Source organism: Orcinus orca, chromosome 2, assembly GCF_937001465.1.
Source record: "Orcinus orca chromosome 2, mOrcOrc1.1, whole genome shotgun sequence".
NCBI classification, from domain to species: Eukaryota; Metazoa; Chordata; class Mammalia; order Artiodactyla; family Delphinidae; genus Orcinus; species Orcinus orca.
The window spans coordinates 131038664-131110752 of record NC_064560.1 but is presented as its reverse complement, the minus strand read 5'-3'; the positions used below and the strand labels follow the sequence as shown (position 1 = coordinate 131110752).

General features: G+C 34.4%; 1 pseudogene; it reads right to left on the bottom strand.

The window, feature by feature from the left end:
* Nucleotides 1-23272: 23272 nt before the first annotated feature.
* On the bottom strand, nt 23273-60532 carry LOC125963472 (peptidyl-prolyl cis-trans isomerase A-like; annotated as a pseudogene).
* Nucleotides 60533-72089: the final 11557 nt, after the last annotated feature.

Below are 72089 nucleotides of genomic sequence, written 5' to 3'. Positions count from 1 at the left end.
ATTTTCTTCCCTCATTTTGTTCCAGCTACGCTGAACGAAGAGCTTCTTTCTACTCCTTTTCCAGATAAGGTCATTTTTATTTCACTAGCATGACTAGGTGTTCCCTTTGCCTGCAACACTCTTCCGCAGATCTTCACATGACTGAACCTATCTCATTAATCAGTTTTCAGCTGAAATGTCATCTCCTCAAAGCAGCCTGACCTAAACTCTATTAAAGATAACTCTCCTTTCCCTCTCTTCCTATCCAATCACCCTCTCTGACATCTTTCATAGCACTCGTCACTCTCTGAAAAAATCTTATTTATGGTCTTATGTACTTATTATCTCTCTCTTCAAGAAGACAGGGAGCTTATTTTGGTTGGTGTTGTTTCCACATGTATCTACAATATATTTAACAGTGCCTGGCACATAATAGATGGTTAAAAAACTAATTGTTGAATAAGTGAATAACAGTAGTGAATAAATAGTCATATTTGCTTCTTTATATCCATGTATCCTCACAAAACACACTATTCATTTCAACTCTGTAAATTTGTATTCTATGGAATTTTTTATGTAGTTTGCAACGTCCTAACTGCAATGCATACCCAGGAAATCAATGAGCTGATACCTTGGACATAAAATTTAATGCCTTACCACACCCAAATGATAGATCCTAAGGTCTCAGAGTAATATAAATTAAGACAGAAATTTTTTAGCTGACAGAGTGTTAGAAAAGTTGAATGACCTATGGTTTAAAAAATATGATGGAAATGAGGATATATGAATGACCTATGGCTTAAATAATATGATGGAAATGAGATAAAAATCAAGACTTAGAGCATCGGCTGATGAAGATGGCTGAAAAGAAGAAATGAACCTGGTTTGCTCACAGCTGGCCGCACCTGTGATGCATAAGGACATGGAAAGTGGATGCTTGACGTTCCCGACCAACTACTGGCTTTTCTGCCATAGTCCTTCTTTTCACAGTTCTGTTGCCTAACCAAATAACAGTTTATAATTCAGAGATCAGGACCAAGAATACAACTACCAAATCTTCCTAGAATTCCAAACCTATGGCTAAGCTTCAACTCAGACCATTTTTGAACAGCTTCATCTCTGGAATTGGCGTCTGAACTTTCCAGCCCAAGAGGTGACCATGTCTTAACACAGCTCAAGATCCTAGAGTTGGATTCTCCCCTTGTCCCTCATCTAGATATCCACCTCCAGAAGACACCTGGCAGCATGATGTGCTCCTGCACACAAAGCTGTGCTCACACCCCATCACTTTGGAATCTTACAGACTTCCTAGGAGAGGGATAATTTTTGCTGACACTTTCTGGTACAATTTGGTTTTATTGTTTTTGAGATCTTGGCTGAAATAAATGAAGATATTTGTGAAAAAAAATGTTGGAAATGAAATCATTTCCATCAAAAAATGGAAATCATTTTTTATGATTTCCATCATAAAAAATATGATGGAAATGAGAATATAGTGGGATAAGTTTTATAAGAATATAAAACTTATCCCACTCAGTTGGATAAGTTTTTTAAAGACTCCTGTGATACCTGCCAGTTTCAAAGATAGGAAACAGCTCTACACAGAGGAAAAATTACAGGATCAACAAGATATATTACTTCATCCTTTCTGAGATAACTTACCTTCTCCTTGTGGGGTTTTATGATTTTCAATTTCCAACAATATCATAGAAGAATCTAGGGTTTCAGCTGGCACTCATGCTCTTTCCCCGTGTTCAGTGAGATATATACATATATGAATATATATAAATATATATCCTATCATCACCATCTGATACACATATACATGTGCCCACACATACAGGAAAAGGGAAATATCAGGATATAACCACCACCGTATGGCTCTTTTCACAGATCAGGGACTACTGATTGAAGAACTTAATACAAATCAGATCCTAACCCTGGTGCAACTATGTGTCCAGACTCGCAATACTTCCTCAATTTATTAAAGATATTTTTACTAAATATGTGAGGAACTGTACCAGAAGATTTGTATACATTAATTCAATTAATGTCCATAAGAGCACTGCAAGAGGAAGAGCACCATGATCATTCAACAAAGCAATAAACAGGGGTGCGAAAGATTACATACCTTGCTCAATGTCACAGCTATTATGTGGAGAAGTTAGGATCTCATTCCAAGATGATGCTCTACCCACAGCAGAAGGTGTTCTTTGCTGAAAAATGATCAGTGCCAATTCATGAGTAATTTGAGCCTGAGATAAAAGTTTACTAGTATATTATTTCTCTTACTTTCTAATTCATGATGGGTTAAACATCACTGTCTTTTTTTGATGTTAGATGTGGCTATGTGACCAATGAAATGCTGCAAATATCACTTTAGAAGTAAAGAATTTATAGCAATCATGTTCCCTCATCCCATGCCATACTGACAAAAGATGTCACATATTCCAAATAGTGTACCCACCCAGAATGGCAAAGCCTCCACCAGCCTAGGTATCTGTATTATCCCATGGAGACTTTCCTAGAGAACTGGTAAGGCCTGTAGAAGACAGTGAGTGAGCAATAAACCTTGGTTATATTAAGCCATTAAAAACTTGTAGTCATTTGTGAAGCATCTATCCTAGCCTATGCTGACTAATCAAACTTGAATATGACACAGAACTTGAAACTCCCTAACAGCTCTATAATTAATGATTATTCATTCCTTAAACAGGAGTAAAACTTTCAGCTTTATTAAGGTATAAGTGACAAATACAATTGTAAGACACTTAACGTGTACAATGTGATAATTTGAAATACTTATACATTGTGAAAGGATTCTCCTCACAGAGTTAACACATTCCTTACTTCACATATTTGCCTGCCTTTTTGTTGTTGTTGTTTAGTGAGAAGATTTAAGTTCTCTCTTAGGAAATTTCAATTATACAATACAGTCATCAATCATAGTCACTACGTTATATATTAGATCCTCAGACTTTATTCATCTTATAATTAAAAGTTTGTGCTCTTTAACCAGCTTCTTCCTGTCTTCCCCACCCCACCCCACCCCAGCCCCTGCTACCATTTTTCTACTCTGTTTCTATGAATTCAACTTCCCTCCTTCTTTCCCTCCTTCCTTTCTTTTAGATTCCACATATAAGTGATACCATGCAGTATTCATCTTTCTCTGTCTTTATTTCACTTAGCATAATGCCATACAGGTTCATCCATATTGCCACAAATAACAGGAGTTTCTTCATTTTTAAGGCTGAATATTATTCCAATATATACATTTCCTCATATTTTCTTGATCAGTCGATGTATACCTTGGTCATTTCAGTACTTTGGCTATTATGAATAGTGCTGCATTGAATATGGGGGTATGATGTCTCCTCAAGGAAATGGTTTTATATCCTTTTAATATATACCCAGAAGTAGAATTACTATTTCATATGGTAGTTTTATTTTTAATTTCTTGAGGACACACCATGCCATCTTCCATGGCGGCTGTACTAGCTTCCATTCCCACCAACAGTGTACAAGGGTTCCACTTCCTCCCTATCATTTGTTATCTCTTGTCTTTTTGAAAATAACTATCTTAACAGGTGTGAGGTGACATCTCCTTGTGATTTTGATTTGCATTTCCCTGATTAGTGATGTTGAGCACCTTTTCAACTACCTGTTGACTATCTTGTATGTCTTCTTTGCAAAAATGTCTATTAAGGTCCTTTGTCTATTTTTTAATTGGGTTATGTGGTTTTTTGGGTTTTTTTGTGTTTTTGGCTACTGAGTTGTATGATTTCCTTATATATTGGATATTAACCTATTATAAGATACATGGTTTGCATATATATTTTTATTTTGAACTAATTTTTAGACATACAAAAAGCTGCAAAAGTAATACAAATATTTTCTATGTAACCCTCCCAGATTTCTTTCATGTTATATCATCTTATAAAATTATGGTATAAGTATCACAAATAGAGATTTAACCTTGGTGTAATACTATTAACAAAACTTTAGAATTTATTCAGATTTTACCAAATTTTTCCACTAAGGTCCTTTTATTGTTTCAGGATTCGATTCAAGTCCCCACATTGTATTAAGTTGTTATTTCTCCTTAGTTTCCTCCAGTCTTTTTTCTTTTTCATGACTGATGGTTTTGAAGAACATTTTTCAGTTATTGTGTAGAAATACCTTAATATGGATTTTTCTGCTGTTTTTTCATGATTGGACTAAGTATGCGTTTTTGCAAGAATAACACAGAAATGATATTGTGTCCTTTTAAATCCACCAAATTACAGGGTTTATGATATCGTTTATATTAGCATGCACTCATGGATATTTAGTTTATATTAGGGATTATAATTCAAAAAAATCACTATACATTTTTTTATTAAGATTTTTTTTCTGAGGTATACATTTTAAAGTAATAACTAGAATTATGATTTATAACATTATACCAGAACATACAAGATCTTTAGAAATGTCATATAATGTCTGAAACATTTATATTAACATATTTCCATACAAATAACCCAAAGAAAGTTTAGTATTAGTTGTTATTTTGTTTTTTTATACAGCATATTCTTATTAGTCATCAATTTTATACACATCAGTGTATACATGTCAATCCCAATCGCCCAATTCAGCACACCACCATCCCCACCCCACCGCGGTTTTCCCCCCTTGGTGTCCATACATTTGTTCTCAACATCCGTGTCTCAACTTCTGCCCTGCAAACCGGTTCATCTGTACCATATTTCTAGTTTTCACATACATGCGTTAATATACGATATTTGTTTTTCTCTTTCTGACTTACTTCACTCTGTATGACAGTCTCTAGATCCACCCACATCTCAACAAATGACACAATTTCATTCCTTTTTATGCTGAGTAATATTCCATTGTATATATGTACCACATTTTCTTTATCCATTCGTCTGTCCATGGGCATATAGGTTGCTTCCATGACCTGGCTATTGTAAATAGTGCTGCAATGAACATTGTGGTGCATGTGTCTTTTTGAATTATGGTTTTCTCTGGGTATATTCCCAGTAGTGGGATAGATGGATCATATGGTAATTCTATTTTTATTTTTTTAAGGAAACTGCATACTGTTCTCCATAGTAGTTGTATCAATTTACATTCCCACCAACTGTGCAAGAGGGTTCCCTTTTCTCCACATCCTCTCCAGCATTTGTTGTTTGTAGATTTTCTGATGATGGCCATTCTGACTGGTGTGAGGTGATACCTCATTGTAGTTTTGAATTGCATTTCTCTAATAATTAGTGATGTTGAGCAGCTTTTCATGGGCTTCTTGGCCATCTGTATGTCTTCTTTGGAGAAATGTCTATTTAGGTCTTCTGCCCATTTTTGGATTGGGTTGTTTGTTTCCTTAACACTGAGCTGCATGAGATGTTTATGTATTTTGGAGATTAATCCTTTGTCCGTTGATTCATTTGTGAATATTTTCTCCCATTCTGAGGGTTGTCTTTTCATCTTCTTTATGGTTTCTTTTGCTGTGCAAAAGCTTTTAAGTTTCACTAGGTCCCATTTGTTTAGTTTTGTTTCTATTGCCATTACTCTAGGAGGTGGATCAAAAAAGATCTTGCTGTGATTTATGTCAAAGAGTGTTCTTCCTATGTTTTCCTCTAAGAGTTTTATAGTGTCTGGTCTTACATTTAGGTCTTGAATCCATTTTGAGTTTATTTCTCTGTATGGTGTTAGGGAGTGTTCTAATTTCATTCTTTTACATGTAGCTGTCCAGTTCTCCCAGCAACACTTATTGAAGAGACTGTCTTCTCTCCATTGTATATCTTTGCCTCCTTTGTCATAGATTAGTTGACCATAGGTGCGTGGGTTTATCTCTGGGCTTTCTACCCTGTTCCATTGGTCAATGTTTCTGTTTTTGTGCCAGTACCATATCGTCTTGATTATTGTAGCTTTGTAGTATAGTCTGAAGTCCGGAAGTCTGATTCCTCCAGCTCCGCTTTTTTCCCCTCAAGACTGCTTTGGCTATTCAGGGTCTTTTGTGTCTCTATAGAAATTTTGAGATGATTTGTTATAGTTCTGGAAAAAATGCCATTGGTAATTTCATAGGGATTGCATTGAATCTGTAGATTGCTTTGGGTAATATAGTCATTTTCACAATACTGATTCTTCCAATCCAAGAACTTGGTATATCTCTCTCTCTGTTTGTATCATCTTTAATTTCTTTCATCAGTGTCTTATACTTTTCTGCATACAGGTCTTTTGTTTCCCTAGGTAGGTTTATTCCTAGGTATTTTATTCTTTTTGTTGCAATGGTAAATGGGAGTGTTTCCATAATTTCTCTTTCAGATTTTTTATCATTAGTGTATAGGAATGCAAGGGATTTCTGTGTATTAATTTTGTATCCTGCAACTTTACCAAATTCATTGATTAGCTCTAGTAGTTTTCTGGTGGCATTTTTAGGATTCTCTAAGTATAGTATCATGTCATCTGCAAACAGTGACAGTTTTACTTCTTCTTTTCCAATTTGTATTCCTTTTCTTTCTTTTTCTTCTCTGATTGCCATGGCTAGGACTTCCATACTATGTTGAATAATAGTGGTGAGAGTGGACATCCTTGTCTTGTTCCTGATCTTAGAGGAAATGCTTTCAGGTTTGCTGTGGGTTTGTCGTATATGGCCTTTATTATGTTGAGGTAGGTTCCCTCTATGCCCACTTTCTGGAGAGTTTTTATCATAAATGGGTGTTGAATTTTGTGAAAAGCTTTTTCTGCATCTATTGAGATGATCATATGGTTTTTATTCTTCAATTTGTTAATATGGTGTATCACATTGATTGATTTGCATATATTGAAGAATCTTTGCATCCCTGGGATAAACCACACTTGGTCATGGTGTATGATCCTTTTAATGAGCTGTTGGATTCTGTTTGCTAGTATTTTGTTGAGTATTTTTGCATCTATATTCATCAGTGATATTGGTCTGTAATTTTCTTTTTTTGTAGTATCTCTGTCTGGTTTTGGTATCAGGGTGATGGTGGGCTCATAGAATGAGTTTGGGAGTGTTCCTTCCTCTGCAATTTTTTGGAAGAGTTTGAGAAGGATGGTCTTAGCTCTTCTCTAAATGCTTGGTAGAATTCACCTGTGAAGCCATCTGGTCCTGGACTTTTGTTTGTTGGAAGATTTGTAGTCACAGCTTCAATTTCATTACTTGTGATTGGTCTGTTCATATTTTCTATTTCTTCCTGGTTCAGTCTTGGGAGGTTACGCCTTTTTAAGAATTTGTCCATTTCTTCCAGGTTGTCCCTTTTATTGGCACAGAGTTGCTTGTATAAGTCTCTTAGGATGCTTTGTATTTCTGCAGTGTCTGTTGTAACTTCTTTTTCGTTTGTAATTTTATTCATTTGAGTCCTCTCCCTCTTTTTCTTGATGAGTCTGGCTAATGGTTTATCAATTTTGTATATCTTCTCAAAGAACCAGCTTTTAGTTTTATTGATCTTTGCTATTGTTTTCTTTGTTTCTATTTCATTTATTTCTGCTGTGATCTTCATGATTTCTTTCCTTCTGCTAACTTGGGTTTTGTTTTTTCTTCTTTTTCTAGTTCCTTTAGGTGTAAGGTTTAATTGTTTACTTGAGATTTTTCTTGCTTCTTGAGGTAGGCTTGTATAGCTATAAACTTCCCTCTTAGAACTGCTTTTGCTGCATCCCACAGGTTTTGGACTGTCGTGTTTTCATTGTCATTTGTCTCTAAGTATTTTTTGATTTCCTCTTTGATTTCATCAGTGATCTCTTGGTTATTTAGTAACGTATTGTTTAGCCTCCATGTGTTTGTGTTTTTTACGTTTTTTCCCCTGTAATTCATTTCTAATCTCATCGCATTGTGGTCAGAAAATATGCTTGATATGATTTCAGTTTTCTTAAATTTAATGAGGCTTGATTTGTGACCCAAGATGTGATCTATCCTGGATAATGTTCCGTGCACACTTGAGAATAAAGTGTAATCTGCTGTTTTGGGATGGAATATCCTATAAATATCAATTAAATCTATCTGGTCTATTGTGTCATTTAAAGCTTCTGTTTCCTTATTTATTTTCATTTTGGATGATCTGTCCATTGGTGTAAGTGAGGTATTAAAGTCCCCCACTCTTATTGTGTTACTGTCAATTTCCTCTTTTAGAGCTGTTAGCAGCTGCCTTATGTATTGAGCTGCTCCTATGTTGGGTGCATATATATTTATAATTGTTATATCTTCTTCTTGGATTGATCCCTTGATCGTTATGTAGTGTCCTTCCTTGTCTCTTGTAACATTCTTTATTTTAAAGTCTATTTTATCTGATATGAGTATAGCTACTCCAGCTTTCTTTTGATTTCCATTTGCATGGAATATCTTTTTCCATCCCCTCACTTTCAGTCTTTATGTGTCCCTAGGTCTGAAGTGGGTGTCTTGTAGACAGCATATATATGGATCTTGTTTTTGTATCCATTCAGGAAGCTTGTGTCTTTTGGTTGGAGCATTTAATCCATTCACGTTTGAGGTAATTATTGATATGTATGTTCCTATGACCATTTTCTTAATTCTTTTGGGTTTGTTTTTGTAGGTCCTTTTCTTCTGTTGTGTTTCCCACTTAGAGAAGTTCCTTTAGCATTTGTTGTAGAGCTGGTTTGGTGGTGCTGAATTCTCTTAGCCTTTGCTTGTCTGTAAAGCTTTTGATTTCTCCATCGAATCTGAATGAGATCCTTGCTGGGAAGAGTAAACTTGGTTGTAGGTTCTTCCCTTTCATCACTTTAAGTATATCATGCCACTCCCTTCTGGCTTGTAGAGTTTCTGCCGAGAAATCAGCTGTTAACCTTATGAGAGTTCCCTTGTATGTTATTTTTTGTTTTTCTCTTGCTGATTTCAATAATTTTTCTTTGTCTTTAGTTTTTGTCAATTTGATTACTATGTGTCTCAGCATGTTTCTCCTTAGGTTTATCCTGTATGGGACTTGCTGAGCTTCCTGGACTTGGGTGGCTATTTTCTTTCCCATGTTAGGGAAGTTTTCGACTATAATCTCTTCAAATATTTTCTGTGGTCCTTTCTATCTCTCTTCTCTTTCTGGGACCCCTATAATGCGAATGTTGTTGTGTTTAATGTTGTCCCAGTGGTCTCTTAGGCTGTCTTCATTTATTTTCATTCTTTTTTCTTTATTCCATTCCACATCCGTGAATTCCACCATTCTGTCTTCCAGGTCACTTATCTATTCTTCTGCCTCATTTATTCTGCTATTGATTCCTTCTAGTGTAGTTTTCATTTCAATTATTGTATTGTTCATCTCTGTTTGTTTGTTCTTTAATTCTTCTAGGTATTTGTTAAACATTTCTTGCATCTTCTTGATCTTTGCCTCCATTCTTTTTCCGAGGTCCTGGATCATCTTCACTATCATTATTCTGAAATCTTTTTCTGGAAGGTTGCCTATCTCCACTTCATTTAGTTGTTTTTCTGGGGTTTTATCTTGTTCCTTCATCTGGTACATAGCCCTCTGTCTTTTCATCTTGTCTATCTTGTGAATGTGGTTTTTGTTCCACAGGCTGCAGGACTGTAGTTCTTCTTGCTTCTGCTCTCTGCCCTCTGTATCACTATATATTTTGAGCTCAATTTTTTCCAGCCCATTTTTTTTTAACATGTCCTTACTTCTTGACTCTACGAGAAATTCCAACCTCATCTAGAATTTTCTCTGCTCTAGAAATTAACCACTGGAATTAGCCATTTTTCCAAAGTAACTTGTTCCTTTTATTGAAGTATGTTGTTTAGAAATTAAGATATAGGAAATAAGCATGCTCATTATTAATGTGGTGTCATTATTTCTAGTGCCTCTTAATGAACAGAGCTGTTAAACATGTGAATGTGTAATAACTCATGCATATATTTTTGTATATTTCTATTTTTCTATCTTTTCCACATTATAAAATTAAAAACTACTAGTTCTAACAGATAGCTCAAATTCAGGAAACTTTGACCTAGAAATGTACATCCACTCCATTAAGTTAATTTGATCATTAAAAACCATGTCCATCATAATTAAGATCTATTCATTTATATTTATTTTTGCAAAATGAAATAAAAAATGCTTATGGCTTCCAACAAGGAGGATAAAATAAATGTGTCATGAGCTCTGCCCTCAAAGTTTGTACAATTTAATGAGACGCAGAGTTTGATACAACTATCAAAGTCCAATCTTTTGGCATGAAGAACTATACAGGTGAGTAAATAATACATGATCATGTATCATTACATGATAATAATTATGCAGAGCAAGAATCTTTATTTAGAAAACAGATGGAAATGGAGCAGAGGATAATAATAACAGTTAATGAGTACTTAGTATATGCTGGGCACTTTGCTAAGTTCTTTATATATATTATTTCATTTATGTTCATAACCAACCTATTAGTTAGTGTATGAGTCCATTAGGACAGCTATAACAAAATATCACTGACTGTTTATCTTATAAACAACAGAAACTTATTGCTCACAGTTCTGGAGTCTGAAAACTCCAAGATCAAGTCACCAGCATGGTTGCCTCCTGGTGCGAGTCATCTTCCTGGTTTCCTGCCTTCTTACTGTGTCCTCACATGGTGGAAGTGACAAGGGATCCCACTCGAGTCTCTTTTTTAAGGCATGAATCCCATCCATGAGAGTTCTACCAACATGACCTAAGCACGTATCAAAGGCCCCACCTCCTAATACCATGATTTTTGGGGGTTAGGATTTCAATGCATGAATTTTGAGGAAGACACAAACATTCAAATATAGCAATTAGATACTATTTTTATCTCCTTCTTATAAATAGGAAAGTTGAGATGCAGAGAAATAAAGTAGAACACCAAAAGTCAAATAGCTATTGAGGCAGACCAGAGATTTGAAAAAGGGAAGTCTAATCCAGGGTTTCAACCATGGTAGTTCAGGCAATAGATTGGGAATCGTTGAGATAGAGTTCAAAAACAGCACAGATGAGGTAGTCAGTGATTGGGATGGGTTTAGAAGAAATATCCATGACAATCTCATAGCAAATAGATATTGACAGCTCAGTACCAACTTTTAAGACTCATTCTACAAGGAACTGATGCCTCTCTCGGGAAAGAAGGAAGAAATATGTAGAAGGCTATCTTTCTTTTCTTCAGTTATTATGTAAGTTTATCAGGAAATTACAGGGTCTTTTAAGTCTGGGGCCAATCACAAGGTAAGTGGATTCCTTTAATTTTCTATAGTTGTTATTGTATATGACATTAATTGAGATCTAGGTTGAGATCCTTATTAAATATGTTAAGAATTGTTAACTATACAAGGCAGTCACAAACTTATGTATCACATATTTAAGTGCTGCACATAATCTGAAACCTTTTTGCCAAGGCTGATCCTTTGATTCTAAGGAAGAAGAGTATTTGGATGACATTCCACACCATGGTTCTTAATTGATTAATTCATCCCATAAAGTAGTCAGATTGAATTTTAATGCTTTGTAAAATATGAGCTGTACTTCATGGTATAGCTGAATATATACTTCATGAAGTATAGCTCACATTATATTAAATCTCACCTTAAAATATGAGCTTTAGTGTATTTATTGAAACTACAGTATATTAACAATTGTTAACAGCATTAAATGCAAAAAACTTACTAAATATCATTTATCTTGCTCAGTTAATCTTACTAAATGAATTTTTGCATTAGTGTATATTTGAGAGTAATATTTATACTAAGTGCTCTCAGTTTAAATTATAAAATCACATTGATACTTTGAAAATGTACCTGAATCCTGGTTTAAAAGTATATGATAAACACGTAAGTATTTATGGTAATTAAATAAATACACATCCGTAAACTTACATGAGTATTATATAAGAGATAGTAAGATTTCACTCCTTATTTCTTAGCAAATATTTGTATCTTTCATGAGAAGGGAAATTCATATTGGATTATCTCCATATGGAAAGTAAAACAGGATAAGAATATGAAAACAACTGCTAAGCAAAAAGTAAAAAAGAGGATTGGAAGAATCAACATTGTGAAAATGACTATACTACTCAAAGCAATCTACAGATTCAATGCAATCCCTATCAAACTACCACTGGCATTTTTCACAGAACTAGAAAAAAAATTTCACAATTTGTATGGAAACACAAAAGACCCCGAATAGCCAAAGCAATCTTGAGAACGAAAAACGGAGCTGGAGGAATCAAGCTCCCTGACTTCAGACTATACTACAAAGCTACAGTAATCAAGACAGTATGGTACTGGTACAAAAACAGAAATATAGATCAATGGAACAGGACAGAAAGCCCAGAGATAAACCCACACACATATGGTCACTTTATCTTTGATAAAGGAGGCAGGAATATACAATGGAGAAAGACAGCCTCTTCAATAAGTGGTGCTGGGAAGAGTGGACAGCTACATGTAAAAGAATGAAATTAGAACACTCCCTAACACCATACACAAAAATAAACTCAAAATGGATTAAAGACCTAAATGTAAGGCCAGACACTGTAAAACTCTTAGAGGCAGAACACTCTATGACATATATCACAGCAAGATCCTTTCTGACCCACCTCCTAGAGAAATGGAAATAAAACTAAAAATAAACAGATGGGACCTAATGAAACTCCAAAGCTTTTGCACAGCAAAGGAAACCATAAACAAGACGAAAAGACAACCCTCAGAATGGGAGAATATATTTGCAAACGAAGCAACTGACAAAGGATTAATCTCCAAAATTTACAAGCTTCTCATGCAGTTCAATACCAAAACAAACAACCCAATCCAAAAATAGGCAGAAGACCTAAATAGACATTTCTCCAAAGAAGATATACAGACTGCCAACAAACACATGAAAGAATGCTCAACATCACTAATCATTAGAGAAATGCAAATCAAAACTACAATGAGGTATCACCTCACACCGGTCAGAATGGCCATCATCAAAAAATCTACAAACAATAAATGCTGGAGAGGGTGTGGAGAAAAGGGAACCCTCTTGCACTGTTGGTGGACTGTATATTGATACAGCCACTATGGAGAACAGTATTGAGGTTCCTTAAAAAACTAAAAAGAGAACTACCATATGACACAGCAATCCCACTATTGAGCATATACCCTGAGAAAATCATAATTCAAAAAGAGTCATGTACCACAATGTTCATTGCAGCTCTATTTGCAATAGCCAGGACATGGAAGCAACCTAAGTGTCCATCAACAGATGAATGGATAAAGAAGATGTGGCACATATATACAATGGAATATTACTCAGCCATAAAAAGAAATGAAATTGAGTTACTTGTAGTTAGGTGGATGGACCTAGAGTGTGTCATACAGAGTGAAGTAAGTCAGAAAGAGGAAAACAAATACTGTATGCTAACACACATATATATCAAATCTAAAAAAAAAAAAAAAAGTCATGAAGAACCTAGGGGCAAGACAGGAATAAAGACTCAGACCTACTAGAGAATGGACTTGAGGACATGGGGAGGGGGAAGGGTAAGCTGGGAGAAAGCGAGAGAGTGGTAGTGTATATATGTCCATATATACACTACCAAATGTAAAATAGATAGCTAGTGGGAAGCAGTCGCATAGCACAGGGAGATCAACTCCATGCTTTGCAACCAGCTAGAAGGGTGAGATAGGGAGCCTGGGAGGGAGGGAGACACAAGAGGGAAGAGATATGGGGATATATGTATATGTATAACTGACTCACTTTGTTATAAAGCAGAAACTAACACACCATTGTAAAGCAATTATACTCCAATAAAAGTGTTAAAAAAATAGAGTGCCTAAATATATTAATAAACATTTATTGAGCAAGTGTTCAAAAAAAGAAAAAGAAAAAAAGAAAATCAAAGACAGTAATTTACAATTCTTATTATGATTAGCAGTACTACCACATCCTCAAATATAGTCCTAGATAAAATATTACACATATTTAAATATACTTGATCATTATTTATCTTTCCTATACTTTTACAACTGAAGCTAAGGTCTACTTGTCTTCCATTACAAGTTATTCATTAGATCGTAAATCTAAACCATATATTTAATGTCATTTACATTGCATTGTCATAACACAATACAACCCTTTTTTCCTAAAGGGAAAAGTTTAATTTATGAACACTGAATCATAATTTTGAATCATAGTTAGAATGTTGCTTATCTTAAAACATTTATTCTATTGCTTTAATATTTATATTTAATGGGTTTATCAGCAATTCTTAAAATAAATTAGTGACAATATAAGTATTAAATAAAAATACATTGAACAGGCTATGTTTTTATATTAAAAAGAAAATAAGTAGTGTTTACTGTACACTATTTTTCATTATTATGGTTGCAAAGGAGATTCAATTAAAGCAGGGCATCCTGACTGTCTAAATTCCAGTTAGAATAAATAGCAGGTTTATTCTATTCTATTCTATTCTATTCTTCTATTCTATTACATCTGCTTAGGTCTGAGCAAAAGGACAAATCAGGATCTTAATACAAGTGAACCAGGTTAGTATGGTGGTAAAAAACTACAGGTATCAAGGTCCTATACCAATGCAGCTACTCAAAATACGTGAAAAATTGTAATTATTTTGTTCCAATCTGAAACAAATTTCTAAAAGAGGACAAACACTGTAAGTTTCCCCTTTGGCATCTGCCTTTGTAAATATCAATGAGAAAGGAAAAATAAAAATCATGGGTGAATTCTACTTCATCAGTTATGTATATACCAGAATTTCATGCTGAAATGTTAAAACTGACCTGAACAAAATATCAAAATACAGCTCCATACGTGATTTTATGAAATACTGGTAATCCAGTTTCCCACTAGGCATTTCTTAATTTGGCTTAGTGTTGTCCTCTATCCACACTGTAAAAAACATAAAGCCTTTTAAAGGATCTAGGCCTTTTAAAGCATCTTGTGTTTTCTGCTGGCATCCATGAAACAGTGACAGGCCCCACACTCTTCACAGATCCTGAAACTACTAACCTACCTAAGAGAATCTTGACATCACTGGCATAATCTCTACCTCCTGTGCCTTTCCTCCCATGGAAGGAAGCCGAGAGAGGGCATGAGTCAAGTAACATGATAAACAGCTGAGAAGTTTGTCCATTGTCAAACATAACTTTGCAGTTGAATATATACCAGTTTGGCTCTATTCAAAAAGCAAATAAATCTCCTCATGAGCCATTATCGACTGCCTCCTAAGTTCCTGGCACTATTTTAAGGTTCTGGGAACACACAGAAGAAAACACCTTGAAAATTTACAGTCAATCTAAATATTGGTTTTGTTAAAAAAAAAAAAAAATGCAACTCAGCTGATTCAATTTGCTCCAAGCTGAAACTTGAAACATAAAGCAGTTTAGTACCTTGAATCTACAAAGCAAGTGGAATACTCTTTGATGTTAAGGCAGCTCAGCACTGTGTATTGAAAGCAGTGTATTGTATAAAACTGAAGCTCATACTTAACGTTTGGGATGCTTTAGTTTCCTACCCAGTATATGGAAAAATAAGGGCCTCATTAATACTGAATTCTTCAATTTAAATGTTTAAAAATTTAATATTCTTGCCTTTGTATTACTTCCCTTAAAGAAAATATATTTAGCTAAGTTACAGACCTCACTCATGATATCATCTAATAACCCCAATGAGACCAATATCATTAATGTTCTAGCAAACGTTGAGGTTTAGAAGATAGAAATATAGCCACCAACATTAGGTCTGCAATGTACAAATACTAGGGAAAAAACGTCCACAACCTCTAGCTTTTCTGTATTAGTGAAAAGAAAAGTAATCTTCCTCTTATAGATGCAAGGAAAATATTGTTGTTGTATATTCTTATTACATGTCTCTTCCACCTGTGATTATTTTACTAGTTCTTCTCAATGTGGCTATTCTAATATTTTATCTTGCTTTGACTCTTTTTCCTATTTACTCCAGGACTAAAATTCTAGCCCTACTCCAATCATTGGTCTTGTCAAAGTATGCCTTTTCTTTGCAACCCATCATTCGTTCTACTTTTAACAATAAATATAAAAAACTTAACACATGGTAGGCACTACTGTAGGTGCCAGGGACACAGTTAAGAACAAGGGTCCTGTTTATGAGGAGTTTACATTCTATTGGGTGTTGTATAAATAAAGAATATTTATAAATATTCTGATATCATAAATATCAGATTATGATAAGTATTATATTGAAAATTAAATAGCCTATGTATACAGGATTTTACTTTAAATGGATTGACAGGTAGAGAAATTAGCATGCACTGTGGTCATAACAGTAAGGATACAGCCAAACAAAGATCAAGGTAAAGGACATTATGGGTTAAAGATACAGATGGTTCAAAGGATTTAAGGTAGAAACCTTCACAGAATTAGAAAAAGAATAAAAAAATCTCAGTGACTCTGTGTGCAGAAATATAATAGGTAAAAGAAAGAATGTACAGAGGTTGGAAAGGAGCCAATTATTTCTTATGTTTACCATTATTAATATTTTTGTACAGAAGTGTGATTTATGTGTTTTTTTTTGTTTTTTTTTTTTTTGTGGTGCACGGGTCTCTCTCACTGTTGGGGCCTCTCCCGTTGCGGAGCACAGGCTCTGGACGTGAAGGCTCAGCGGCCATGGCTCACGGGCCCAGCCGCTCCGCGGCATGTGGGATCTTCCCGGACGGGGGCACGAACCCGCGTCCCCTGAATCAGCAGGCGGACTCTCAACCACTGCGCCACCAGGGAAGCCCTGATTTATGTTTTTAAAATGTGTGTCTATTATGCTGAGAATAGATTGTAAGGAGGTGGACAAGAGTGGAATCAGGACATCAACTGGGAAACTATTGCTTTGTTTTATTCAAGAGATAAACATAGTTTTGACTATGTTGGCAGTGGTAGGATAGAACTAGACATAGGATGGAGTTAGGATAGTAAAGGAAATAAGGATAATGCCCATATTTTTGGTTGAATTGCACTGTAAAACCATTTACTAATGGATAGAGACATACATTTGGGAGAAGAGTAGACGGAAACAAAGAGTTCTCTTTAGAACATGCTAAATTTGAGGTAAATAATGTGACCTAGTTATAGCTGGATACATGCATCTGTAATTCCAGAAAGAAATTAGAGCCAAAGACATAGGTTTGTGAAGCTCTCTCTTGCTCTTGCTCTTGCTTTCTCTCGCTCTTCTTTATTCCCCATCTGTAGATGCATCACTATGCCAATTTCCACTTTTAGCTTTGAAGCAAATCGATCTTTTCAATGATCATATTCTCTTCTTTGCCAACACTGTCTTAATCACAATAGTTTGGAATTAGTTTTGGTGTCTGACAGTGTAAGTCCTCCAGCTTTTCCCCTTTTCAAATCCACCTTTGCTGTTTTGCTCCTTTGCAATTTCATACCAATTTTAGAATTAGCTTGTCATTTTCTATAAATTCACCATACAGGTTTTTCACATGTTTTGTTATATTAATTCCTAGGTACCTGACATATTTAATATTGTTTTAAATGATATAGTTTATCAATAAATACACTGAAAGAAATTGTATTTATTTAGACCACCACTTTAGTTGCTAAGTCTATTACTGAAAGTTGTTTAAATAAAGCTTGTTAAAAAACAAGCAAAAAACCCCAAAACTAACACCCTAAAGCATGTAGCAAGGGAATTCAGACAGTGACATTATTTTAATATGCTTCTCCCTTCTTTCACTGAGCAGAACACACTTGGGGCTTAATTTGTGTGGTGCCAGAAGCTGGATATTCATCTACTTCAACTGAAACTTTTAAAAAATGCAGTCTCGTTACAGACAATTTGGAAAATCCAAGAAAGTTAGATAACAATTCTTATAAGCTCATCAAAGACAGTAACATTTAACTCTATTTCTTTCTAATGTTATTTTTTCTACTTATCTCATTTTCCTTCTGATGTATTTCTATCACTACTAAAGTAAAAATTTTTGATCTTAATGTATGAATATTCTAATTTCACTATTACACTTAAGAGTAAATACTTGAAAAAATCAATGTAGGAACTTATATAACCGACTCACTAGGAAATGAAACAAAAATATAATACAAATGTTCCTCAGTTTTATAGATTCCCTGAATTATCTGATTTCAACACACAGCTGTAATGTGTATGTATGACACTTTATCCAAAACATCCTAAAACCCTCTTATTTCTTGATATCCTTTTCATTACCCATGACTATGTAAAGGCATTCATTGTCATGGTAAGTAGGTATAACATATTACGTAGAGAATAGCCAAGATAAACATTAAACTTTTTGGATGTCAGCAAGTGTCAAATCAGAAACCAAACAAAATTTAGAGCCTAGAAGTATGCGGAATTAGTTGGTCAACTGGAAAGAGTGTCCTCCAGGGAAAAGAAAAGTTTGGCAGTGTCATTTCAAACTTTTACCTACATTCCAACCACCCCGCCACTGGCTGGTTTCCTTGATGCCTGTCATCTGGTTTTGATCTCTTCTCAACTAGCGTACAGAGTAGATCAGATTCAGGCAACATTCCATCTGGAATCCGTTGGGTCAGTGTATTCAACATGGAGATTGAATGGTAAAGCCTTGGCGATAATACTGACACAATATGAGAAGTTTTACATCTTGGATTGGATTTCAGCCATCCCAGCCACAACCTCCACCACTGTGTTATAAATTTTGGATGCAGCTATCTAACAGAAGGCTAACTGAGATTATGAAGAGACAACTGTTTGGCTCATTATAAAGTCAGATGTGTTCTTTGGCATTTGACTGGACAGCAGAGACTTTGACATTAACACATGGCTCATTAGGAATGAATTTGAGCTTGGCCTTTTGCTGCACTTAAAACAAAATATCTAATATAGAGAAGCAACTCCTTGAAAATGCCGATACAATCTCTTAAACATACATAGCTGTAATTTAAAATGAAGGCACCATTCCTCTAGGCATTTGCCATTAAGAGCATAGTGCGTGTCTTAAAACTGTGAAGCAAACAACGAAACAGCACAGGATCATGTTCCTTTTATCTTTCTTGTTCCTAGTGACAAATACAATGACTTTTCCTGTTCCTCCTAACTGTTTGTCATGTTCTAGAACAGGCTGTCTTGTAGTTTCACAATAGGGTCATGTTTACAGCATTACATTGTAGTTAATGGTCAGTTACCACTTTTATGATAAATTTGATTTTGCAACTCAGTTGATTCAATTTGCACCAAGCTGAAACTTGAAACATAAAACAGTTTACTACCTTGAATCTACAAAGCAGAATACTCTTTGATGTTAAGGCAGCTTAGCACTGTGTATTGAAAGCAGTACGTGTACTATTAGCACAAATTGTTGTTTTTAACTTACAGTGTTTATCGGCTTTGCATTTCTACCAAACTTCATCATTTCTGTTGCTTCAAGTACTTTCAACAATAAAATGCAAAGTGTTTCATTCTAAAATACTTTTAATATTATTTTCATTTAAGTTTGAACTAGTCTATGTTATAATCTGTTTTGCTGCTCTGAGAATTTAAGATTGCAAAGAAATAACTGCTGCTTTCATAATTTATGTATATCAAAACATGTACCACGTCAACTGAGAAGTGTGTCTGCCAGTCCTGTCAGTTATGTTGAAAATTACAAATTCCTTATACTTTGAGATATGTTTGTAGAAGCAAATATGATGCTCAAGGAAAGAGCATATCTATCACATATTTCATGGACAACATGACATGACTAAAAGCTTCAGAACTTGAGTAATGCTGAAATGCACAAAATGGGTTCATGTATTTTTATACCTTCAAGATTTTAAATGATAAAAAGATAGTATAAAAAGTCCACAAAAGAACAAATAAAATTAGTCTCTCTAAGCAAAGGAGTTTAGTTTGAGACTGAACCAATATCCACAACACACTCTTCTGCTGCTTATTATTGGTAGGGCCTTGACCAAGGCATATTTCATACTGCAAATGATGGGAATATTCTGCTAGGTGGAGTAAGAGTATGGCAAAACTTTCCTAAAGGGTCTCTCTGTCTTGTATTTAACTGAAATATATCCTAGCCAGAATTAATCTATATTCTGTTTTATTACTGTATGTCTCCATGGTTCCTCACAGGAGGCACTTAAATAGGTATTTTAAAATGACTAAGTAATCTTTTAAATGATTTTATCTTTGTACAAGTTTTCTACAAGAAAAATATGCATGGGTGAACCCAAATAAATAAGATCCCAGAATATGAAATGAAAATAACTACATAGTTAATAGCACTGAATAAGAATCAGGATAAGTACTTTCTAGATATGACCAATGATAAACTATTTAAGTTGTGTCTCATTTTTTAATCTGTAAAATAGAAAGAATGACATTTGCCTTCCCAAATTCCAAACTTGTGAAGACAATAGAAAACCTATGATAATACTTTACAAAAATTAGATAAGGCTTGGGAAAATGGCATGCATTTAGAAGACCCAACTTTGAAAAAATCTTGAAAAGATTTATGAAATTTCCTGTCTAAATTCCCAATAAAAAGTGTGCCTCTTGTAAATATGATTTATATTTTAAGAATAAGGAAACATAATTAAATTGGTAGAAATTTAAAAACTTTCCCATGCTTATTATTTTAAAGGATCATCATCACTCAATAATTCTGAGAAATCTGAGGTGGACTTCTTTCCTGAGCTGGAGATCACAGTGCCCCTGACCTCAGACACATGCTGAGGTACAAAAGAGTTTGGAATTCTCTGAAGAATCATTCATTCGGTGTGATTTCTGGGTTCTTCTGACCAACCTAGATCACTTCTCATTGAATAAATAAGTCTTTTACAAAGGAACCATTGTGAGTTAACCCTGTTTTGTATAGATGGACAATATGTCTATGTTGCTTGTTCTACAAGAAGAGTACAGAGAGAATCAACAGCTTGAAAATGTGCCTGGCCCAAGTATTTTAAATAGATTCATTTGGATTTGGAAAGCATAGAGTAATGCCAGTAAAGAGTAAACACGTGAACAAGGGAGAGATAGAGAATGTACAACTGAAGACGGGTTTTATAACTGTGACCAGTAAACTCGGTAAAAGATTATGAACTATCATAGAGAAATATTAAGGATATGTGTGTTAAAAAAATAATATTCTGCTGCTACTTGGCAAATGTTCATTCAGTTCTCAGTGTGGAAGCAGATGAAGACAAAGTAAAATGTCTCATTTGTAATGATTCCAGAGTTGAAGGAAATATGGATTTGAGGACTGACGCTTAAGAAATTGCTGTTCTATCAAGTACAGCAGATAACTACATTCAATTCAAAATGACTTTTATTAATGATTTTAGAGACTCTGCCACATATGCACACATATTCTTATTCATTAAAATTTTTCCAGTTGTGATTCACTTAAAAATTAAAAGGTAACTCTGTATTTTATGTATAAATAATGCATATGTCACCTGTGTAGCAGTAAGAAAAATGGAGTCCTCAACTAAAACAGCCTTTTCACATTTCCTGAATAGACTGTCTAAATTTTCTGCAGTATAACCTTTGAATTCACTACTATATCTAGAGTGATTTAAAAACAGTTCCAAATTCACTTAAATCCTTACCTAGCCCTCTCCCTGATCTTTAGCTCCCAAAATGCACATAAACATCTTCTAATAAGTTTCAGAAAAAATTTCCTGTTTATTCCGGAGTTCCCCAAGGTGTAAAAGTAAGCTAAGTGACTCTAAAAATGATGCGGGATTATATGTACATGTGAATCTTGGGAAGAGTAAAATTTTTCAATATCATTATTATTATATAAAAGTTTATTGTCCCTAAGTTTGCACTATATGCATTCTCTTATTCATCACCAGTTCTACCCATCAGTATCCCAAAGTCTGAAATTAAGAGAACAAAGAGAGAGACTTGAAAAATAATCCTTCAAAGTTATGCCACATGGATGACAACTTCTAGAAATGAAAGGGCACAGATGATTCTCAGCACACAGAATATTTTTAGTTTTAAGCTCCGTGGTCTGATTTCTACTTGACTACCATATACATTTTTATTTGTGAAGCCTTTATAAGTATATAGTAGAAGAACTTGTGCTCAGTTTTACACTGTCATGTACATTTGCCTTATTCTTTTTTACTTGTTCTTGACAGCGCTTCCTATCTTTTGGAATTAAATTTGAGACAAATCTATATCACCATCATTTCGCTAACAAGAGACACTTTAAATAGACATTGGTTACTGGTGAAATTGTAAGCAGTGACCTCTGAACGTCCTAAAGGAAAAAGCTCTCATCCACTGCCAGAAAAGGTCTCTCAGGGATATTCCTACTTGTACTTGGCTGGATTTCTGAGCCTGAGAATCTTTGTGCACTACAGAGAAGGTTATTCCTCCTGGTATAATCAGCCTATCAAACAGTCATTTATCCTGAACAATGCTGTGCTGCTGCCTACATTTAGTCTCATAGTGAAAATGAAGTCATTTCTCATGAAATCCCTTAATAGATATCTCCACAACTCATTATTTTTTATTGTAAATAAGGTGCTAGACAGTAATAAACATGATAAAATGTAAAATGCATTAATGTTTTTGTTAAATCTCAAGTTGGTGGTGTACCTTAAACCATATTTTTCAGAAAAGGTTTCTTATATTTAAACATATAGGGCCCAAAACTATCTTATTCAACAATTTTAGTTCCATGGATATGTAAAATAATTGACAAAGAAAGGAGTAAGGAAATGAGGACTTCAACATCAAGTATACTGACTGCAATGACAATACCTTACCATAAGGAGAGCTGAAGAGAAAGAATTATTTCCCTACAGGATAAGTTCCAGTTTAGTGAGGGATCAGACCTGATATTTAAACACAGTACTTGAAAAACCCATTCACAAGAGGAAAATCAAGTGTAAATAAAAAGAGTTTTAGCATTTGAATATCAACACAGATTTGGATAAATTTCAATGTCTTTATTTCAGAATTTTTGTTTGTACTATGCAAAGGATCAAGCAACTCCCTTCCTCATATAGTCAAATGATTGAGCTCATTCACAAAGCTGCGTATATTAAATGGTATAAGGTATTTGAAAGATACTTTTATTCTTTGATCAGATTTGGATAAAACTGCAGAATAGGTAAGATTTTTTAAATTGCTGTTTAGTTTTTATTTTATAATCATAAACTTAACTCTTCAACCTAGCTAGACTTGAAGGGGGATAAAGAAAATATGGAACCCAAGGAACAGTAGCAAGAGCACAAAAGTTATAGGATAATGAGAGCAGATGGAGGTGGAGGGGTATTCTCCTGAACTACAAGAGAAATGGTCTGGTGATTGAGATAAAACCTAAGTTAAATTTATTACAGTTGTTCACAGTGGGCAATGGTGATCTTGCTGGTTTTGCCATTCCTGGACCCAAAGTGCTCCATGGCTTCTAAATCATTTATAAACTCTTTTACCTTGACAAAGACCAACCCCTCAGTCTTGGCAATGCAAATAAAAAGTTGGAACTGTTTGTGTTGGGCCCAGAATTTGCCATGGGCAAGATACCAGGGCCCGTGTGCTTCAAGATGAAGCTCTCATCAAACTTTTCCCCACAGATGGACTTGCTGTCAGTGCCATTAAGGCATAGGAAGTCTCCACCCAGGCACACAGACCCCAGAATAATTCTGTGAAAGCAGGAATCCTAATAACCTTTCTTCCCAGTGCTAAGAGCACAAAAGCTTTCTGCTGTCTTTGGAATTTTGTCTTCAAAAAGCTCAAAGGGGACACTGTCCAGGGACTCATTGTTGATGGCGATGTAGAAAAAGTACGGTGAGGTTGACTAAGGCTGGTATGTCTCCCGGTGGCAGCAACAGCATCAGCAAAACCCAGAATAGGTAAAATTTTAATTGAACTCTCTATTCAACTTTTCCTTCTCATGTGTTCTGTCACATCTCCCAGAACAGCACTCCTCATGCATCTTTAGGCCTTAATATTCTCTTCCCCTCTAACCTTAAAAAGGAAAGCTGATAAACATATTTTGATCAGATTTCAATATCTCAATATTTTAATCCTCAAGCTATTTCCTCATTTACTTATCCTGAGTGCTATGGAAGAAACTGACATATTCTGCTGTGTTCTCCACTTCTTGCACATACATTCCAGCCTCTGTTACAGATATGTGTAGCCATATGACTGATTATTATCAAGAAATGGTACTGAAAGTGTTGTGTGTCACTTTCAGGCCATAGACCGTAAAACCATTTGGTGTCCTCTTTGCTATTTTTCTTCTTCCAGGTTAGGGTAGAAGTGCTTACGCTGACCATGGAGAATATACATCGAGGAAGGTAAAGACTGCGATAGCCTGCCTCTCTGAATGACCATATAGAGAATCACCCTTCTGTTGATCTCAAGTACCTACCTTTGGTCATTTACACAGAAAATCATAAAGCTCTGTTCTGCTTTGTTCCTTATCCACTTTCTGTTTCAGTGAGATTATGTCACTTTAATACAAATGCTTATAAAGATCATTTACATATGGTGGAATTTCAAACACCCACACTCATAGGTTATAGAAAGAGGAAATTTTGCTTAGCAATTCATCCTACATATCTTTCCATACTGGTGAGAAAAAATTTATTTTACTGTTGTAAAGGCTGCATAATATTTCATTTTGCCATATTTTATTTAACTAGTTTCCCATTGATAGGACATATCATACTCCATTCTGTTATATATTTAAATGTATTCAATGCTTACTGAAAGTCCTTTCATACCATAGTTTTATCATCCCTGATTTATTTTAATTTATATTACATCAGTTGGCTGAATTTTAAAAATTTCAATTTTTGTCAGGAGTGCTTGGATGCTGTCATGTCCAAGCACATTATGTGTTTGAGATTTTTTTGTCTTTATATTTGAAGGAGAACTTGGTGAGGCCAAAAAAAATCTTGGTTTATGCTTATTCTCTCTTAAGATTTGTAAGATAATGCTCCTCAGTCATCTTATGCTGAATGTTTTAGTGCAAAGTACTGAGACAAACTAGATTTTTTCCTATATTTTTTGTAATGTGTCTTCACCTGAATACCCATAAAACTTTATCTTAGTGATAACTGAAAGCAGAGGCCTCCCTGCCCATCCCAAGTTTCCACAGAATACATTATTTCACTCTACTACTTCAATACTATATAAGGATATAGTAAATATTTACAGCCCTCTATCAATTCCTCTTTCATCAGTATGCCATTTGATCTGGAGATTCAAATTTTAATCTAATGACTATAACTACTCTTTCGTAGTGTTAATAGTTTTCAGGAGCTTCACTTATGTCTTAAGTTGTATCACCTTTGCCTAACATCTTTATATATTACCATCTCTTGGGTTTCATTCATTCATTATCTACTGCAAATTAACATGATTTTTCAAAAGTGACATTTCTTTCCTTAACTCACTTTTAAGATGTATCCTTTCTAATCCTTATTGCTTTTAATTTGTTTCACTTATTTTATATCTTTATTTAAAATTTAGGTATCCTTTACAAAAGTGAAAACATTTATTACTTCCTAATATATTCTCTCTTCTCGGTTATCAAATATTTTTCATTGCCTTTACTTTCTTAAGAGTCATACTCTCTGTTTTATGATAGAGAGTAGTATTTATCTGATTGTTTTATTATATAAAAGTTCCATGTGTCTTATTTTTACCATTTACCTAACTTTTATTCATTATATTTCTCTTGTCTACTAACCTATCAATGGATGCACTTCATGCTGTGCTGTCTTTATTATTAATAATATTTAGATAAGCAAAGACTGTCAAGAGAAACAATTTGCCTAAGGATAAGTGATAAAGGAAATTGGGAAATAAACTGGAGGCAATAAGGAACATACTTCCAAAATACAGAACTGGAGGACAGATGTAACTAAAGAATGTTCCAAACAGACAAGTCATCTTTGTTTTCTGCAGCACAGATCCTTAACTCATAGCAATGGTCTGAAGTTAACGTGCGATTTGAAAAAGATATAGTGTAGTACTCTAAATGTGTGGAACTCTTTCTTTTCAAATAAATTTACATTTCACAAGGTCCAAGGACCTCATAACAGTCCTCATATAAACTTCCTGCAAAATTTATCCCACTAGTTCTGCTGACATGCCCAATCTAAATCATTCAGGAAGCATATCTTGATTTTCAATCAGGTTTCTCAGGAGACAAGAAGAGTAAAACACAATTGTTGTAAAGAATATAAAAACTTAATATGTTTTGGGAAATAAAAGAAGGAAAAACATTTCAATAAGAACTTTGGACATGCAAAAATTTTACAAGTTGAAAGTGAAATCAAGAGGAGCATTCAGTAAGAGAGACCAGAAACACTGAGTCATTAAATAGCTTTTTATATCTCAGAAACATTTTTGACGATCACAAGATATAAAAGAGGGCAGGGTGTGTGACGCATGGGAGTAAGTTAGGAGAGAGATTATGTAGGGTCTCTTGATTAAGCTAAAGAATTTATACTATCTTTTATGGCACAGATAATCATATAAGTTAAACCTGGTTGGTATACACACCTCTAGTTTTTTTTTGTTGTTTTCTTTTAAGAAGAAATCTGGCCATACAGTACATGGTAAGCCAGTGTGGAGAGAGATTATTGGTAAAGAGATCTGATAATTCTCTTGGATTAGTTCAAGTAAAGGCTAATCAGTGATGATTTAAACAGTGGCAGTGTAGTACAGGGGGGAATCTATTCAAGAGGAAGTTAACTAATAGATTTGAGAAAACAACTATAAAAATGTCAATGAAGTCGGACTATGATAAGAAAAAAGGAGAAGAGAATAAGTGGAGCTTGTTGACAAGAGAATTTACTTTTATTACATTATATCTTGGAAGGGTAAATCATGAACTCAATAAAAGTTTGAATTAAAGTAATTCTAAATGGGAATTATATATGAAAATGTTTGTGTGAACTTTCAATAATGTCATTCTGAAATTCAGTATAGTTTAGAGAAATAGATACTGATTCAAGAGTGTCCAGCTTTGAAATAAAAAATAAAATTATTAGAGTTAATAATATGCCATTAAAGATTTGTTGAGTAACAGTTAAAGTAAAAATAAAAAGTAATCAAATTAAAAATGGCTAGGAAGTCCATCATTTAATGTGTGGGTACACGAGGATGACCTGCAAAGGCAGGGACATAAGAAATGTAGCAGGAGAATCAGCCGCTACCAGAAGAAATGAATTGCAGAAGCCAAGGGAGAACATGTTGTAAAACTCAGCATATGGATAATACTGTCAAAAACTGTAGAGAGGTAAGATATGCTAAACATTTTACATAAATCAATAAGTATAATTTTATAAAAAGCTAAAAACCATAAGTTGATCTTGAATATAATTTAAAAGGGACTGGGTAAAATTGTTTGTGTAATGGCCAGACACTAGTGTCTTAAGAAATGTATGCCACTGAGTAATATGAGAAGGTTGAGAAAATAAGTACAGAACACTATTTCAAGATGATGTTGTGGTAAAGGAAGGATGCATTTTGTAAGGAAATGGATTTTGATAGGCTTTTTCTTGGTTGATTGGTTGTTTTCATTATGAAAGAATGCTTGTACACAAGAACTGGGACAAATACAGAGGGAAGACAGAGAACAAGGATCAAAGAGAAAAGGAAGGAAGGAGAGCAACAGGGGGAAGGAGAGAGAGAGGCATGGAGGGAGGAGAGGGAGAGAGACGGGGGGGATGAGAATGAATGAATGAATATGAATGAATAATGTAATAATGTCGTAGTTAGGGGTGTAAATTTCCTGAAAAAGATTTGTAGGAGGCAGAAGGAAAGAAGAGATATGAGTTTTGAAAAATGAGAGATAGTACAGTCTCTATGACAGAATGAAAAAGTAGAATAGGTATGATTAGGAAGTAAAGGGGATGGAAGTGTGTTTTTCTTTTTTCTGACATTATTTTTAATCTCTAAAATATGAGGTATGAATATTGCCTTTACAGGAGGGAGGCAGTGTTTCTGTAGACTTAAAAATGGTGTCAATGGGTTTTACAAAGAACCTATGGCACTACAAAGATCTTTATGACTGTGCTTAGAACCCAGGTATGTCTGGAAAGTATGGATTTATGGCTTCAGTTTCAAGGTTGTGCACTTTTCTCTAGCAATGTCAGCAATGTCAAGCAACGTTAAAATATTCAGTATTAAAGGTGAAAACGGATGACTTGTTTTATTCAATGCTTAGACTAGTCAGAGTTTAAGGATAAACATGAAGTTGAGACTGTTGGTAGTCTTGGGGGGAAAAGTGTTGTTGTTATTAAGTCTGGAACCCAGGTTTAGAAGGTTCTTACTCTGAGAGCCCTTATTTCACTTGAAGATCACAGTGTATAAATTCTTGCATCAATCTGTTTTTCCATACTGAAACATCTTAGTCTTTGTGCCTATCCTTTAATAATCCCTACATTCATACAGGGAGTAGTACCCACCTTTCCACCCATGCCTAAATGTTTTACCTCTGTATTCTCTCCACACCTATAGCTCCCTCATTTTTCATTCTCAGAAACCTTTTTAATCTCTTGCTTTCCAATGACTTTTTGTCTGCAGTTTCAGATTTTCATATTTTCTTTCTCTTTACCTTGCAATTACCATATGCTTCCCTGTTCCTTCTCAGTCAAGTTTTCAGTTTATAGACATTGTTTCCATTTCTTGATCACACATATATTCTCTCTTAATTTAGTCTTGCTTCTGACATAACCACATTTCAGAAATAAAAATAAATTATCAAAAGATTCCCACATGCTGGACTTTCCTGGTGGCACAGTGGTTAAGACTCTGCCTGCCAATGCAGGGGACACAGTTTTGATTCCTGGTCAGGAAGATCCCACATGCCGCGGAACAACTAAGCCCGTGAGCCACAACTACTGAGCCCATGCACCACAACTACGGAAGCTCACGCGCCTAGAGCCCGTGCTCCGCAACAAGAGAACCCGCCTGCATGAGAAGCCCGCACACCGCAACAAAGAGTAGCCCCCACTCGCTGCAACTAGAGAAATCCCATGAGCAGCCAAAAAAAAATGATTCCCACATCCTTTTTGCACTTTCCATTTTCCTTGACCTCTACTGTATGTGGCAGCCAGTTCCCAAATGTCCCCTAGCAATCCCTGCCTGCTGGCATTCATACATTTGACTGTAAAAGGGTTGTCTATGTGAACAATAGGATATGGCAGAGATGATGAAACAGTACCATTGAGATTGTTATGAAAGACACTGAGGCCTCTCTACTTCTGTCTCTGTCTCTCTTCACTTCCTGGGGAAAGTTTGCTGCTATGTTGTAACCATTCCTAATAGAGATGCCTACTTATTGAGGATATTCTGACATTATCACATCCCCCTGTTTTATTTCCTGGTAGCACTTATCACTATCTAAATGTATTTCATGCATTTATTTTTATGTGTTTATTACCTTTCTCCATACTAGATTGCAATGTCCATAACAGCAGGGACTTTTACTATTTTTTCACCACTGCAACTCAAAACCTAGAACAAGATCTTCATGGACTGGATCAATGACTGTTTATTGAATAAAAGAATTTAAATGCCTCATCCTCACAGAAAAAAAGGGAAGAGAGACAGAGAGAGAGTTTTATTACCTATCGCTGCATGTACCATAAGAAAAGTATGATGAATTTAAGTGCTATGTGTACATATTCCATCAAACCAAGAAACATAATTTCCATATGTCATCTTTCTAATATGGTGTCTGGCATCTTCCCTCATTATTGGCTGCTTCTGTGTAGTCAGTATAAATGTCACTTGACACTGATTTTCCATTTCAGGATGTACAAACTCATACTTCATTATTTTCCCAAATAACCACCTCCATTTTGCTCTAATGTATGTGCTGGTAGACAACCCCACAGTATTCACTTTATAGTTCTCACAACTGAAGGGAAGAGGAAACTGCTTCCCATGCCACCATCTCAATATCCTCCCCTAAATCAGAGTTTTAATACTGGACATCTAGATATGCTTTGATTCCATGAGGCTTGCAGTAGATTCAATCCATAAGGTGTTCTGTAAGTGAACACTTCTGATCTGTTGATGTTTCTAGCAGTCAGCAAAACCTGGGACTACTAATACACATTATCCTTTTGTGAATCTTTTAGAGTATTGTTAAATGATGGTCATTATTATTATTGTTGAGTATTTTTCAAAATATTAATTGCATATTTATACTTTTCAATAAAATTTTTATCATTATTGTTTCTGAGCCCTTAGAACTTCGGAAGAAATTTTTACATATGCATTCAAATATATTTACTAAGTAAAAGCAAGTCTTAAAAATCTGTTTCTACAAAATTTGCTGATGTCCAGCTATAGGACAAAAGTGCTGCCATTAAACAACAAGGTATAAAACCATTCCAGAAGAGGCAAGCTTAAGATTCTATGAAATGTGTAGAATATTTCTAAGATAAAAAATTAATGAATAATAAATATGAAGTATAACCATTTACAATCTCTTCATCAGAGTAAAATCCAGGAATCAGAAACTAGCTAATTATATACATAATTTTTGTCATTGTATAAATTAAATCACACAACAGAAAGCATAATTTATAAATACTTAAGATTTTTAAACATATAGAATGAAAGGAGCTGTTTAAAGCCTCTAAATGCGTGGTATCACGTTGTCTCTAAATTATTTTTAAGTGCCTCTCATTTTGTTCTATATGATTCGCTCTGCAAAAATTGGTGGTTAGGTTTGATTTACTCTACTTTCCCCATAGAGTTGTTGGAATTGGCACACTTCATTATAACTATGCTGTTACATTCATATCATTTAAACCCCCTCACAATCCCAGATTTAGTAACTCAGTAGCACTTACACTTGTATTGCAACATTTTCCATTTGTATGTGCATGTTCTAAAGCCAGTTTTTTAGGGTTTAATCAATTGAATCATATACCTTTCAGAAATGAATTTGGATACAGCCATATTTCCACCAAAATATTAAGATGTGCCTTGTCTGTTTTATTAATGCATTATAAGAATTAATTAGTAATAAGTTTCCAATTCCCTTGGCTTGGCTTTATGTAGTTTATAAGTGATTTCACAGCTTCCACATAATTAATTCTGCTACTATTCTTTGATCTTTAATCAACATTTAACATTCCTCTGTTTATTTCTAATGGTACCCTGCAGCTTTTAAATTTACTTTATTCCTGCTTTATTTTCAAGGCCTAAAAGCAAAGCTTAATTTTCTAGGTGTAACAACAGGAACAAAACACCTGTGCTTTAATTTCAATAGCAAAAATAAAATAAAATGAGAATTAAATAAATAAAAATAATTGAAGAGAAAACACAAAAATTAAAACAAAATACCTTCTATCAAGTCCTTAGAATCTCATTCACTGCTCTTACTAAGGTTTTCTAATCTTTAACGTATATGTGCTGTAAGTTCACCAAATTTAAATATCATACATATTTAAGACCTTAAGATAATAAATATATTGATGCGTCTTGAACAAAAAAGCTGTGAGGTCTAAAACATATCCAATAATTTTAGGGATGTTTTTACCTCAAAAGACCCATGAAGCACACAAAATGTATCTACATTTCATGAGTTAGTGCTATATTGTGACATTGATTTTCAATATAAAAAATATCACAATAAAACATTTGGTTTTCTGCTGTAATTGATAATTGATTCTACTTAACAAGATCAAACATTCTCTAATGGAACACACAAAAAATTATATATGAATTGAAAGTTTTTTTAAAAAGTAGGTGATACGATTCTATAGGTAGAAAATGCAGTCTGTTAGTTATAAATGTACAATATATTTCAAGTTTAGATATAAGACGATTCTACTTGCAAAATTTTTTACTAAATGGTTTAAAAAAATAAGTTACAGTGTTCCCAAACACTCATTTTTTACATTAGGTGATGTATTCACTAACTTTCAGGATAATAAAATACGGTGTAAAAATACTCTAAACATGCATCTGACTGGAGATAATGCTAAAACATAAAAACTTGGATTGAAAAAGTTTGGACCTGAACTCAACCAACAGAATCATCATGACATTATCTAAAAATCATTTAGTTGGTTAGGAAAAAGAAATTTATTTACAAAATGGGTAGAAGAACAATATCAAATAGAGAAAGGATGCACTGACTTAAAATTCACAACTGCCCAAACTTAATATAGCTTTTTTATATAAACTGCATTTGACCTCACTCATTTATTTTTTAGACACAATATTTGTCTTCATGTTTCTCTCTGTATCTAGGCTTAAACAGAAAATGTGGAATTTTAATTTCAAAACGTCAATGAGAGACTTTCTTTTCTAGTTAAAATGAACAACTTGTAGAAGTACAATACTCCCACTGAAACAATCAGATTGATATTTGATATACATAGATATAAAGATAGAAAAAAACTCTTGGAGCCCTGCTGAGAAAGCAAAGATTTAAAGTGCTAAGATCTCGAAAAAAAAGGAAATCAAACAGACATAAGTCAATCTTGCCTCAAGGCCAGTGGCCTGTTTTTGGCAAATCTAAGCAGAAGGCTACTGCTGAGGAAAAAACGAACCTGCAGAGTCTTTTGTAGCCTTATAAGACTTGGAAAGCAGAAAATGGAGTTCTGGGCTACAGAAGCATCTGATACATATGGGTCAAGATCCCAAAGAGAAGAGAGGCACAGAAGCATGAGTCTTTTATTTTGGTGCTTTTTCCGTAAGGCATATTCCAAATTCTAAATATACAAAGACCAACCAGAGGATCTTTCTATATTTAGAATTTAATATTCTAAATATCAAAATTTAAATATAAATAAAATGAAAACCAGTGGATTTTTAGCAGTTTCACCATTCTGAAGTGACAAAAATATGAGTTCGGAAAGCAACCCTTGAAAATACCACAGGGTCAGTGGAAAACTCTTGAAGACTGGGCAAAACTGACATTGATCAAATTATACAAAGGTTTCAAGCAAGTCTTGGACTATAAAATCAACTAACGACCTACAGATGCTCCAATTATTTCTATCTAACATGGGCATTAAAAATAACAAATAATCAATAATAAATAAGTTCAATATTTTTAATGAGGACCCTGATTCATTTTTTTGCCATTTGCTTACAACTTTTATGCCTCACTCCTCCTTCTTCCCTTATGTGCCCCACATCTGGACAAGCTGATATGGTATTAAATGTGATAAGACCCAAAGAATAATGGAGATTCAGCATTTCAAAGTTCTCAAGTAAACTGACCCAGATGTTTTCATGCCAAAATATCATGGTCCCTATTCTTCCCAATAAAGGTCCCTAACCTTGGATTATGAGATCTACATGGGTTGAGAATTCACTGTATCTGGAGTTCTGCTTCCCTTTCTATTAGCCTTTTGCCTCAACCTCAACTCTTTCTGCATCCAACTGCAAGAGATGAGTCTCCAAGCTGCCAAAGAGGCCCTCTGGCTTTCAATTTTAGCCTTAATTGGTGATTAATCAAACTCAGACTTCCATTGTCTGTCTTCAATGCCATGAGATTACCCAGCAATAGCAGTTCGATTCCACAGTACTCTAAATTAGTCCTTCTCCCATACTTGTCTAACACACCAGGCACTGAATGACTAGTGCATTCTCTCCTATCCCATTCACCACTGATGGGAGTTTTGACAATTAATTACACTATCAGTGTACACCAGGAGTTATCAGCATTCTACCTACTTTCAATAATGGCTCTCACTGTCAGCCTGACAGGAGATAATTCAGTTTCAAAAACTCAATTTAGAGACTTCTTCTTGGAAACACTCCCTTTACCAACTCTCTTAGATGTGTTCTCTGGAATGGTCTCTGAGGTAGAGAAAGAAGTTTCTTGGAGGATGATCTCAGAAACAATATTTGAAGGGATTGAGAGAAATTAGTCTGAGTATAGGAAGATGTTCTACTGCAATATGTTGCAACAGAAATCTGTGATGATTCCATTGAGAACTCTGGAGCTGAGATGGCCTTTTATATTGGTCCCAAATTCAGGTAAGGGGGCTTGGTTATTGTACCCCAAGTGATATTAGATGTATGTTGCCTTCCTGGAGAATGTATAATCTTGGGTGATGCAGCTTCTTTCCTCCAAGGACAATTCTCTGAGAGGAACACATATGTGAACTGTCAGCAGCAGATATTCTTGAGAGCCATGATAGTAAAAGCTTTAGTCTAGAAGGGAGATTTGGATAGCACAACCCAGAATCCACTATATTACAGTTTGTATAATTCTATCTTTCTACAATTTTAAAATAGGTAAAACTAATCTATAGCAATAGAATCAGGATAGAAGTTAACTTTAGGATGATGATTGGAATAGGACATGAAAAGGGTTTCTGTGATGTTCGTAATGCTCTATTCATGATGTGAGGAAATAGTACAGGGGTAAGTTCAATTTATGGAAATTACTCAAGTTATAAAATTATAAACTGTACATTTTTGTATGCACATCATATTTCAATTAAAAATTTAGTTTAAAAGCAATATGTCACTCATACACATAACTGAAAGGATTTTTTATAATTTAATCTTTACTTTTATACAAGTTTGTATTTTGGAATTTTCTCTTATACTCTTTATATATAATTTAATATTTAATTTTCAATAGTGAAGGTGAGTAATTATTATGATCAGGATATTTTTTAAATGACCAGTTTGATAGATTTGCATAACTGCTTAATGGATGTCTAAAATGTTCTTTTCCCAAATTATTCAAATAAGGATGTCTAAAATGTTCTTTTCCCAAATTATTCAAATAAGGAAAACAACCAACTGAATAATTACAAAAATGCCAAGGACAACTGCTTTAAGAAATATATACTTTGGTAGTTAAAAGTTATCTAGCTCAACCATTTTGCCTGAACAAGATTAGGAGATGGAGTTGACTAAATTAAAAGGAAAGACAATATAATGGCTTGGTAATTGCCATGTAAATACCCCATCATTACAGTGTGAATATGTGATTGCTTCTCTCCTTTAAAGACGACTCTAGTTTACATGGTATTTACTTAGGGACTATTAAATGTAATTATAGGGTGCATTTCAGGAGAATGGAAACAAAGTGAAATTTGGTTTTGCATATCTATATACTGTAGGAGTTAATAGTTTTTTGCAAAAGTCGTTTTGTTTGGATAGAGTACATTGCTTGTCCCTGTCCTTAACCAATTGATAAAGTTACAGAGTTGTCCCAGAAGAATTTTTTAACATGATATAACTTTCCTAATATGTTGCATATCTTATTTTACAGTATAAGAATATTGCTGCTGAGGAATAAAATGATTACCTCTGGGTGTTCAAGAAATTTGTCAATGACAGTGATGACACATGATGATCTTTGTTACAGAGTTTTTATTACAATGTTTTTTATAATACATAGATGACAATACACAGACACTAAGACTCTGTAGCAGATATTCTGTGTTTATGAAAGGTGTTTCTACTGCCTGCTGGGGAAACCAGACTACATTTCCTAGCCTCCCTTACACTTAGATGTGACTATCTGACCTAGTTGTGGCCAAGTTGTCCTTGGAGTTGAAGTACATCACTTCCAGATGTAGCCTATTAAGAACTCCTCCAAGTAATGTCCATGTCTTCCCTTTCCCTAACTGACAGCCAGAGGCAGACAAGCTATCAGAAGCCTCTGAGGCCCTGAGGATAGCAAAGACAAAACATGAACGGAGTCTAAATGCCTAGAAGACCAAGTCCAGCACTGTGTAAAGACTGGAAATATCCACATTGTACTTCGTGTGAGTAAGAAATAAACATATCATGTTAAAACACTGAAATTCAGAGGTGTTTGTTATAATACCCACTTACCATAAACAATTATTTACCCTAAATAATACAAAAATCTGTAATTGATATGCTGCCATTAAAAAACTGAACTGTGTGGCATTTGTTTAATAGTTGAGGAATGGACAAAAAGAAAACAGAAACCTAGAGATTTCTGTTGAGCTGTAACAAAAGTTCTATCTGCCATAACTTGGAAGGTAAGTCATATACATAATGAGACAGCTGCTCTAGAGAAAGTGATTGGAAAAAGGCAGAATAAAAAGGTGTGTTGGTTACTATTGGCTGCCTTTACCAAAATGTTTCTAGAAAGATATGTTACAAAGTATAAAAAGAATTGGAGAATGTCCAGAGATCAAAAGTCATTAAGGATTGGAAAGGCAACTGTTTTAGACTCTCTTCTAGAAAGTGCTAAGTATGGGGGAAAAAAAGTTGAACAAAGTTCAGTGAAAATTAGATAGGTAAAAAAAATTAAATAGCTGAGAGAGAAAAACAGAGAATGAGACAGCTAGGAAACTCAAAACTAAAGTGTAGTATGGAGGTTCCTTAAAAAACTAAAAATAGAGTTGTCATATGATCCAGCAATCCCACTCTGGGCATATATCCAGAGAAAACTCTAATTCGAAAAGATACGTGCACCCCAGTGTTCATAGCTGCACTATTTACAATAGCCAAGCCAGGAGGCAACCTAAATGCCCACCTACAAATGAATGGATAAAGAAGATGTGGCACATATATACAATGGAATGTTACTCAGCCACGAGGAGGAATGAAATAATGTCATTTTGTGGCAACATGGATGGACGTAGAGATTATCATATTAAGTAAAGTAAATCAGACGAAGACAAGTATCATATGATATCACTTATGTGTGGAATCTAAAAAATGATACAAATGAATTTATTTACAAAACAGAAATAGACTCACAGACATAGAAACCAAACTTATGGCTACCAAAGGGGATGGCAGGAGTGGGGGAGAGATAAATTAAGAGTTTGGTATTAACAAATACACAATACTATGTATAAATTAGGTAAACAACAAGGACATACTGTATAGCACAGGGAACTACATTTAATGTCTTGTAATAACCTATAATGGAAAAGAATCTGAACAAGAATATATAAGCAAAGTGTATTTAAGAACTTTGTCTGGGAAAGAACTATGGGTGCTCTTATTGACACATGGAACTGACTGGATTCAAATAGATCAGGAGGTTAGCAAGTTTTCACAGGAATTATATAGCCAAAAGAAACTGAGAGTGTTGTCTAAAAATGCCTGTGGCTTTTCCAGCCTTAAAAAACCCTGCCAGTAAGTAAACTGCAAGCACGTGTAGACCCCAATCAGGACATACTTTATTCACATAAGATATTATCACAGAGGATAACAAGAAAGGCCCTACATATATGGTGAAGCTAAGGCCCTAGGAGAACTACGATTAGAGAGATTGAGGATGTTTCTCCCCAAAATCAAAATCAGAGTCTAATGACGAAATTTTCCTCATCAACCTCCACCACAAATGTGAGTCTTCTTAAAACATGTCTAGCAGGATATCAAACACTGAAATATATCTATGATGCTGTGTCTTTCAATTTCCATATTTTATTTTGTCATTCTGGATCTTCTCCATCACCTTGTATTTGATGTTTTAGGGGCAGATAACCTGTTTTTTCTAGTTCATTGATGTCTAGGCCAGAAAGAATTATGGCCAGACCTGATGGAGGGAACACAGTATCACCAGAAAAGCTTTAAGGTGGATGGAACAACTAGATAGGATGTTGGCTTGTCTCTTAAGGTTAGTGTGTCCTATATGTCAGGGGGAGAGTAAAACAGGTATTTGTTGATTAAAGGTCAGGGGCTATGCAGAGACTGCTTTTCCTGCTACTTTCCTGTCTGAGATTGAGTTCCCCCAAAACAGACTCTGAGATGCAGATTTACAGGTGGGTTTGTGGTGCATAGGAGTAGAGGAAGTGGGATTCTATAAAGGAAGCAGTTGAACTGTTGTTATCACCACAAAGGCCTTGGTCATCCCATAGGAAACACTGGAACTGAGAGGGCCCTTCACAGTTGTCCTGCCTGTGGCAAAGCTGGCCAGGTCTTTACAGCCCACATTGACCACTCAGAAGTGGCAGCCTCTGAGGATGGGGCAAGAACGAGCTGTGTCAGATCTCTTCACCTGAGGGCAATTTTTAGAGAAAGAATTAGTTGAAAGTTAACCCCTACCAGTACTTCAAGCAGCTGTAGAAATAAGCACCTCGGTCCTGAAGGGGGAATCTGAAGGACAACATCTACTATACTCCAAGGCAGAAAGCAAAATTACATTTTCTACTCTGCCACTCTTGCAGTCAGGTGTGGCTACATGACCAATGGATATGCCCAATTTATAGGCCTGGTTAATAAAATTCCCCTGCATGATCCTCCACACTCTTCTCCCCACACATACTGCCTGTTACAGATGATCCAGCAAAAGACAGTGAATCCAGGAGGTTAAACAAACCTTGGATCCTAAATGACCAGGATGAATATTGTCACCTGACAAGCAATATCTAAGTTTGGATTTTTTTATAAGGAAAAAAATGAACCCATTTTGTGTTAAGGGATAGAGATTTGAGAGTTTTTTTTTTGTTATAAACAGAAGGCAATATTATTTATGCTAACTATGTGACAATAAATCATATATATGTGACATTATATAACTTTATCCAAAGTTCAAAATAACAGTAGTAATGATGATAAGAAAAAAATTACAAAAAGAAATAGGGTCTGCATATTAGTAATTCACTTGAGCTCCCCTAGTTTGTTTGTTCATTGGTTAAAGAATAAGAACCTGCTGTACAAAAAAGTAAATAAAATAAAATTCAAAAAAAAAGAATTGGATTGAATCACCCAGGTTCTTTCCAGCATTAATAATCAGTGATTTTATGACATCTTTGGGATAGAATGATTCTAAAAACGATAGAATCATTTTTTAGAACTTCATAATTCTATAAAGCTGCATGGGTCATGCAAGGTGAAATCTGATATTTAGAATTCATGCCAAAACCCATGGACTTCATTTACTGTAAGTCCTATGCTTCATCATTGGCCAAGATTCAGACTTAGATGCCACATGTTCATGATTAATGTGCTGCTTTGGGGAGTGTTTAATGCCTTTTCTGCCAGCAATCTAACTTTACTATTGATTGAATGAATTATCACGCCTCTCTCTCAGGACTGGGTGCTTCACACGCAGGTCATCTTAATGGATAGACTACTTATATCCTAGTAGAAAGGATTTGCAGGAAAAAATTTCCCTCTTTCTTTCTAGAAATTGGTCTGTTTCTTGTGCTACTAGAAAGATTTTCCATGATTCAGTTCATCATAATAATAAGGATGCTTTCTCCTCAAAAGTTGTCTTTCCTGGCTGTTCATAGTTGGCCAGCCACGGTGTCAGACACTGAGAGAATCCATTGGTATAATGAGTATTCTAGGGGTAGTACTACTTAATAGCACATACATACAGCTTCCAAAACTTTGTACAGACAATAGTCATGAGGGAGAGTTTCAAGTAAAATTAATAGCCACCTGTGCTTTAAAAAAAAGTCAATGTATTATTGAAATGGTATTCCTTCAAGGCTGCACAGCTGGTTTAATGCTGATTATGCTTTAAGACAGAGAGAATAATTAAATAGGATAGAAAATGGTGTAAGGTTATTCATGACAGAAAAGATGCCAAGAACACTACAACAAAGGCCAGTGCCTGATAAAAGAAGCTAAGATAAATTTAATGAAAAACTATTAGCTTACAACTTTTTTTTCCTTCATCTGAAGGAGCTAGCTTTGTGAAAATACTGTACACACTTGGAGAGTTCTACACTTTAGAAACAACTCTAATACACATTCTTGTTGTACTCATTTCTGTGGTGTATATGCAGTGAATAGGACACGCAAAACCCACTTAAAGTTTAGCTTTGTGGGCTTTTTCATACATACATATGTTAATCAAATAAAACAATATTCTTAAAGAAAAGGGCTCTTGTGAGATTAAATTAAAACATAAATGAAATAAAAAATTTCAGAAGTACAATCCTATCATAATTATTTTAATGGGTATTCATGAAATAAACCTATATCATTAGGTAATTTTAGGGAACTTGGATTTCATTGCTAATGCTTTTAAAAAATTTATTAGCATTTGATTTTCTCTGTCATGCCCTTTTGTTAATGATGCATTGATATTAATCTTCTAAATATCGATGCTTCTTTAAGCATAATAATTAAAATTACTCAAATAGTCAGACATCATTTTTAAAAAGCAATATTAAACCCATTCATGTTGTAAATTCTTATTCTCATTTTTTAGAGAGTTAACATTATGATATTTTTCACTTGAAATGACTTGCCTCATTTAAATTAGGTTATTTTAAATGTTATTTCCTTGCTGAATCCATTTCAAAAGTTTACTAGCTTTGCTATTATTGGTTAATATCTGAGATCTTTAAGTACACAGATACATATGACTTTTAAAGGATTTCAGAATTTTTAAGAAACAATTTAAATATATACATACACATACACATTCACGGAGTCCGAGGTCTGGGGTGATTCTACTCGTCTCTGATGAAATCACTGAAATTTACAAATTAAAACCCTAACTTCAATGGCTCTAATAAGTATATAGAAAACATCTAGTTCTCCAGTTGGATGGTTGCACAAATGCATTTCATAGAGGAATCACAACTGTTACATTCTCTTCTATGAATTATAAACTCTCTAAGCAACGATGCATTTCCCTGAGCATCTTCTGTACTCTCATTACATCAGACAAGGTAAGAGCAGGATTAAAACATCTCTTCACTTTAAAGAGGAAACAGAACTTTGGGCTGGGAATTCCTATTTTAAAGAAAGAATTATTCCCATAGACTTTGCACTGGTTCAGTGGCAAATTGGCTCTACACTGTTTTGCTCAGCTTCCTGCTGGTTGTTCAGTCTGTCACAATATATAAAATATCCTTGCTCTGATATCACTGCAAGCTTTCCAAGCGATTGCATTCCAGACGTAATTAAGAATAAACTAATGCCTTCAGACATGCTACTTTCTCCATTTCAAATGATCATTTTACAGAAGAATACATTATATTTTTCCATCAGAGTTTGATTTACTACTCATAGCTGAAGAATAAATTTGATCTCTTTTATCTATTGGATATTTCAGAATAAATTCCTACTTTCATTTAAAAATTTAGTAATTTCAAGTTATATTACCTCTTCTTATCAGTTCATGTTCTCCCATTACCTTCAACTCCTCCTAAAAAAAGCATCTAGCAAGTTTTTCATATTGCTTAAACTGATTTTCAAAGATAAGGTAATAGGAACCCAAATGGAAAAACCCATTTTAGCTGCCCTTTAATAACATGCTTCTAAGAGGTATATTGGGGTCTTATAATTCTTAGCTGACTTTACAAAATGGAAAATTCCCCAGATATTATCTTGATATTTCAGGCATTAGTGAAACAGGGAAACAAATGTTTTGTTTTTTAAATCAAACAGAAAAAGTGTTTTTTGGAGAGTACTCAGATGTGACCTCAGAAAAATTTAGTTTAGAGATTTCAAGACTTCATTCTCACTGCCAAGAGTACAGAGACCATATTTTATCCTTCTCACTAATTCTTGAGATACCATGTTTCGTAGTAAATACCTCTCAGAAAATGTCACGGTCACCCTTCCAACTGTTCTCCTTATTGAAAGAAACACTGCATCTTCAAATTAACAATTTTGAATAGATAACTTCTAATGGCGTTAAAAATGCTCCCAAATTCAACTCTCCAGGGATATTCATTACCACCACATTCCTATTCTCAAACCTGATTCTTTTGGTTAACAGGACTCATAAAAGATCCCACCCAACTACGTATCTTGTGTTTGAACCCCCTTTGTACATCTAATAAATGATGCCCCTAAATATGCTGTGTGAGAGGCAATATACAAATGTCTTTTCCAAGCTTCACGATGTGAAAACCAAAGAATTCCTTTAGAAATACCTGTCCACTCAATGGACTTCACACATTCTATTGTTTTATCTTGATCATGGGTAGGTTTCTTGGAAATCAAGCAGAAATGAATCACCTCTGAAACATCAAATTATCCACTGAAGCCACTGCCACTGAAACTATTTTCTTTTTAAACCAGCTGATTTCACATGTTTTACCTTCTAAATACACACAGGCATTTAAAAATATTTTTGTATATGTTTAAGACAAGTTTATAACCTCCCACATATAGAATACCTGTGTCTACCACATTTTAGTTGAAGTGAATAAACAGTCCAGTCGAAAGACAGTATTTATTTCAACGGAATTAATTTTTAAGCTAATTTTCATTAAGGCATTAAATATTTTATTCAAAGTTCATTTCTAGTGAAATAAAAAGATTGTTCTAGCAATTGGAAGATAAATTTGGTATGTTTAATATTCAATATATTAAGAAATGATTTAATTTTGGAAATTATGTAATTGAAGTACTTGGCTTACTCACATGATATATCCAATCCCTAAGAAATTAAGCAGTGCTTTATCAATAAGAAAAAGAAAAAGAGTGCATTTATGTGAGCAGCTGTTCAATTTCCAGATTCACCCTGATTCATCTTTGTTTCAGTTTCTCTCGCCCTCAGCAGCAGTTCTGCAGACAAGCATATGCTGACTTTTGGTAAGGTATAATCAAACCACTTCTGCCTTATATTTTTTAGACCCGATAAGCCTTTATAGGATAGTTTTGATTAAAATATATTAAACTGTTTCATTTCTCAGAGTGGAGTATGATTGGAATCACCTGAGTTCGTGAAAGAGCATGCTGAATCCAGTGAGACACTGCTGCTTTTGAAGGCACATGACATGATTCCCCCATCACTTCATGTGGCCAGACTGCCACCAAACTAAAACCTGGCAAACTTGTTTTAAATTTCTTGAGAATGCCATGTTCCTTCTGATTGCAAGGCCTTCATGAATCCTATTCCCCCCATCTGAAATTATCCAATCATACCTCTCCAATTCCACTACCTGGAAGACATCTACTCAATTATGTCTAGCCCTACCTCAGTCTCCTTTTCACTGCACCTGGTTATGTGCTTTCCCAAAACACACTAAACTACTCCTTCATAGCAACTGTCACAACTATGATAAATTTGCTTTTACTGTTTTCCTTTTTTCTGTGTCTGCCTTTTTATATACCCGTTAGCTGCCAATAATATTGAACCTGTGTCTGTTTTGTAATCACTTTATTACCAATAAATGGATGTTCCATAAATTTTTAGCAAAAATCCATTCAAATAATACAGATATATTTACAGAAATATTTGGAATGTAGATTCATATTTTTCTTTACGTATCAGAGTGACTTTTTTCAGCAGAATAATTCTAAGAATAGCCTGGAGTAACTATTATTATTATAATTAACAAAATATTTAGTAGGTGCTTACTAGTTAGGATACATTCGGCTGTAAGAAACATGATTAAGAGTTCAAACTTTTACCAATAAGGAAATTTCGGACAAGAAGTCCAGGCATAGGAAGAATCTAGACTTCCTTTAACTCAGTGTTCAATCCAGGTTGTATTCATTTTAGAATTGTAGGTGTTTCCTCAGACTAGACAACTCTGGCAAATCTATGTGTCACTTCCAGAAACGAGAAAGAAAAATTAGAGTAATAGGTTTAATTTGTATACCTCTCTTTGAAGCAGAATGCCAGTGATGTTTCTTAAGTTGGAGTGATACTATATGCCTACAGTTTAATCATTCACTAGCAAGAAGAAAGGGACCACCATGATTAGCTTACCTGGAGCAAAGGATTGTGCCAGTCTCCCCTGAGGCACAAGCCACCAGAAAAGGGATAAAACAAATCAGTTTTCTTTTAGGAAGGAGGAAATGGTTTTGGGGGGATTAAAATTAGGTAGGTAGCAAGAAGTGTCAGAATTAGTGAACAAAAAATGTAAGGTCCTGGGGGAAATAAGTTTTTTAAAAAGTAAAACAATTTCTTCTAGCATTTTACATTTTTGCCAAAGAATACATTAATTTAAAAAGCACATTGTGGTTTTGTTTTTTATTTCCTCCAATACATTACACAATTTTCATCTCGTAACTTGTGTAAGCCATTTTCTTCCTTTTTAAAATGTAAGGTATTACAGGCTTGATGTTTGGACAGGGTTGTGCAAGAAGCAGGGGGCATGACAGGGGAAGTTAACAGAAAAGATGGTCAGTCTGTAAAACTACAAAAGTGAAAAGAAACAATGTGCTCTGTCTACATTATAGGACAAAGCTATGACAATGAAGTATCTTTTGTCTTGGGAAAAATATAGATAGAGAGATAAGATAATATATCCAAGAAAAGCATTAAAAAGTAACATGGAATGTGGAAATCTTTCTTTCTTCTAAGATGACTTTAAAATAATCATAAATTTCTTATGATTCCAAAATAAGGGTTCTAATTTTTTTTCTTTTCCTTTTTCTTTAAATGAGCTGATATTCTACTAATGAATTGAGTTGAAATTAGATGGAAAGTTCAATTAACATGTATTCCTTGTAGTCAAGAATATTATGAAAGCATCCTAGCATGATACTAAAACCTCAATATATACAAGCAGGGAAGTTAATCACCGTCATTACCATTTATATCTCATTCTGATAACTGCTGAGTCTTGCAGCAGTAAATTACACAGATGCTGTAAAACAGCAAAAAACAACATTATGTCCAGCAGAGAACTCAAAATACCATATACAGTATCAGCCTTAGATTAAATGATTATTTATGTAAAAATAAAGAAAAATAACACTAAGTAACACTGGTTTTATCATGGCAAAGGAGATTTCAAAAAGCTTACTAGTTTGATGCTGGGTAGAAGTAGCCTGCTTTGCTAGTATTACAATTGCTCTGACCATAGTTAATCATTGATTATTCACGAAAACATACCCACTATGGGCACTGTCCAGGCCCCTTTGCTTATACTTTATTGCTCTCTTCCTAACTTTTGATCATTTCAACCCTCATTAGCATATCACCTAAAGGATAACAGAGGGAATGAGGCCTCACAAATAAATCAGTCAAAGTGACTCTGATAGAGGAAAGCACTGAATACTTTAGCTGCATATCAACTATTAATTATAGCGTAACATTCAGAATATATTACTGAAAGAGTTAAAATTTCAAACGTATCAATAAAGTCAAGCATAAATTATTTGAATAGCATATTTCCCTTGAAAATTTCAAAACATTTAACAGAATGATAAAGTAACAGGAACACCGCACTACAAGACATCAGAGGAGTCTCCTATAAAAATGGTGTCTTGATTCTCAAGTCAATTCTCTATCATGTTATTCCTAAATTTTAGGGCACAAAGAAAAAAATATGTTCATGTTTAGCAGCTTTATTGAGATATAATTGAGGTAAAATGCTTTGTATCTGTTTAAGTTTTCACATGTGTGTATTATCACCACTAACATGGTAATGAATACATCCATCACCCTAAGTTTCCTATGAATTTTAGAATCAGCTCTTCCAATTTCCCAACAAAATCCATTAGAATTTTGATAAGGATTAAATTGAATCTGTATATCACTCTGGGAGAATATGCCATCTTAACAATATTTAAGTCTTCTGATCCATGAATACAGTATCTTTCCATTTATTTAGATCTTTAATTTCTGTCAGCAGTGTTTTATAGTTTGTGTATACAAGGTTTATACTTCCTGGGTTAAATTTATTCTTAAGGGTTTTATTCTTTTTGATGCTATTGTAAAAGGCATTGGTTTTAAATTTTCTTTTCAGATTGTTCATTGCTAGTGTATAGAAATACAACTGATTTATGTATGTTGACCTTATACCCAGCAACTTTGTTGGATTTACTTATTAATTCTAGTAGTTTTTCATGGATTCTTTAGGATTTTCTATATGTAGGTCATGTTATCTGAAAATAAAGATAGTTTTACATCTTCCTTTCCAGTTGGGATGTCTTTATTTTTTTTTTTCTAGCCTGATTGCTTTGGATGGAAATTCCAGTGCAATGTTGCATATCAGAGGTGAAAGTAGGCATCCTTGTCTTCCTAATCTTATGGGGATAGCTTTCAGTTTTTCACCATTGAGTAGCTGTGGATTTTTCATAAAAATTCTGTCATGTTGAGAAATTCTCTTTTATTCCCAGCTTTCTGAGTGTTTTGATTTTTTTTTTAATTTTATATGTCATGAAAGTGTAAGATTTGGTAAATGCCTTTTCCGTATCAGTTGAGATGGTCATGCATTTTTTTTTCATCCCTTTATTTTACATTGATTATTTTTCATACTATGAACTACCCTGGCATTCTTGGAATAAGTTCCACTTGGTCATAGTATATGTAATTCTTTTAATATGCTGCTGGATTTGGTTTGCTAGCATTTCACTGAGGACTTTTGCATCTATATTCATAAAAGATACTGAAAAGATAAAGAAAAGAGATTTATTTTCTTGTAATGCCTTCAATAATGGCTGCTTATAATCACTTCATTATCACATTAATGAGATAGTGTTCTTTCCTACTTTTTGCTAGCTTTTGAGCAGTATGGCTAATTCCTCTTTAAATGTTGGGTAGAATTAACTAGTGAAGCCAGCTCACTCTGGGCTTTTCTTGGTTGGGAGGTTTTTGATTATTCAATCTTTTCTCTTATTATACATCCATTCAGACTTTCTAATTTTTATTGAGTCAGTTTCAGTATTCGTTGTGGTTCTAGGAATAAGTCTGTTTCATGTTGGCTAATTTACTGGAATATAATTTGGCAATACTATCTACAAATCCTTTTCTTTAAATTTATGTAAGGCTATTAGTAATGTCCCCAACTTTATTTCTGATTTTAGTATTTTGAGTTTTACCTCTTTTGTTCTCGGTCAGTCTAGCTAAAAATTATCAATTTTTTTTATGTCTTCAAAGAACTAACTTTTGGTTGTGTTGATACTTCTATAGTCTTTATATTCTCTATTTCATTGATCTCCATCTTTATTTTATTCTGCTTGCCTTCTGTTTATAGTTTGCTCTTCTTTTTCTATTTCCTTTGGTTGGGAAGTTAGATTACTGATTTGATATCTTCCTTTTTAATGTAGGCATTTATTACCAAAAATTTCCCTCTAAGCAACGTTTTCACTGCATCCCATAAGTTTTGGTATGTTATGTTTATTTTCACTCATGTCATCTAATTTCCCTTGTGATTTCTTCTTTGATACTTTGGTTGTCTGAGTGTTTTTTAAATTATTACTTTCCACAGATTTGTAAATTTTCCAGGTTTCCTTCTGTTACCAATTTCTAGCTTCATTCCATTGTGGTTGGAAAAGAAACTTTGTATGATGTTAGTCTTTTATTATTTAATTTATTGATACTTGTCTTGTGACTTAATATATGGTCTATCCTAGATAATGTTTCATGTGTACTTGGGAAGAATACGTAATCTTCTGTTGTTTGGTAGAGTGCTCCATATATGTGTTAGGTGTATTTGGTTTATAGTGTTGTTCAAGTTTTCTGTTTTCTAGTTGCTATTTTGTCTAGTTGTTTCATCCATTATTGAAAGTGGGCTCCAATAAAACAATTTATTTATCCCTTCAATTTCATCAATTTTTATTTCATATATTTGGAGACTGTGTTGTTAGATGTGTATATTTTATAATTATTAATAGTTCTAGATGGATTAATTCTATCAAGTTTGTCTCTTGTAAAAATTTTTGCTTTAAATATACAAATATATTTTGTATATTACATGGAATGTCTTTTTCCATACTTTATTTCCAAAGTATTTATATTTCATTCTTAAGTGGATGTCTTAGAAATAGCAATAGTTGAATTATGTTTTGTTTTGTTTTTCTTTCTATTCTGTCAACTTCTGCCTTTTAAGGGGAGAATTTATTTACATTTAATGTGACTATTGATAAGGAAACACTTCTACAATTTTACTATTTGTTTTCTATATATTTATGTCTTTTGTGGTTGCTAATCAACTTCTCTCTTGTTTTTGTTTAATTGCTCTTTTTGTGCACACCATCTTGATTCCTTTCTTATTTCTTTTACTGTGTAGTCTTTAGTTATTTTCTTAGTGGTTACCCTGGGGGTTGTAATTACCTTAAATTATAATAATCTTGCTTAAATTAATAACAAATTAGTTTCAATAGTATACAAAAACTTGCTCATATATAGTTTCATACTCCCCCACGCACACTATATTTTTATTGTCACAAGTTACACCTTTATAGATTGTAAGCCCTTTGAAGTCATTTTAGAGTTAATATTTTATGCATCTGTCTTTTAGATCATATATTTAAAAAAGAGAAATTACAAACCAAAGACCTAATAATACTGGCTTTTATATTTACCTATGGAGTTATCTTTTCTGGTACTCTTTATTTCTTCATATGATTTCAAATTACTCCCTACTGTCCTTTCATTTCAACCTGAAGGATTCTCTTTGGCATTTCTCATAAGGAAGGCCTACTAGCAATGTGTTCTCTCTCTTTTTGTTTAGCTAGGAAAGTCCTTTGTCAGGACTTTAAAGATGTCATCTGCTATTTCTTCAGGACAAAGGTGGAAACATAGGGTCTGTCAGGTCTTTTCTGAGCATGTGTCCAGATTTATGCATGGCCTTCTACATTCCACACAACATGCGGGGGCTTTTCAAAGCCCAGTTCCTCCATAAATCTCCTTTCCAAGCCTCCTCCTATTCAAACTTTTTGTTCTGGCTGTTGTTTGCCCCAAATGTTACCAAACCCCATGTGTTATTGCCTAATTTCATTTGTCTTTAAATGCTTTCAACACACACTGCCCTGGAAATGATCTCAGTTCTGGGGAAGGTCCAAGGTAGACAAAATGAAGGCAAACCCTTCAGGGATCCTTCAGGGAACCAATAGACAGGTCATAAGATACAATCACAATAAAGATTTGGAGAAAAAGGTCAGTTACTCCCTCTGTAAGAGCAACCAGTACCAGGAATGGAGGCTGCCATCTTCAAGGTTTCCCCAAGCTGAGGAGTGAGAGATGATAATAGAGTATCTTAAAATCACAGAGCTCTCATCAAAATCCTGCTGTTTTATTGTTTCTTTGTTAAGCACCCTCTTGATTGTGTTAAGTTTTTGATTAAATGCTAGAATTGAAAAAGTTTATTCTGACAGTTTTGCAAGCTTATTCATTGCTTATTTGGAGGCAAGGAGTTTTAGAATTCCCAACTCTATCATTTTCACTGATCTAACTCTAATCATGCCATTTTTTAAATAGTGAATATTTCTTCCTTTTGAGCCTTTATGTTTTACTTATTTTTCTTGCCTCATTGCAATGGTTACAACTTCTATTACAATGTAGTATAAAAGTGGTGACAGAGGTTATCATTATCATGTGAACAGGGAAAATTTAATTTGTTCACTTTTTAAAATAGCTTTATTTAAGAATAATTTGTATACTATAAAATTCACATTCAATCGTACAATGCAATGGCTTTCTGTAAATTTGCAGAACTGTGCAACCATAACCATATTCCAGCTTTAGAACATTTCCATTGACCCAAAAAGATCCCTCCACCCATTTTCAGTTACTCTCCATTCCCATCCACAGCCACAGGCAAACACTAATCTATGGTGTGTCTCTACAGATTGCCTTTATTGGACATTGCATATTAAGAAATCATACCATATGTCATATTTTGTACCTGACTTCTTTCAGTTAGCATAATGTTTTTGAAGTTCATCCACCATGTGGAATACATCAGTAGTAGTATCCCATTTTGTTTATCCATTCACCAACTGATATACATTTGGATTGTTTTCAGTTTCAGATTATTATAAATAATGTTGCTATAAAAATTAATATACAAGAATTTGTGTTAATATATGCCTTAATTTCTCTTGGAGAGATACCTAGTTGTAGAATTGCTGGCTTATATGACAAATTTATATTTACCTTCCCATGAAACTGCCAAATTGTGCTCCAAAGTGGCTGACACATTTGACATTCCCGTAAGAAAGGATGAGAATTATAGTTTCTTCATAATCTGGCCAGTATTTGCTTGTGAAATGGTATCTCATTGTGGTTTTAGTTTCCATTTCCCTAATAACTAATGATGCTGACCATTTTTATGTCCTCGTTTACCATTTGAATACCTTTGCTGGTGAAATGTCTAATAAAATGTTTGAATTTTTAAATCTTTACATTTTTAATTGGGTTGTTATATTGAATTGTAAGGTTATTTAAATTTCTGAGATACACATACTTTATCAGACATATGATTTGTAATTATTTTCTCAAAGTCTCTGGCTTGTCTTTTCATTGACTCACTGGTATCTTTTGAAGTGTGAAAGTTTTTAATCCCATGAAGTCCAATTTAATTTTTTTTCTTTATGGATTATAGTTTTGTTGTTGCGATTAAGACATATTTGCCCACTTTAAGTTCACAGAAATTACTCCCGTGTTTACTTTCAAGAATTTTATGGTTTTAGCTCTTACGTTTAGTTCTATCATCCATTTTAGTTAATTTTTATGTATGCTGAATTCATTACTCTGCATGTGGTTATCTGATTGTCTCAGATAACACCTCCATAGAATTGCCTTGGCATCACTGGGAAACATCTTTAATCACCTTTAGAGTAATCAAGCACATATTTTTGTTGTGGTTATTGATGTTGTTATTAGAATTACTCTTATTATGATTACACCCAGCTTCTGCTAGCATGTAGTATCCTACCTTATGTCAGCACAGGGACCTTACACAGACTCATTAGTGTTGTCACCTGTGTTTTCTATTTCAAATGCACAAAGCCATTCAAACACCTAAGTCACCTACCCAATTTCTTTTCCAGAGCTAGAATAATCTTTGATTTATAATTCTTTTATAATCAAAAGTTATTCATCTGACACAAACACTATTCCCTAAGTATTTAAACTTGTTTTATACATTCAAATTATAAATGGTGAAATAAATACCCAAATTATGTACATGCCAGTACACACACACACACACACACACACACACACACACACACCTTACGGCTACATACTGGATACACAGCAGGATACACTGCTCTGTATCCTGATATTCTTTTCTCTCAAAAATAAAGTATGAATGTATTTCCATGTAACTGGTATTCATAGACATCATTTTTTGTGGCTTTGCAGTGTTCTATAATGTGTAGCTTGCAATATAATTTTATTAATTTTCTATTATAGGGTATTTCTCTGGCATCAGTGTCTACATGCCACTCTTTTAAAATAGATTACATTCTGATATCTCTTCAATCTTCAGTTCAATATCCCAGATATAATTTCATAAAGCCTAAAAATTTGAACAGAATGCCTTTACCTTGCTACTCTTTTATAATTGCTTTACCTATCTTGAGATTCAATTATCATATTTTCTTGTATTCAGGACAAGTTGACCAAGCTACTACCTAAATTGTCAATTGATAACTCAGAAATAATGGAGTATGCATCAGTCAGTTCATACCTATCTTATACATTTTTTTTTTTTTTTTTTTCTGTACGCGGGCCTCTCACTGTTGTGGTCTCTCCCATTGCAGAGCACAGGCTCCGGACGTGCAGGCTCAGCGGCCATGGCTCACGGGCCCAGCCGCTCCGCGGCATGTGGGATCTTCCCGGACCGGGGCATGAACCGGGGTCCCCTGCAATGGCAGGCAGACTCTCAACCACTGTGCCACCAGGGAAGCCCTCTTATACATTTTTAAAGTGATCTTTTTTATGGGGGGACTGAAAAGCGACATCTTAGAATACTAGAAGTAACTTGTGTTAGTATTACTATGGCTCTGATGTATTCAACAGTTTTCAGAGTAAATTCTTACCTACTCTATGTCTCAAGCTTTGACACATAGGCACTAGTCAAAATGGATTGGTTACTATCTAGTCTCATAAGCTCATATGAGTTACACATTATGGATCATGTGTAGAAATGTATACAATAAATATCTGAATCTCATAGTTTGTTGAATAATTAGGCAGTGTGGATTCAACCTCAACAGATAGCTATAGTTTCAAATGTCCTTCAAAACTTACTTTTCAAAAGAAGAAATGTGTATTTGCACACACATGTGTGTACGTTTATCATATGCACATACACAGAATGACAGGATGACAATGAGAACCAGGCACAATTTTAATTTCTTCAAGACTACTCACTGGATTTTAGAAAGGTAAGGCAGGTCAGCTGTTACCAGACATTTAAAAAACACTTGAATGACATTAGTTTTAAAGAACGTTATAAAAGTGTCCTCTTGGGTAGATAAGAAGCAGCTTATCACATTAAAGCCCTGAGAATTTTGCAGAGCTGGGTATTTCTCTATGTTAGTGACTATACAAAGTAACAATTATACAATTATAACACCCAGATCACCGCATCAAAATTTTTCGTTTTATGTCAGTGTTTTCACTCTTTCTCTGTTCATTTCTGGTTGCCTTAGAAGAGAACAGTTATTCTTTGTCAGGTTGAGGGCATTCAAGTGAACCAAAAGGTCAATCTAATTAAAAAAGGGAAAGAACTTCAAACCACGGGGGGAAAAAAGATCCAGCTAAATGCCAAGGAATTTATATTACTGAATGCATGAGGTAAACAGTCAAACAATGAGATGAATGCACAAAGGTGTCAAAGAGAAAAAAACAGTGGAGTCTCTGACCTTTAAATTAGTATTAGTTTTTGTAAATTAAATGATATTTATTCCTTGAAAGAGAAACACTGCACATTAGAAACATTTAAAAATACAATTAATTGTTACCATGTCTTAGTTTTGGCAAGCTTTATTTTCCTCCAATGATTCACAACAACATTTATAAACTATTGACTAGAGAAACTAGATTAAAAGGTAGCAACTTATCTGAATGATTCTTCCCAAGGATACTGTTAATAATTTTAATTTTTAGTCTTTGCAAAAGCTATCCATCATTTGGAACTGCCCCCCCAACCAAAGTATTGTTCAAAACACATTGATAAAGTTTAGTTAAACCTTTACAAGAATAGATTTTAAACCCTGTGGTATTAATGGTTTGCAAAGCAAAATAGAGAAAATACTATATATGGACCCTTTCACTTTATTTTTTTTCCCCCAAGCCATTTTTTTAACCAACGTGGAGCCATCCGGTAGTGAGTATATAGTACAGATTTAAAAGTTCAATAAAGGATGAGGGTGCATTAACTAAATTATTAGTTTGACTACATTGAAGTCTGTCACCAAGTGCTTTTAATGCATTTTAACCATTTAGTTAGATGTTTCATAGCAGAAGTCTATTAACAATCACTAGTTCACCAAGGATTTTTGTATCATGGTGGATTGGAAGTGAGACATTCCATTAATAATTTCATCTCTTGTTAAATCTACTGGACCAAGCATACAATACCTTAGATCAATCTTATCATCAACCTTTTTTTTTTTTTTTGGCTTATATTTTAGAAAATCAGGAAAAATAAGTTAATGTCTCTGCAATTGATCATCTCTGGTATTACCTGGCTTACCAATAACCTAAAATGTCCTTTATGTTTTCCTTAGCTAAATCATTTCTATTTGAAAGAAAACTGAGGATCCATTTTCCAGGTAGTAGCTTTAGGCTCCTGAACAGATTCTGAGGCAAAACATTTCTCCTATTGCTTTTATCCTTTTCCTTAATGGTTAATTTTGACTGTAATTGTCCTAATTTCCTAGGCTAATACCTTAGTTCCCCACTATGACTGGCACTCAAGCCCTTAGCACTGCACACTTGGTTAGACCCTGGCAAACTAGGTAGGTCTTGCCAGGTTCCTTTGCTCCAGTAACTCACACACCTGCACCTCCCTATTTCTTATGCAAACATCTCTCAGAATCCTGGGTGCTGCTCACCGAGTTGCTCAATGTTTGATAGAACCATGGATTTGCCTCTGCTCTGACTCACACCCCGGATAAATCCTAAAGGTTTTATGATTGCTTGAATTACAATGGAACCCACTTTATCTCTTAGTTATTTGTGCCTTGGAGCTACTGATCACCAGTAAGAACAAGCCTCTGTAGTGGGATTAATTAGTGCCAAACCAACCACGTATTTAGGGAGTGGGTTTTGGCCTAGTTCTATCATATCACTTTCCCTCTGGGTTGGTAAGTATTGTCAAAGTGTTAGCATATCTTCTGATGATGATTTCAGTTTTAAGGCATAACCAACTCATTTTCACTAAAAATAGAAAATCAATCATAATGTGATTAACTGTGTGTCTGCATTTAGACCTTGTCAGTTACTCTCTGCACTATACACCTTATGTGAAAACATTTCTGAGGGGGCATTTTTCACAGAATTTACTATCTTTCATGCCAACGAACAAAATCAAATTCAGAGAATTCAAAAATAATTTGAACAGTGATATATTGACCATGTTCCTTTTTTTATTTTGGAATTAAATCCCTTTATCTTTGATAACATATTATAAAGTTGAGGACGTGTAATTTTCAAAGATAGAACTATGTCTGTAAAACTATATTATATATAAGCTAATGCAAGCATGGGAAAACATGATAAATTGGCTGTATCTCAGTAAAGTTCTCACATACAGAATACTTTCTTTTAATGGAAATCTGTTTATATTTGCTTGTCAAGCCCCAACCTCTGGAGAGCTTCTAGAGCCAGTTTTTTTGCTGTGAAAGTAGTGTGAGATTTAGATTTCCTTTCTGAACAGGATTAAGTTAGTGTAGGCCTCAAAAAAAAAAAAAGCAAAATAAATAAGGAGGCAGAATCTCTGGGTCTGATTTATGGTAAAGTAGAATGATATATACATATATATATATATATTTTATACCAGAGTACCTGTGTAGTGATTTTCTATAAATCTTTATTGATGGTCTAAGGATTCACTATGACTTGTGAACTGTAAAACTGTCCTAGAGAATTAAAAGCCTTGATGACTTGGAACATAATGTTACTCTATCTCCACTCACTGTGGCATGTCTTATGATCCTTCCTCACAGAAATTCTTATGGAATATAATAGTATTCCCTGACTACAATTCACAATGCAAGTAGAGATATGAAACCATGATGTTAAGATAAGAATATATCAATAGTTTTAATTTTTCAAGAGATGCTAATTTTTGGAAGGATTCTGAACATGAAGCAGGAATACAAGGATGCAAAGTATCAACTTCCCTTGAATATTTTCTCTCATGTTTTATCTCCAATACCACACACACATTAGGTAGCCAATGTTTATTTTTTGTGTGAAATGATTGTTAATGTTTTCATCTGGTCCACAGACTTAATGCTGTCAAGCTCCAGACTTGACTACTCTTGGAAAGTTGACTCACATTGTTAGTAAACAGAAGCTAAAATGTGTAACAGTGGTGATTTTTACCTTAAAATCTACCTCCTGAAGAGCACTAACATTCTGTTTAGATAAGGCACTGGGAGAACCAAATTATAATTTGTCAATCTCTTGGTAAGTATGGGCCAGAGTAGGGAGAATTGGTACTTTAGCGCACCAAACTTGCATACATCAATGCCATTTGGAATGTGTTTCTGATACAAGATACTATTGACTCTTGGGGTATAGAACCCTCAGTTATGGGCAGTTTGGGAAAGCACTCCTAAGGACACTTTTTCAAAGTCTTTTTTTTCCCCTAAGCTTCTACACCATCATGCTTCTCCCCCCACTTTATTTATTGATATGTATTCTTTCTTTACATGTATTAATAACTTTAAGATTGGACCCAAGTCTTTCCCTATCTTGGCACTATTTAGCCTCCTAAGGAAGTTGCCTCTCCCTATGATTATCATTTATTGTGATTACAATTTAATTCATATATCCATTATACTGATGGTCTCCATATCACCTTACTGCCACCCTACATCTATAATTTTGTGCTTAAACATATGCATTGTGTTAAACATATGCACTGTTTAACATGTGCATGTTAAACATATGCATATGCATCTGATATCATGATTTCTTACCCCAGACAATTAATTCTAAGCTCAAAGCAGGAAAGAGTAGCAAAAATTTCCTATTTTTCTCACTTCTGTTCCATAAACAAGATGAGGATATTTAACACTAAAACATTAATTGTTGATAAAAACATCGCTTTATATCTATAGGAAGCTACCATGTAACATTAAACATTTTAAAAAGTTGTACTTACATTTCTTCCTGAACTTCCTTTGCTTAATACACACACAGAAACCCTCAAGAGACCCAAAATTTTTTTCTCACTTCTTAAGATCTGATTTTTCTTTACTATTTATCTACATTTATATGTCTACTACAAACTGTGTCACACAGTGGGTGTGTTTTACAGTTATATGAGAGACTGACATTTTACAAATGGAGAAACTAAGGCACAGTAGAATTGAAGAACCTTTTAGGGTTGACAATATGCCAATAGTACAAGAGTAACATATTTATTTGTGTTACTCCAAGGTTATAGTTTATTAAAATCATAGAGCTCTAGAAGTATATTCTCTAATTTCTAGAATGATATATCTAACTTTTCTTTTTCAACCTCTACCTAGTTCTCAACCTATAGAAATATTTTGGAAATGCCTTAATAGATAATAAGGAATTGTCACGTTTTATACTCCTAGACCTGCTATTTCTTTGGAATTTTAACTAACCTACCATCCTTGCTTATTTTTCTTGCCGTAAGTTCTTCAAATAACAGTCAGTCTTTGGCTTTACTTACTGTCATTCACAGTGAATCATGTTTGCAATGACCTTAGAGCTTTTTTGAGGGATACCATTCTAGACATACAGAAACTGCAAAACTGAGGTCAAGCTCTCTGGGATCTCCAGATGAAAAGACTGTAGATCCACATGTCTCTTCACTAAAATGTGCACCAGTTTCTAAACCCCCTTCCGAGTTTTTCACAAGTGATGGGGCATAGGGCTGATTATTACTACTTTAAGAAGAGGAAAATAATATTGCATTTTCCATGGGCCTGTAAATCAGAATTCTAAATGTACTAAGGACTAGTTTTATCCCTATCATGGCAAATACATAATACACTGAAACCAGCATACATTACTTCATTTATGTTATGGGTAGCATAAAATTATTACTATTATAATACTAATATCCTTTCAAAGCATACACTGAATGATATACTAGCTTCCTGAATTTCCCTGAAAATGGTATATATAATTTAAAATTATATAATTTAAAATTCTATACAATAAGCTTACTTTATTGATACTAGCACTTAAAGATCACTCAGAGTAATCTAATGATTATAGACATTTCTGAAAGGTAGAAAAAAGTATTTTTAAACAAAGAAATAGGAAGAAATATATAAAATGTTTCATTTCAAACTTGCATTATTTTTCTAAGTATGTTTCCTTTTAGGAAAGCAGCAAATACTGAAAAAGATGAGAGTATCCATAGCATTCAGACATTTAATAACTTACTTTGATTTAAAGAATTAATACTGGCATTGTGCTAATAAAGAGTCACATTGTACTGCATGTATATATTTTCCTTTGTTTGTCAAAGATACTTTTTAAAAGATAGACAATATGACTTAGCTATAAAACTAATTTGGTATAATGAGAAAACAAAGGTAATCTATTTTCCATTGATATTTAATGTGTAACAAATATTAAAGTAATATCATTAGTGCTGACAATTAATATATTATTATGTTATTCTGGCCTTTTAGAAAAGAATAACAATCTGGGACTTCTCTTGTGGTCCAGTGGTTAAAAATCTGCCTTCCAATGCAGGGGACGCAGGCTCGATCCCTGGTCTGGGAATTAAGATCCCACATGCCACAGGGCAATTAAGCCTGCGTGCGCTACAGCTCGCGTGCCACAACAAGAGAGCCTGAGCGCCCCAGCTACTGAGCCCCTTCTCCCTGGAGTCTGTGCGCTGCAATAAAGAGCCTGCATGCCGCAGCGAAGATCCCACATGCCACAACTAAGACCAGACGCAGCCAAATAAATAAATAAATGAATAAATATATAAATAAAATTTTAAAGAAAGAATAACAATCTAAAACTTTCACAATATTGCACTAAATTAGTGACTTAAAACATCTTAAAGGTTTAAGTTATGACTGTCATATTTCTAGGCAAGACATTATAGATAGAGGATGGCAAAGAGTAATCCAAGCTTCTGTAGAATAATCCATAATTTCTATACATCTATAGGAATCTTAAAGTATTCTGACTGGGGCAAAACCCAGCTAAATCTCTTAAAAATTAATAATATATATTAATTGACTGCAAAGAATGGCTTTTTTTAAAAAATGCCTTTGTAATTCAATCAAAATGATAAGAAATGTGACAGATAAATAGTTGTACACATAAAAATAGTTGTACACATAAAAAAGTGAATTTTCAATTGTTCTTTAGTATGTGAGACATTCAAGAGATTTTTATAACGATGATTAACATAATTGGCAAGTTCCAATTTCTCTGTTTGCAAACAAGCAGCTTGCATTTTGAATTAGAGATGTTGGTAGAGAAATAACAGTTTTGACTATGAAAATCTGCTAATTAGAGCTGCTACTTCATGCTCAATGCATAGAAATTGCATAACTACTGCAGTGAATTGATATTCTCATACCACAGAACTTCACAAAGATATCAAAGAATGTAATTCATAACTTAGTACTTCTTAAACAACTACTACTGAATGAGGAAAACAGCTGAACAAGATAACAGAAATGTTGTTAGGAATATATACGAAGAATGAAAAACTAGGTGTTTTTAATTTATGATAAAAATTTCAAGTGCATAAGGTTTCTTCTCCTAGATATATAGAATTAATAATCAATACAATGGTAATATTTTTAAAAAGTAATCCTGTACCATACCAGAAACAGGTATAAACTATTAAATGATAAATGGAAATATTAACATAAAACTCTGGTTAGGGTGAAAGTACATATTATATCTATGAGTGTATTAGAAAAATTATCTACAGAAATTAGCTGCTGTAACACCTGTGCTAGTATTAACACCTGCACTTAGTATAGGGATATATAACTATATAACAATATATAACTATCTTCTACAGGATAATATTAACTTTAGTTTTCTATATATAATATCAATAGCAGTTAATATTTTAGTTATAATAACATCATCATCAAAATAGTTAACAACATAGATTGAATCATTTATCATAAAAACAATAAGATGTAAAAACTATTATTATCCCTAATTAATATAAGAGTAAACTGAGACATAGAGACATTTAGCAAGTTGATCAGTGTCACAGAACTAATAAGTGATAGACCCAAGGTATGAATTTGGCAGTTTAGAGCCATAAAAGACCTAATACAAATGATTTAGCACAAATTCCCATTATTTGAAATAGCAGCTGTAGCAAGGCAAAGAATATGCTAGTGGCCCCTTTTGTTTCCCCCTTAGTCAGGGACTTTTGCAGTCAACTATAAACTTAAGTGGAAAGGTAAAGAAAAAAAAAAAAACAAGACTTTGCTTAAAAGTCACATATCATTGAGTACAGATTTCTGCTTTCACGTATGGTTAATGAAGAATTATCTTGCTTCAGACAAACAGCGTACTATCCTGCAAAAATAGACTTTTAAGAGTAATAATCAAATCTAGTAAACAACGGAGTAACAGCTTTGTAACGCTGAAATAAAATCACTGCAAGTATGGAATTCACAGCCAGTAAAAATATCCTTGAAAAGTAAAAACTAAATAAAAATATTTTTAGATGATTAAAAACTGAGATAATTCACTACCAGAAACCTGATACTACACAAATACTAAATCAATGTCTTCACACAGATGAGCAATGATCCCAGAGTGAGGTATACAAGTGCAGGAAAGTAAATAAAGAGCAAAGAAAATACTATAAATAACAAATATAACAATGTTTTAAATATATGCATAATTTAATGCATGGCAAAAATAGCAAAAAGAGAAAGTCAGGGTAAACGGAGTTAAAATGTTCCAAGGCCATCTGATAAATGGTGTCATTACATTATTATAAGTCAAGGATGCATATTATAATATATGGGGTAACCACGACAGTATGCATTCTGCTAGAATACCATTAGCAAGACCTCTTACACCCTAGATACAGACTATCCTAGCTCAGTTTACTCAGCTGTAAAGGAAGATAGATGACAGAAGACGAAGGATACCAATGGGCAGCATCAATAGTGCCTCTTTGGTGGGAATTTTTGCAAAAATTCAGGGACAATTCTTTGGCCTACCAAGTGAAGACTTAGGTTTGAGGCAACACATTGGAGTATGGAAACAACTTTATCTCAGAGGCTGTAGGCTCCATATAAGAAGCCTTGGGCATAATTCCATATCCCTGCAAAAACACAAAACAAAGCAAAGCAAACAAAAAACCCTCTTTACAAGTAATTCAACACACAAGGAATATCGAAGCTCTGTCTTCCAACCTGATATTTATAAATTAATCCATCTTCCCCAAACCCTAGTCCAGCTACCGGAGGTTTACTAAATAGTCTACAAACTGAAATACTGCTATCATAGGGCTCTGCTAAGTGAAAAAACAGCTAAGTGAAAGTTAACTCAAGGTCAATTTCCCATATAAAAAGAAAGTTTTGTTAACTCAGTACTCACAACTATGGAAAAAATAATAACAAGATGAAAATTAAAATTCACAATCCATGGAGAAGACAACACAGAGAGAAAAAGAGGGGAAAAAACCCAGTGGGACAAAGAATAAACAAATCCTAAGATACTACATATAAACCCAAATTAATAAGTAATTGGGTTAAATGCAAATAGGCTAAATGTTTAGGTAAAACTTGTAGAGTGAGTTCGAAAATAACAATACCTGTCGGTTACAGATCAAGATGGCACAGTAATAGGACATGGAACTCACCTCAACCTCCATCCCCCGAACACATCAAAATACATCTACGTATGGAACAATTCTCACTGAAAACAAACTGGCAGAAGGACCCCTGAACAACCAAGGCTATAACAAAGATGCACACGTAGTTGGGCAGGAAGAGAAGAAAAGCCATCAGGTCAGGAACTGTGCCTCTGGGTGGGGACTCAGAGGAAGAGGGAGATTACAGGGGTGGACATCTCCCTGGGAAGTGAGCAGTTCAAGCCAAAGATTAGAAACTCCAAACACAGGGTCCTATGTGGGGGAGACAGCCCCCTTGTCTGGTTAGAGGATCACTGGGACTAACAGAAGGGGAAGCCTGGACTCTGCTCATGAGGAGTACACACACACAGACTTGCCCCTGAGGCAAGGTGGAGAGAGATCTGCTCTAGTGCTGGCAGGGTTTCCTGTGACTGTCTCCTGGCTTGCCCCAGCCCAAGGCAAGCAAATGCTCTAGACCTGCTCACTCTGTGTCACAGTGAGGGACTGGATCTGGGGCAGCCAAGACCAAGGAAAAGACTCGACTGTGGGACACAGAGGCAACCCAGTTCCGGGGCAGATCCTGGGGGGTGGAGCAGCAGCTATCATTGGCCCTTACTCAAGCAGCTCTGTAAGCCGATAGGGCGGGAGCATGATCACTGGAGAAAAAAACAGACATGACTTTCTTGACATAAGAGAAGCCATTTTTGGCCTAAGCCATTTTGTGATCTAAGCCTAGCCACAATGCTTACCCTTCAACTGGTCTCAATAATAAATGATCTTAAGGGAACAAAAAAACGTAGAAACAAATGACAATTATCAGGCAAGAGAAATAACAATAGCAAAGATAAAAATATCGGTTGTAAAAACTCCCAGTTCTCTTTCAGTGGTAAAGATTAGCCTGAAGTGCTCAACCAGCAGATCGACTGGAACCTAAGGGATGATGTCGACATTTTCTGACCCTTGTGACTTCAGTCACCTAAAGCTTGGACTCTGTCAACCACCCGAGCGACTTCATGAATATGCCCTTAGCTTAAAACTACCCAGATTTTGCTGTTTGGGAGACACTGCCTTGGGAAAGACCCCTGGTGTTCCCCTTACTTGCTGCAAGTAATAAATCCTTCCTTTTCCCAATCTCTGGCTTGGTTGTGTCTTTTGGCTTGACACCCACCAAGAGGCAAACCCAATTTTCAGGTAACAGCTCCAGTGAAGCAGCCCAGATTTCTGATATTAGACACTCAACCACAGCACACCCCTGATACATTGCAACAGGCCACCTGTACTGCAGAGATTCCACACCAGGATGGAGGCAGCAGAGGCTGAAGGTAGTGATCAGCTATGAGGAACGAAGGGGACTTACACCAGAGGTTGCATCTGTGCAGAGCTGTGGATGCCTGCACAGGCAGTTCATCAGAACTGTCTGCAATGGACACAAGCCAAGAGCCCACACAAGCCCCACTTGCATCAGCACTCCCCCTCTTTGGATCGAAGGTCTTTATGTGGGGAAAGGGAAAACACACACACTTAAAGGGACAGAGCCAGCTTAGGCCTGACTCTCAGGGTTTCTGCTCCAGCAACTTTGCATCAGACCCCACCCCCTAAGGGCAGTGATGGCCACTGAGCAGTCCTGCCTCACACCAAGCATCAGCCCTAGTCCCTCCACCTGCAGCCTGACCCTCTACCAAGGTGAGAGCTGTCAGCACACTCTGAGGAAAGAAGTGACTTGTATCCATAACAAATCCAGCTTCCCCTCCAAAGGCATTAGAAACATGAAGTCTGTATTAGGATGTGCCCACATAAGATCACCCCTTCAAGATCACAAGATCAAATGTTTCACCTAAATTCATAGAGGCAAAGAAAGTTAAGCAAGATGAAAAGGCAGAGAAACAACTCTCAATTGAAAGAGCAAGAGAAAACCCCTAAAAAATAATGAAACAGAAATAAACAATTTACCAGATAAAGAATTCAAAGCATTGGTAACAAAAATGTTTAACTGAATTAGGGAAAAGAATTGATATACACAGTGAACACGTTAACAAGGAAATAGAAAATATTAAAGAAGACCCAATCAAAAATGAATAATTCAATAGCAGAAATAAAAAACATACTAGAAGGAATGAAAAGCACACTAAGTGATACAGGAGAATGCCTTAAGTGCCTGGAAGATAGGATAATGGATCACCCAATCAGAACAGCAAAAAGAAAAGCAAATTTTAAAAAATGACAACAGCCTAAGAGATCTCTGGGATAAAAGTCAGCATACCAACATTCACTTGTAGGAGTCCCAGAAGGAGAAGAGAGAGAGAAGGGGATTGAAAATGTATTTGAGGAAATTATGGCTAAACTTACAAAACTTGAAGGAAGACACAGATATCCAGGTACAACAAGCACAGAGAGTACCAAACAAGATGAACACAAAGAAACCCACACCAAGACATATAATTAAAATAGCAAAAGTTAAAGACAAAGAGAGAATTCTACAGGCAGCAAGAGAAAAACAAAGAGTCATATACAAGGGGACCCCATAAGGCTATCAACTGATTTCTCTGTAGAAACTTTACAGGTCAGAAGGGAGTGGCAGGATATATTTAAAGTCCTGGAAGGGAAAAATCTGCAACCTAGGACAATCTACCCAGCAAGATTATCATTTAGAATAGGAGGAGAGATAAATAGTTTATCAGACAAGCAAAAACTAAAAGAACTCAGCAATAATAAACCTACCCTGAAAGAAGTATCAAAGGTACTTCCCTAAATAGAAAAGAAGCAAGAACGTATAGGAAAGGGAAAATTCCAACAGGAGAGGCTATTATATAGTAAAGATTGAAGATCATTTAAATAAGCCAGTACATATATTTAAAAAATTGTAAAAGCAACTATAACTAAAATAAACAGTAAAAAGATAAGCATGGGAGCTTCCCTGGTGGCGCAGTGGTTGAGAGTCCGCCTGCCGATGCAGGGGACTCGAGTTCATGCCCCGGTCCGGGAAGATCCCACATGCCACGGAGCGGCTAGGCCCATGAGCCATGGCCGCTGAGCCTGCGCGTCCGGAGCCTGTGCTCCGCAATGGGAGAGGCCACAACAGTGAGAGGCCCGCATAATGCAAAAAAAAAAAAAAAAAAAGATAAGCATGAAGATGTAAAATATGACATCAAAAACACAGAATGTGGGGGAGGGAAGTAAAAAATATAGATCTTTTAGAATGTGTTTGAACTTAAATGTCTACCAGTTTAAAACAAGTAGATGTAGTTATAGGTCAACACACATGAACCCCATGGTATCCACAAATTAAAGACCTATGATAGATTCACAAAACTAAAAGGAAAGGATCACAAGCACACTACCACAGAATCAAACCACAAAGAAAAAACAAAAAAGAAGAAATGAACAGGAAAGAACTACAGAAACAACCAGAAAACAAGTAATAAAATGGTAATAAGTACATAACTAACAATGATTACTTTAAATGTCAGTGAACAAAATGTTCCAATCAAAAAACATAGGGTGGCAGATTGGATTAAAAAAAAAAACGCACACAAGACCCCTCTATATGCCGCTTACAAGTGCTGCTCACTTCAGCGCTAAAGACACACACAGACTGAAAGTGAGGGGAGGGAAAAATATATTTTATGTAAAGGGAAACAACAAGAAAGTGGGGGTAGCAATACTCATATAAGACAAAATAGACTTAAAAGTAAAGTCAAAGATAAAGAAGGGTATTATACAATAATAGAGAGCTCAATACAAGAGGAAAATATTACACTTGTTAATATATATGCACCCAACACCGGAGCATCTAAATATATAGAGTGAATACTAACAGACATAACGGGAGAAATTGACAATAATACAAAAATAGTAAGGGACTTTAACAGCCCACTTACATCAATAAACAGATCATCCAGACAGAAAATCAATAAGGCAACAGTGGTCTTAAATGACACAACAGACCAGTTGGACCTAACAGATATCTATAGGACATTCCATTCAAAAACAACAGAATACACATTTGTTTCAAGTGCACATGGAACATTCTCCAGGATAGATCACATGATGGGCCACAAAGTAAGTTTCAACAAATTTAAAAAGACAGAAATTATATCAAGCATTTTTTTTCTGACTACAGAAGTATGAAGCTAGAAATCAACTACAGAAAGAAAAATGGGAAAATAACAAACATGTGGAGACTAAACAACATGCTACTAAAGAACAAATGGGTCGATGAAGTAATCAAAAAGGAAATTAGAAAATACCTCTAGACAACCAAAACTGGAAACAAAACACTCCAAAATCCATGGGATGCAGCAAAAGCAGTTCAAAGAAAGAACTTCATAGTGATAAAGGCCTTCTTCAAGAAACGAGAAAAATCTCAAACAACCTAACCTATGTCTTAAAGGAATTAGAAAAAGAAGAACAAACACAGCCCAAAGTCAGCAGATGGAAGGGAATAATGAAGTTCAGAGAGGAAAGAAATAAAATAGAGATCAAAAAACAATAGAAAAGTTCAATGAAACCAAGAGCTGGATTTTTGAAAAAATAAATAAAATTGATAAACCTTTAGTCAGGCTCACCAAGGAAAAAAAGAGGACCCAAATAAACAAAATGAGGAATGAAAGAGGAGAAATAGCAACTGATACCACAGAGATACAAAAAAATCATAAGCGAATACTATGAAATTTTATCCTAACAAATTGGACAACTTAGAAGCAATGGACAAATTTCTAGAAACATACAACTTGCCAATACTGAATCAAGAAGAAACAGATAATTTGAACAGACTGATTACTAGCAGTGAAATTAAATTTGTAATAAAAAAAAAAACCCTCTCAACAAACATAAGTCCAGGACCAGATGGCTTCACAGGGGAATTCAACCAAACATATAAAAAAGAACTAATACCTATCCTTTTCAAAATATTCCCCCAAAATTGAAGAGGATGGAACACTCTCAAATTAATTACACGAGGCCACAATTACCCTGACACCAAAACCAGACAAAGGCACTACAAATAAAGAAAATTACAGGCCAATATCTTTATTGAATATAGACACAAAAATCCTCAACAAAATAGCAAACTGAATCCAACAATACATAAAAAGGATCATACACCATGATCAAGTTGGATTTATTCCAGGGATTATTCAACACTCACAAATCAATGTGATACGCTACATTAACAAAATGAAGGATAAGAAAAATCACAAGATCATCTCAATAGATGCAGAAAAAGCACTGACAAAATTCAACACACGCTCATGATAAACACTCTCAAAGTGTGTAGAGAGGGAACGTATCGTAACATAATAAGGGCTATTTACAACAAACCCACAGTTAACATCATACTTATTGGTGAAAAGCTGAAAGCCTTTCAGCTCCAAACATCTGTGATTTCATAAACACAGTCTACAGATCTGCACACTCTCATACCAGCCAAGTATATACATTCACCATTCATTTCCTGGCCTCCTATAACACTTTCACTCAAAGCCTTTCAACACTTCATGGTCCCCCTACATTCCTGGAACATGGAAATAGTGTTCTACGCCTTTCAGAGTTACTGAAATATTTTATTGTTTTTAAGAGTATTTAATTAAATGAAAGCTGATCAGTTCTTCCAATAATTTACAGTATCTCATGAGGATACATCTATCCACTCAAAATCAGCCATTGTGCATAATCATTGCATACTATACTGTATTATGTGTATGTATAGATCTAAAAATTATTTATTATCCCTTTTAATATTCAATTTGTTGTCCTATGTCATCTAATGCATATTTACTACACAATTTACTGATATCTGACTTTTTAAAAGCAATAGTGTTACAATTAAATTGAGGATTTAAAACTGAATATAACATTCCCTTACACAGAGGGAGCATATACATTAGAAGTTAAAATGGATTCATCAACCAGGGATTCTGGTTTGTAAGTAAAGCATGAATGAGTTGTTTAATAGAGTAATGCCGTATTTGTAGTACCTTAAAAATCTCCTGGTGTTAAGAAGAATTAATGTACTTATATGTATTATCCATAAAACTCATGCTTTTAGGGCTTTTTTCTTAGAGTAAGAGAACCATACACATTTACATTGAGCTTTGAGAGAAATGTGGCATTATTCTCTCATTTTGCAAAGGAAGTAAGAAACTTTCTCTGATTAATAATGTTAAAATGCATTGTGTCTCAAAGAAATGCAATCATGAACTGGCTGAGAAGGTGTGGCCCCACTACTGTCCTTGTAACGTGGGACCATTTTGAGAGTTGATGAAGCCCTGTGTCACTAACAGATGTCAGGTATCGATAGCAAACGTGCCTTGAGTTTAAAGGTTTCATTCTTTACATAGATGGTTAGATAAAGCAAATTTCTAACCTACTATTTCAAAGTCACTCTTCCTCTGCAAATGTAAGTTTCCACATCTGCAAAGTGAGGGTATTGCACCAGAAAGTCTCTAATATTTCTGTAAACTCTAATTTTCTATGAGTCTAAGTACATGAATAGTTGTAATTCAAGCATCTTAAGATGACAGCCTGGAAGAACTGAGGCAGTTCAGAGAGGGAGGAGATGACTTCTTGATGGGAAGATTACGTCAATGATGTGGGTCTTAAAGGGCTCTGAGAGCCACTGTCCATGGACAGGCACATTTTAAATCTAAGCAAGGTCACAAATTTTGATGAAAAATATTTCTATTTAAAAGAGTATTAGAAATAAGCTTGGAAAGGTAATTTGAGTAGGACAAATATGTAATGATATTTGAGACCTACAAGGAAATAGGTACTAGAGAACTGTTGTACGATTTGATAGAGGAGGGGCTACAAAATGAAACAGTGTATGGGAAAAATACATAAACTTTTTCAGAAGTTAGCACCATTTTTGGCCCTGCTTGTTCATTCAGCACACAATGAAGGAATAAAGAAATGAATAGTAAGATTTACAGTTTATAAGATACAACCTTGCAAATTGAGTGCATAAGGGCAGGTAAATAATTTTCCATACTTTACAAATCTTTTTTTTCTTTTCACCTAAACAAGTGATGTGAACCTAGCAGGTATTCAATCAATATCATGAATTTAAAGATGAATATAGAATATGCATACACAGAAGGAAAGAAATAATTAACAATATTAAAGAAAAAGAAGGAAAAAATCTAGCTTTACTTCTTAATAAGTATTCTTAGCTATTCCTTTAAAATATCTAAAAACAAATGCATTTGTGCAATTTTCCTCAAAAGTAGAATAATCCTTACATTAACACAACTTAATGAGCAGAATTTATGAAATATAACCAATGAAAAGCCAGTGTTTTTGGCAAAACCTACTTCACATCTATGGCAATAGCAATTTAATTTAACAAATATTATTGAAGTACAGTCTCAAATATTTCAACTACAAAACAATCAGTATTAGTACAGAAAGTATATAAAATATGCAAACCAACATCAATAAATAGGCTAACATGCTCATTATTTACATAGTATTTAAAATATCCAAACTAATGTCAATAATTTGTTAAGAAAAAATATCTTTTTCACAACTTTATATTCATGTTTGTATAAGATACCCAATTATTTCTTTTCTTTCAAATGAATTTTAGCATAGAGCAAAACAAACTATGACACAAATTAAGATATCATCAAACAAAATACAGTGCTTCACTTTAAGTTACATCAAAACAGCCATTGTATATATAGTTACAGTCATTTTATGTAGGATCTGAATTCATTTTATTTCCATCCTGCTACACAATGTAGCAGAAGTCAAATGTAACATATATGATACTACCCATCAGACAATATTCCTAATATTCATAAAGCCTACTGTTTTCTGCTCCAGTGGGGCAATGAATTAATTTAAACTGAGTGTATCTCAACATAAATTTTGAAATGCCTTTGCTATTTTCCTTCTATTAAAACTTGCTATAAAATAGATAACTAATAAGAACCTGCTGTATAAAAACATTAAAAAAAAACTTGCATGAATTAAAAATTCATTAGACACCAAGTGAGTTACTGTAAATTCTCTTTAACCTCTATTATTTTATGTAGTTTATATTCATTCACCTTGATTTATACAAATCATTGGTATGTTGGAATTCATGAATCATCACATCCTATATAAGAGTATATTTTCCTTCATTCTATTATTCCTTTATGATTAAAACATTGCATTGTGAAATATGAGAAATATTACTGGCAATGTGGGTTTTGATGTATACATCTTATTAAGCCCAGAGGATGTCAAGGCATTTCATGGTGCTGTCAAGAGAATGAAGGATATAAAAAGGCCAAATATGAGCAAACTAATGAAAAGAAATTATCTTTGCATCTCTTTAAGAATTAACTTATTTTTACCTTTATTCCTTTTAGTAGTTTAAAATTTTTGCCTTAATCATATGTTTTTGTATTAAGATTCAGTTTTAGTTTTCATGAAAGACTATTTCTTTAATTTAAAATCAAATAGCCAAATATCTATTTTCTATCTTGTTAGCTATTAATCCAAATGAACTTGTGCCCCTTATTGTTTAATTATAATCCTAAAAAATTTTATATTGTTTTGTTTTATTTTTAGACACTTTTGAACTCTGCACATGTTTTTCCTTTTTCAGGGCACAAATATTCCCAGACTAAAACTGATGTGTAATCTGCACTATTTTCTGAGAAACACTGCATTGTTTCATGGAAGATATTAAAAATCAGACTTAATCTGGTTCATAATTTTTTAAATTTTGGTTTAATAATTTTATTTTACCTAGATTTTTACCTTCTGACACCTAAAATACAGAATTTAGAATTCTAAGATTTTAATTTGATTTTACTATTTATGATTAATACTTAATAACCTAATTAAGATGACACTTATTTAAGTCTATGTTTTTTCACCATTTATCTCCATTGCTTTAACTTGTAAATGTAACAAGTCAAATTCATCCTCTTTCTTAACTTTCCCACAGGCAACTCAAATTAAACATGTTTAAATATGAGTTTTTAATCCTCCTTAATAATCCTTGTACTTCAGTGATCCATGTCCCCATTAAAGTCATTACCTTCCATTCCATTTTACCAACTAGAAACTTGAAATCATATTTTAACCCCATTTCCCTTCAATTCCCATGGCTATTTGACTAACAGTCCTAGGAACTTCAAATCTTAATTATCTCTTTAATCCACAGAGTTTCTTCGACCTTTATTGCTAACATACTAGTATTGCCATTATTTTCTGTGTTTATTTGCAAAAGATTCAACTCAAGTCCCAGCACTATTCTAAAAACTGAAAATTCATTTTTTACACAAGCATTAGAATGATCCTTAAAACACACACACACACACACACACACACACACACACACACATTATTCCCAGGCTTAACTTTTATGTCTGACACTGCCCTTGACATAAGGATCAAAATACAACCCTGGACAACCACATCCAAGCTTTCTTCATTCATCTCCTGGAAAGGTACCCTTAACTTATCTCTCTGCCCTCTAGCAACACAGGCATTATTTATTTGTTTCCAACACAAGCTGTGCTCTTTCTTGCTTCTGGGCCTTTGCACTTATTTTTTCCACTATCTAAAATGCTATCTATCAAGTTGACTCTTTATTAATTAACCATAGCTACCAAGGTTTATTGTTAATAACAGGAAGCTCCCTAGGTAACTACATCAAGAGAGATTAAGTATCAGCAAAAGTAATTGTAAGAGCAGGTGTTTCAAAATGTGGCCATGGAGGAAAACCTCCCAGAACAGAACAGAATCAACCCATTAGGAAAGCTACTGTCCTGGAAAGAAGAGCTTAAGAGTAGTCCTTAAGAATTAGTTTAGTTCTTAAACTAATTAAAGTGTCAAGAATCCATAATCAAGCCCATGCAATTATTGCCTCCACTGCAAATGGCTCTTGACTCTCAATAAGCTGAAGAAGACCAAACCTTGTATGAGTCCACTTAAAGGGTGGAACCAATTTACATCTAAATCCATGTTGCAATGAAGTCCACGGAATGTAGCATTGGCTCTCTATTTTTTGTTTAGTAAAGAACAACACCCTACAAGGAGAGTGGAATGTGGAGTCTAATCCCCTCTCCTCTCTAACAATCCTGGTCAGCGTTATTGTCTCACATAAATAACTTTGCTATACTGAAGAAATTAACAAAACATTATATATCAACTGAATTTCAATAAAGTAAAAATTTTTAAACGTTGAAATAAATAAATGAATACTGCTTCATGAGAAAAGGTGAGAAATTATGGAAGCATCAGATGTTGAACTTAGATTTACCAGTGGTATTTTAAGTCATTAATTTCAAACAGTTCTGAAGGTCATATATCTCATAGTAAAATGATGGTAATGTTGTGTACCTTCTGGGGTTGCTTGGCAAATTAAAGTTAGTTAGATGACCAATGAATGGTAACCATTATTATTTCAATCAGTGAAACATCACTGAAACATAAGCTCTGGCATTAAAAGGAATGCAACACCGTGACCAGTTAGTCTAGTCCTCATTGTCTGGTAAAATGCATTTCTAGACCATATATACCTTCAAAGCATCACCATATGTATTTCAGCAAAAGATCTGGACATACACAACTTATCTTTAAAAAGACTTCAAAGGTAATACCAGGAATGTAAAACCTATTATGGAGAAACCTGGAAATACCATCTTAACCAAATGATAAAGGGTAAAATTAACAGTAACAGTTAATGTAGATATTATAGAAGGTCACTAGTCTCTGTGGTATCCTTCCTCAAAATCCACAAGCCCAGTCTAATTATGAGACACGGCAGATAAACCCACACTGAGACATTCTACCACACCAGTATGCTTTAAAAGTGACAAGGCAAAAATAAATAAATAAATAAATACAAATAAAAACAAGGAAAGACTGAAAAACAATCACAGGTTGAAGGAGACTGAGAATGATGACCAAGTGAATCATGGTACCTTATACTGAATCCTGGGTCAGAAAAAGGATATTACTGAAAACACTTGTGAAATACAAGTTTGTAGTTAGCTAATAGCATTGCATCAATGTTAATTTCTTAGTTTTGATAAATATACCAGATCATAAGAGCCATGAACATTGGATGAAGAGCATACAGGACCTCTCTGAACTATTTTGGCAACTCTTCAGTAAATCTAAAATTATTTCAAAATAGAAAGTAAAAAAATAAAAACATAAAGAAGTTCCTCTTTATCACTAATTGTGACCTGAAGTTCACCTTACTTGTCTTTTGCTTTCTGTCTTGTTTTATATTGCTTCCATTTTTCTAGAATATAACTGCATTTGACAAACCTTTCCTTAGGGTTCTTTGTAAGATTTCTGACTTCTAAAAATTGACTGGCAAAGTTCAAAAAAACTTATCCCCTGATCATCTCTTGAGGCTGCCAGTGTCATTCACATCCAAGATCCTTGACCTATAATTCTTCTAACTAAATTTCTACAGTGTTGACTGCCATTCAAAGAAACATAAATAGCATCCTCTGAGAACTGTATGCGCTATATGGAGTGAAACACTCTCTCTCAAAATGATTCAGTTTGTTTTAAATTCTTCATAAAATAAGAATAGGGAAAAAAGTCTGATATTCAGGCTGAA